The sequence below is a fragment of the Aegilops tauschii genome, chromosome 3 (genome assembly GCF_002575655.3).
Source record: "Aegilops tauschii subsp. strangulata cultivar AL8/78 chromosome 3, Aet v6.0, whole genome shotgun sequence".
NCBI classification, from domain to species: domain Eukaryota; kingdom Viridiplantae; phylum Streptophyta; class Magnoliopsida; order Poales; family Poaceae; genus Aegilops; species Aegilops tauschii.
The window spans coordinates 562,324,647-562,396,735 of record NC_053037.3 but is presented as its reverse complement, the minus strand read 5'-3'; the positions used below and the strand labels follow the sequence as shown (position 1 = coordinate 562,396,735).

General features: G+C 46.7%; 1 long non-coding RNA gene and 1 pseudogene across 1 annotated transcript; one reads left to right on the top strand and one right to left on the bottom strand.

The window, feature by feature from the left end:
• Positions 1-36,713: 36,713 nt before the first annotated feature.
• LOC109764636 (uncharacterized) lies at positions 36,714-37,990 on the bottom strand. Its single transcript, XR_012205631.1, has 2 exons — positions 37,292-37,990; positions 36,714-37,174 (listed from the first exon to the last, which is right to left on the bottom strand). It is a non-coding gene; the product is annotated as an uncharacterized lncRNA (long non-coding RNA).
• Positions 37,991-50,003: 12,013 nt separating this feature from the next.
• On the top strand, positions 50,004-51,328 carry LOC109764635 (putative F-box protein At2g02030; annotated as a pseudogene).
• Positions 51,329-72,089: the final 20,761 nt, after the last annotated feature.

The window sequence follows — 72,089 nt, the reverse complement described above, 5'->3', positions numbered from 1 at the left end:
TAAATTCTTAACATCATCAGCTTTAATACCCTCTTCTTTCATAGATTTCTTTGCCTCTTGCATATCTTCAGGACTGAGAAATAGAATACCCCTTTTCTTCGAAGTTGGCTTAGGAGTTGGTTCAGGAAGTGTCCAATTATTTTCATTAGTCAACATATTATTCAATAGCAATGCAGCTTGATCAACAGTTCTTTCCCTGGAAACACAACCAGCACAACTATCCAGGTGGGTTCCGGAAGCATCGGTTAGTCCATTAAAAGATATCAAGTATTTCATTTTTCTTTAGAGGATGATCAGGCAAAGCATTAAGTAATTGGAGAAGCCTCCCCCAAGCTTGTGGGAGACTCTCTTCTTCAATTTGCACAAAATTATATATTTCCCTTAAGGCAGCTTGTTTCTTATGAGCAGGGAAATATTTAGCAGAGAAGTAATAAATCATATCCTGGGGACTACGCACACAACCAGGTTCAAGAGAATTAAACCATGTTTTAGCATCACCTTTTAATGAGAACGGAAATAATTTAAGGATATAGTAGTAGCGAGTTTTCTCATCATTAGTGAATAGGGTGGCTATATCATTTAATTTACTAAGATGTGCCACAACAGTTTTAGATTCATAGCCATAAAAAGGATCAGATTCAACCAAAGTAATTATCTCCGGGTCGACAGAGAAATCATAATCCTTATCAGTAACACAGATAGGTGAAGTAGCAAAATCAGGGTCATATTTCATTTCTAGCATTCAAAGACTTTTCTTTCAGTTTAGCTAATAATTTCTTAAGATCATTTCTATCATTGCAAGCAAGAAAGTCTCTAGAAGTTTCTTCATCCATAACATAACCCTCAGGCACAACAGGCAATTCATATCTAGGGGGAGAATCTTCGTCATCACTTTCATCATATTATCAGTTTCAATAATTTCATTCTCTCTAGCCCTAGCAAGTTGTTCATCAAGAAATTCACCTAATGGCACAGTAGTATCAAGCATAGAAGTAGTTTCATCATAAGTATCATGCATAGTAGAAGTGGCATCATCAATAACATGCGACATATCAGAATTAATAGCAGAAGCAGGTTTAGGTGTTGCAAGTTTACTCAAAACAGAAGGTGAATCAAGTGCAGAGCTAGATGGCAGTTCCTTACCTCCCCTCGTAGTTGAGGGATAAATTTTGGTTTTCTCATCTTTCAAGTTCCTCATAGTGATCAGCAGATATCAATCCCAAGTGACTCAAAGAATAGAGTTATGCTCCCTGGCAACGGCGCGAGAAAATAGTCTTGATAACCCACAAGTATAGGGGATCGCAACAGTTTTCGAGGGTAGAGTATTCAACCCAAATTTATTGATCCGACACAAGGGGAGCCAAAGAATATTCTCAAGTATTAGCAGCTGAGTTGTCAATTCAACCACACCTGGATAACTTAATATCTGCAGCAAATATTTAGTAGCAAAGTAGTATGGAAGTAATGGTAACAGTGGCAACGGTAACAGTAGCAGTTTTGTAGTAATTGTAACAGTGGCAACGGAAAAGTAACTAAGCAAATGTCAATAAGTGAAAAGATCGTAGGCATTGGATCAGTGATGGATAATTATGTCGGATGCGATTCCTCATGCAATAGTTATAACATACGGTGACATAGGACTAGCTCCAATTCATCAATGTAATGTAGGCATGTATTCCGAATATAGTCATACGTGCCTATGGAAAAGAACTTGCATGACATCTTTTGTCCTACCCTCCCGTGGTAGCGGGGTCCTATTGGAAACTAAGGGATATTAAGACCTCCTTTTAATAGTGTACTGGACCAAAGCATTAACACTTAGTGAATACATGAACTCCTCAAACTACGAGCATCACCGGGAGTGGTCCTGATTATTGTCACTTCGGGGTTGCCGGATCATAGCACATAGTAAGTGACTATTGACTTGCAAGATAGGATCAAGAACTCACATATATTCATGAAATCATAATAGGTTCAGATCTGAAATCATGGCACTCGGGCCCTAGTGACAAGCATTAAGCATAGCAAAGTGATAGCAACATCAATCTCAGAACATAATGGATACTAGGGATCAAACCCTAACAAAACTAACTCGATTACATGATAAATCTCATCCAACCCATCATCGTCCAGCAAGCCTACGATCGAATTACTCACGCACGGCGGTGAGCATCATGAAATTGGTGATGGAGGAAGGTTGATGATGACGCCGGTGACGGATTCCCCTCTCCAGAACCCCGAACGGACTCCAGATCAGCCCTCCCAAGAGAGTTTAGGGCTTGGCGGCGGCTCCGTATCGTAAAACGCGATGAATCCTTCTCTCTGAATTTTTTTTCTCCCCAAACGTGAATATATAGAGTTGGAGTTGAGGTCGGTGGAGTTCCAAGGGGCCCACGAGGCAGGGGGCACGCCCAGGGGGTAGGCGCGCCCCCCACCCTCGTGGACAGGGTGTGGGCCCCTTGGTCTTGATTCTTTCGCCAGTATTTTTTATAAATTCCAAAAATATTCTCCGTGAAGATTCAGGTCATTCCGAGAACTTTTATTTCTGCACAAAAATAACACCATGGCAATTCTACTGAAAACAGCGTCAGTCCGGGTTAGTTCCATTCAAATCATGCAAGCTAGAGTCCAAAACAAGGGCAAAAGTGTTTGGAAAAATAGATACATGGAGACGTATCACGGAGCGCTGCTCACCAACTGGCCAAGGCTGCAAGATGGCCGCCGCCGACTAAGTGGAAGTTTCGGAGCCGGAGCGGGCCTACAGGATGGCACTGGCACGAGAAGGCCCTCGCTGAAGCCGCTCCCGCCGTCCCCACGTTACCCTTTCAGAGCCGCATCTCTCTGTCCTCGTCACCCCCGTCGCTGGCTGCTGCTCATCCTACATCTCTTGTCGTCACAATGCCCCGTAGAACTCCTCCCGCAATGCTCCGTCGAGCTCCTCTAGAATCTACTTGCCGGCGCGTCCCGAAGCTCGTCCACGACCTAGCTGGTGGGTGCCTCATTGGGTCAACGGGCGCCACCAACCATTTGGTGGCAGCACCGCCCACATGACGGCGTTGACCTTTTTTAGAGAAAAGGCATTGGCCGAGCCCGAGAAAAAGCTCGAACGTAGCCCAGCTTCGAATTAACAAAGCCATCAACCGACCAGAAATACATAGGAATTACATAACAGAGAAAGAAAGCAACGCAGAATAAGATACATAGTGCTGCGAGGAATTACTCTAAGGCTACAGCAAGCGTCGTTGCCATCGACCGCCGCAAAGCCGAAGCCAACTAACCAAACTCAGGCCTCAGAAGGAGGGCATCACTGGGCAAGTATCGTGCCACTGAATGTAACCAGAGGGCCAAACATGAGCAACCACAAGGTCTGTTTCTGTCACCGCAAAGGGCCACTACCCTCTCACCTAAGCTCGACAGGTGCAGCACCGATGAACGACGGAGAGGTTCCATAGAACCCAGACCAAGGAGCCCAAGCTGGCATGAAACACAGCAATAGCTGACCCACACGCAACGGAGACCGACCACTAGAAGACCATCGTCGGCAGCGGCAAGGCAGGGCGCCGGCCGAGACTCGTCGATCGAGGACGGAATACCATAGAGAAGGCCGAAGAGGGACCAAGCCTTGCACCGGTCATGGATTGGAATCGTCGGAGACCGGGACTCCCACCAAGCAAGGTACCACCGACGCCAGAAAAGGAGACACCAATCCCCTCGTATGGCACCAGGGGCAGAGACAAACCGCACCAGGGGACCGTGCAGGCTGCCGCATAGAGGATCAGGACGCCACACCCTTTACCACACCACCAACAACTCCACCATCGCAAGAACAAACCCCGAAAGACGCCTTCAAGAAGGAGCACGACACCGAGTGTCGTCGTCGTCCAAGCAGGGGAGGGCAGGCTTTCACCTGTGCTCGATGGGGGTCTGAGGGAGGTAATCCACTCCAAAGCCTCAAGGAAGGAGAACGGCGCCGGAAGACGTCGCCTTTGGAGTGGACGCCGCGTCGGCCAAGGGTTTCCCCCGGAAACACGCCCAGCCACCAGATCCTCCCGATAGAGCCCCGGGGACGACGGCCGCAGCCGCCAGAGGGCAGGGCCGGCACGGATCTTAGCAGATCAGGGTCGGCGAAGGGTCTTCTCCAAGATTTTCCAGCAGACCACCGCGGGGACGCAGGAACGCCGATGACCGCCACACCCGCTGCCTCCCGCACGACCAGGGAGGCAGCCCACACAACCCTCGCCGGCGACGCCCGCCACAAAGGCCATGTCGCGTGCCACCCACTGGAGCCGCCGTCCCGGGCCTTGAGGCTCACCAGCAAGCCGGATCCTCCAGATCCCCGCTGCCATCTTCCAAGTTGTCGCACACCCGCGCCGGCGAGCACCTCCGATGGCGGCGGAGGGAGAGGAGGGGGAGGGGAGGACTGTGGCGGCAGTCTAGGGTTGGCCCTCGGGTCGCCTCAGAGGAGGCAACGCGAGGGAGGGGGAGGGGGACGACGTTGACCTTGGGCTACTTGATGGTGCATGGCTACAGAGAGAGCCATGAGGTCGAGGGAGGTCGGGGTTTCGGGAATGCGACGACGGCTGCCGGAGCAGGGCGACGCTGGGAGGCAGCGGGAGGTTGCGGCGGCAGCTGCTGGACGGACTGGGATTGGATTGCATTTGTTAATTTATTTCAGGGGTGTGTATGTTTACTTTTTGCCATGTCAGCTCTTTACAATCAGGTCCCAGTTGTTAGAATGCGATGAAATGGGCCAAATCACCCGATCAGTGCTTTTCGCAGAAAGATTACTAGAAACATGGTGATTTTTACAATGAATTAGCGACTTGGTGATTTTCTGCAAACCTAGCCGCAAATGTGTTAGTTTCATGCAATTAACTCCGCATAGTTTATAGGAATTAACCGACACCCATAAGGCATAAGCTTGCCCTTCCAGCAGCTTAATTTCTTTTCAAATCAGTCTTTAATGCATTTTCATTCTTTGTTGGTCAATTTACATTGCGTATGATGATTTACAGTCCAATCTGCTTAAAATTACTTTGTGTACCATGATTTACGGTCCGATCTGCCTACGACCTGTGGGCCATGTCCCTGGTTGAAGTAACGTTTTGATCCTAGGGTGATAGACTAGTGTCGTACATGTATTGTATCGTATAAAAAACATCAGAAGAGTTGGTGTGGCCAACTGGACTTTTTTTCGACTGGGTTAATTGGATGGTGCATGTTGTGCGTCGGAAAGACGTCGCTCCAAAATCATGCATAGCACAGCTCTTTTTCTGGAGGCGAATGCTACCACGATCTGAGCCCAAAAAGGCGCGAGCTGGATGGCCAGCCATCCAGTTGTGTGTGGCGTGCCCATAGCTTTTTGTTTTTGTTTTTGAGAAGTGTGTGGCGTGTGCATAGATACCACCAACAAACAACCCACTACCTTTTGTTGGGCAGGGTGGACGAGCATGAGCAACCCTTGCGGTTGCTTCGTCTCAAGAATTATTAGACTACTAATAGAATGCCCGTGCGTTGTCATGGACTTTTGAAATATGTTGCTGAAGTTATATATACATAATGCATATTAAATTTTTCATGTAGAGAATAGATAGAACGGACACAATCGAGTAATAATTGAAGTCCATTTAACTTGCAATGTAAATTAATAACAAAAAGGAAATTTGATGATGTATACATATAGAGCGACTATCCAACTAAAAATCTGTTAACAAATTAAGATCTACTTGATGCGCTTAAGAAAGTCTCGTATAATGTTAGTAATGTTGACTTTAGCTTCATTTGCACGATATTTGAGCAAGTATGATAAAAAAATTCTACCTCAACTTATACCCATTCTACACAAGCAATATATGTAGTTAGCATAAATACTTCACATCAATTCTCTCAAAAATTTTAACATAGAATACTCTCTGTGGAAGCTGGACAAACGAATTATTTACTGTTCCATCAGAGCATAAAATAAAAATAAAACAAAATTCATGTGCGTTGCCACGGGCCAACACATGGATCTATCATGAGGCCCTCAATTTCAGCACTTCGGTCATGCGTTATTGCTTCACTAAGTTGTCACCCCGCTCCAAATCCGTCTAGTGTTTTCGCTTAGTTGTCAAATTGGTGTAGTCAGTCTGATCATCCCTAATCCACATACTATGAACTGAATACTCCCTTCCTCCGATTTAAAAGGCCCAATCCAAAAATCTACTTAAACAAGGCAAATGGTGAGTGATGGAATGATTTTCGTAGTTTGCAATAATAACCCAATTAAACAGATGCATTAATTTGCATTAATTATGACATATGCATTTGTGACCACTAAATGAGTAGGAACGTTCCATGCATTGGTGAGTTATTTTTTAATCCTTGCATGCACAGATTTAATATGCTTCGGAGTCTAAACATAGGACCTGATGGAGGAAACGAAGCTCTGATAAAAGCGGTGGCCCAAGCCATCACAACTTATGCGATGAGTGTGTTTAAATTCCCGAAGAAAATTTGTAAGGGGATCACTGACGCCATGTCGCAATATTGGTGGGGTGATGATGAGAACCAACGCCGGATGCACTGGTTTGCATGGTGGAAAATGTGTGTGCCAAAAGACAGGGAGGAATTTTTTTGGGACATCCATAGTTTCAACTTAGCTATACTCACAAAGCAATGTTGGAGACTGATTGAAAATTATGATTCTCTCTGTGCCAGGGTTTTGAGATCAAGATACTATCCCCCAGGTGATATACTAAATTGTGAATTGAAGAAGGGCTCATCCTATGTCTGGCAGAGTATATGGGCGGGAATTCTAACGTTCAAGAAGGGAAGTATATGGAGAGTTGGAGACTGAGCAAAAATAAATATTTGGGAAGACTGCTGGATCCCGAATAGCACGTAAAGGAAAGTAGTGACAGTACGTGGTAACCAAGGTCTCACAAGAGTTACCGAACTGATTGACTCAATATCCGAGGAATGTGATGATGTGCTTATACGTGAGAACTTCTGGCCTATAGATGCTGACCGCATTCTCCAACTACGTATTCTTCATCAGGAGATAGAAGATTATATAGCATGGCACTTAACGAAGAACAACGTCTTTATGGTTCGATCGGCATATTACAAACGGTGGGAAGAGTATTATGCATTTGATCCTGGTGTTATTTAGTATGGAGGATTATCTACACACCTGGTTTGGAAAAAACCTATAAAGTCTCAAGCAACCTGGGAAGATCAGAAAAATTATGTGGCGGTGTTTGCACAACACTATTCCATGTCTATGCATTCTTCCAAATCGCCACATTGGTTGTAATTCCCAGTGCCCCATTTGCTCAGCGGGTACAGAAGATATTATGCAGGCCCTTTTTAGATGTCCCCGTGCAAGGCTAATATGGGAGGCTCTTGGATTAGCAAAAGAAGTGGCCGATGCCTCGCTAGTGGATCAAGCTGGATCGGCTGTGATTGATTTCCTTCTATGTGACCAATCTGCCCACCGACTTTATTTGGACATTGTTGAAGTAACAGAGCTGTTTGCAATGGCATGTTGGTATATCTGGTGGCAACGCAGACAACTGGTCCATGGTGAACAATCCTGAACGTACTGCTCCAGCAATATACCCTATAGCACTAAACTTTGTACGAGCAAAAGGGAAGATGACCCAAGTTCCATGCATGAATAGATTGGCTCCTGGTCTAGTGGGACATCAAATTTTGAATGTTGATGTGCCCTTTTCAGGTGATGATTTCACAGGAGCTTGTGGAGCTGTGCTACGCGACAATCAAGGAGTCTTTATCAGAGCTGCTACGGCTCGACTTGACCACGTTCTGGATGTGGTTTCAGCGGAAGCGGTGGCGCTGTTGAAAGGGCTTAAATTAGCACAAGGTATTGGATGCAACAATCTCCTAGTACGTGTGGACAATTTGGTAGTGGTGGAGAAGCATTGCAAAATAATGAAGGATACTCAATGGTGGCGGCCCCTATCATTCAAGATTGTCGAGAGTTGCTGAGAGAGTTTGGGAAGGCTGTCATAGAACATTGTAATAGAAAGTCTAATATGGTTGCGCATGAGCTAGCTCATTATGGTAGTGCTAAGAGCAACTCTAGCAGACCCCGCATCCCGCCCCGACCCGTAAAATAACCGCCAAAATGCGGGTCGGGGCGGAAAAACCAGCCCGACCAGACCCCGCATCCCGCCCCAGCCCGCAAAATTTTTTGAGGGGCGCGACAAAATCCCGACCCCAACCCGGGAAAACGCGGGTTTCCCCTCGCGGCTGCGGCGCCCTGCATATAAGCGTTAGCGGTTGGTGGGGGGGCATTTCATCCCGCGCTTTCCCCACCAACCACCTCTCCTCTCCCCCTCGCGCCGCCGCCGGCCGCCTCCCAAGATTCCGGAGAAAGCAGCCGGCAGGAGCATGCCGAAAGTTTTCGGCCGCCGATTGCCACCCCAAGCGATGGAGTGGTTGGGGAGCCTCTCCCGCAGCCCAGGCAAGGGCGCATCGCCGCATGCAGGTACGGGTTCGTCCGCCCGCCGCCGCAGCCGCAGGTTTGCGGGCATGGATTCGTCTGGTTGTCCACCGGGTTCGGCGCTCGTGCAGCGTCTTTGTGGGTTGTCGATGCCGCTCATACAGTGCGATGACTGCACGCGGAAAGTGCTGCGGCTCACTTCAGGCACGCCGAAGCACCCCGGATGGGTGTTCTTCAAATGCGAAAACGACGGGGTACGTGCACTTGCGATAGCTCATTTGATAGCTCATTCTTTAGTTCAATTGCGGTAGCTCACTTCAAGCTTGCTCATTCTTTTGTGTAGGATGATGGATGCTCATTTTGGTTTTGGGAAGGGCAATACATTGATTTATTGATAGAAAGAAACTTAATAGATGTTGGTGCACTCCTTAGTACAATCCAAGGCAATGATGCGACTGCATGTGCAACTAGAGGGGAAGCAACGTCTACTTCTTTCAAACCAAAGATGAAGAAAGAAGAATGCAAAATCAAGAATCCGCAGATAAACAATGAATGCATGGAGAAGATATTAGTCCAACTTGTGGGAGCAGTTATGGAAGTTGGAAAAATTCTGAAATGCATACTTGTGGTTCTTGTTTTCTTTGGTCTTGCTATTCTAGCAAAGATTTGATGATGTCTTATGTACCTAATGTTGTTGCAAAAGCAAAGAAATGCATTATGCTAGATCAAATTAAGTTGCAAATTTAAGTTTTGCGGGCCGGGAGGAGCTGCGCCAGATTAGACGCCGCAAAGCCGACCCGTAAAAAAGCATATTCCAGGAATATCCTTTTTTACGGGTCCATTATGTGGGATCTGCAACTGCGGCTGTCCGCGCTAGCCCGCAAAGGCGTTTTCGCGCGAACTGCAAACATGTTTTGCAGGCCGGGAGGATGCGCGGTCTGCTAGAGTTGCTCTAACAACCCAACTCTCTGGGTAGAAACACCGCCTGTTTTCCTGTTAAAGTTTTTAAAGGATGATGTAAGAGTAGGGCGTTTCGGTGCTCAGGCTCATTTGCACCCGATTAGAAAAAAAATTCGTAAAATTTTTAAAACAAATTCAAAAAATTTCAATATTCTTTTGTGTGGTAGACAATTTGATGCGTGAGGCCCGCTCCAAATTTCAAGTCATTTGGACATTTGAGCAGTTCTCAGCAAAAAAGACAAATTGGGCCAAAACAGTACATAAACAGTAAACATTTTTACAGACCCCCAATTTATCTTTTTTGCTGAGAGCTGATAAAACGTCCAAATGACTTGAAATTTGGAGCGGGCCTCACGCATCAAATTGCCTACCCCATAAAAAAATTGGAATGTTTTGAATTTTTCTAGTATTTATTTTGATTTTTTCCGTAAGCGCATGCAGATAAGCTCGGGTGCAGAGATGAATTTTCGATGATGTAAGTGTTATTTGAATTTTAATAAAGCTAGCCATAAAGGCCTCCCCGTCAAAAACAAAAAGTAAAACTTTGTTTACTCCTCAAAAAAAACTAAAACTTTGTTTGGCTAATCGAACTAATTCTTGGATAAGGAAAACTTGGTTCTGGTATACTGAGATTTTGCATTTTCGAAAAAAAAAGGGGGCTTCGAAACGTCTTCGCGCAAACGTGTTTAAGAAAAACAGGTCTTCGCTGCCGGGCGTACGTGGCGTGGAGTTCCATGAAGTAGAATGTCTTCCTCCACCAAGAGGCCGACACCACGCCAGCGCCGGGGCCGTGACCTATGGCAACCATGAGTCGGCGATGGACGGCGGTGCAGCGACGAATGTGCTGTGTGTGGCCACGTTGACGACAACTTGTTGGTCCTCCGGGATGGCACAGCGTTGCCTGTCTCGCTCAAAAACCTGGAGTGTGACGCCGACGCTCATCGTCTAGCCCGGCATCGCAGCCGCCTTGTAACTGACTGCAATGGAACGCATGACACCGCGCACTACCAGAATAACTGGCGATGCCGACGGCCGAACCTATGCCGACGGCCCCCGTCGACGTAGATTGGCCTATCCCGACGGCCCAGCCCAAGCCGTCGGCATAGAAAAGCCGTCGGCGTATATCCATCTATGCCGACGGCCCCCGTCGGCAAAGCTCAGCCGTCGGCGTCGCGAGAAATATGCCTACGGCGGCCGTCGGCATAGATAAGCCCGTCGGCATAGAACGTGGGCCCGGCTATCCGGGCGGAAACGGCCTTTTGACGGCGTCAGTCTACGCCGACGGGCTAACGGCGGCCGTCGGCATAGCCCCCACGTCATCGATCCGCGTCGCCCGCCACGTCTTCGATCCGCGTCGCTCGCCGGTCCGTGGGGTGGCAAATCTATGCCGACGCCTGGCCGTCGGCATACTCCTGGCCCATGGATATTGCCACGTCATCGATCCCCGCCCTTTGCCACGTCATCGATCCGTGGCCGTGTGCGCGGGTATGCCGACGGCCTTGCCGTCGGCATACCTCTTTTTTTTATTTTTTTATTTTTTATTTATATTATTTACTTTTTCCTGTTTTTTTCACAACATAAACGTGCCTTATCTAACAAAAAAAACATACCCCGATGGTATATCGATTGCCCCTCTCACGGACGTTGCTGCCGCCGTGCCCCACAGCGACGCCGGTGAGGGGGGGCACACCCCGGAGCTGCGTGCCAGGTGCCTGCGCCAGCCACCATGCTTCCACAACCGTAGGAGGGCCCAAAGCAACACCTAGCGGCATTGCTACCACCCCCCCCAGGTACACCGTCCCGTCTAACCGGGCCCTCATACATGCAGGGCGATGTGGTGCCATGTCTGAAGAGGCGGGACGGGGGCCCTGGGGGGATAGCAATACCACCGGAGCGTCGCATCGGGCCCTCATACATGCGGGATGGTGTGGTGCCATGTCCAAAGAGGCGGTGCGCATCTCCGGGGTGTGCCCTCCCTCACGGACGGTGGCGCCGCCGGCACCTGGAGGGGGGAAACGGACGCGTCGGGGGGATCTTGCTGTGGGTCTGGCCCGGATGTTGCTCCAAAGTGTTCCTATGGGCTGACCTAACACAACCGGGTGGAGAGTTCCACTGGTCAAAGCCCGTCCGTGTAAAGTCAAAGGGCTAGATCTCGTGGTCTAACGCTACATGGTTAGGCGGGACGGGGGCCCTGGGGGGATAGCAATGCCACAGGAGCGTCGCACCGGGCCCTCATATATACATGCAGGGTGGTGTGGTGCCATGTCCGAAGAGGCGGCACGCATCTCCGGGGTGTGCCCCCCCCCCCCCGATGAGGTGCCATGTTCGTGAGGGGGGGCACCCCCCGGAGACGCGTACCGCCTCTTCGGACATGCCACCACACCACCCCGCATGTATCAGGGCCCGGTGCGACGCTCGGGTGGCATTGCTACCCCCCGAGGCCCCCCGTCCCGCCTAACCCTGTAGCGTTTGACCACGGGATCTAGCCCTTTGACTTTGCACGGACGGGCTTTGAGTAGTGGACCTATCCACCCGGTTGTGTTAGGTAAGCCCATAGGAACACTTTGGAGCAACATCCGGGCCAGACCCACAGCAAGATCCCCTCCGTGTAGACCCGACGCATCCGTTTCCCCCCTCCAGGTGCCGGCGGCGGCGCCGTCCGTGGGGGGGGCACACCCCGGAGACGCGTGCCGGGCGTTTGCACCCGCCACAACACTTCCAGACTTGTGAGAGGCCGCCTACGCAAGATTTGGCGGCATGCTAGCCCCCGGAGGCCGCCGGCCACAGTCGTAGACACGCGAAGAGCAATCCGCATAGAGGGAATTTTTCAGATGCTACTCCATCACGAACAATTATGAAAAATTACCATCAGTCCTACAGCACATGTGCCCGCGTCGTGTAAAAAACTCATGATTTTATCGCGCTCCGAGTATTTAATAATATTCACGCCGCATCGTTACCGCAGAACGTCTACTACCGTGTCATCGCCGTTCGTGAGGGGGGCGCCCCCCGGAGACGCGTGCTGCCTCTTCGGACATGCCACCACACCACCCCGCATGTATCAGGGCCCGGTGCGACGCTCGGGTGGCATTGCTACCCCCCAGGCCCCCCGTCCCGCCTAACCCTGTAGCGTTTGACCACGGGATCTAGCCCTTTGACTTTGCAAGGACGGGCTTTGAGTAGTGGACCTATCCACCTGGTTGTGTTAGGTAAGCCCATAGGAACACTTTGGAGCAACATCCGGGCCAGACCCACAGCAAGATCCCCTCCGTGTAGACCCGACACGTCCGTTTCCCCCCTCCAGGTGCCGGCGGCGGCGCCGTCCGTGAGGGGGGGCACACCCCGGAGACGCGTGCCGGGCGTTTGCACCCGCCACAACACTTCCAGACTTGTGAGAGGCCGCCTATGCAAGATTTGGCGGCATGCTAGCCCCCGGAGGCCGCCGGCCACAGTCGTAGACACGCGAAGAGCAATCCGCATAGAGGGAATTGTTCAGATACTACTCCATCATGAACAATTATGAAAAATTACCATCAGTCCTACAGCACATGTGCCCGCGTCGTGTAAAAAACTCATGATTTTATCACGCTCTGAGTATTTAATAATATTCACGCCGCATCGTTACCGCAGAACGTCTACTACCGTGTCATCGCCGTTCGTGAGGGGGGGGCACACCCCGGAGACGCGTGTCGCCTCTTCGGACATGCCACAACACCACCCCGCATGTATGGGGGCCCGGTGCGACGCTCGGGTGGCATTGCTACGCCCCAGGGCCCCCGTCCCGCCTAACCCTGTAGCGTTTGACCACGGGATCTAGCCCTTTGACTTTGCACGGACGGGCTTTGAGCAGTGGACCTATCCACCCGGTTGTGGTAGGTCAGCCCATAGGAACACATTGGAGCAACATCCGGGCCACACCCACAGCAAGATCCCCTCCGTGTAGACTCGACGCGTCCGTTTCCCCCCTCCAGGTGCCGGGTACCGGGTCCCATACAGACGGTAAACTAAGAATCTAAAAATGTAATAATTGAATTGATTAAAAACTCCGGTATTCATCATTGAAAATGTACAATTGCTGTGAACCTTTTAGTGCTCGGGCACCGGGCCGGCTGCCCGGGCACACCCGGTGCCCGAGCACTAAAAAGTTCACAGCAACTGTCCATTTTCTTCATATAAGTCTAATGAATACCGGAGCTTATAACGTATGGATTAGTGAACTATTTAAACAGGTCAAATTGCTTTTCCCTCGGCGAGGTGGGACTATTTTTTCAAAAAAAAAGTAGTTGCCATCTATGCCTACGGCATAGCCATTGGCATAGGCCTCCTATCTATGCCGACGGCCTGGCCGTCGGAATAGAGCCACCCTTATCCACTCGATGTCCCTCTCGCTGTCACGTGGGGACCACTCCTATGCCGACGGCATGGCCGTCGGCATAGATCCACCCTTATCCACTCGGGCCACGCCGTGGCCACTCGATCAACTGCCCCTCCTCAAACCTCTCCGACCCACGCCGCGCCGCCGCCCGACACCGACCCCCACCCGCGCCGCCGCCGCCACCGGACCCCGACCCCCACCCACGCCGCACCGCCGCCCGACCCCGACCCCCACCCGCGCCGCCGCCGCCACCGGATCCCGACCCGCCGCGCCGCCGTCCACCCCCTCCACCCGCTGCCGCCGTCCGCCCCCTTCCACCCCAGTCCCCCTCCACCCGCCGCCCCGGCCGCCCCCTCCACCCGCCCCCCTCCACCCGCCGCCCCATCGGCCACCTCTACCCGTCCGCCCCCATCCACCCAAGCCCCGGCCGCCCCTCCACCCGCCGCCCCGCCCACCTCCTGCTGCTGCTGGTGAGCTGGCCGCGGCCGTGGCTCCGGCGAACTCCGGCGCCCTCCCGGCCCTCCTCTGCTGCTGGTGAGCACCGGGGAGGCCTCGGCCGCCCACGCTCCACCGCCCGTCGCTGGCCCCTCCGCCACCACATCCCCTGCCGCTCCCCTACCACCCCCCTCAGTGAGCTCTCCCGCCACCGTGCCACTCCCGCCGCTGCTGCCTTGGTCCCCTGCCGCTGCTGCCTTGCTCCCCTGCTGCTAGATGAATGGATGGATAGATAGTTAGATAAATAAATAAAAATTGTATGTTTTTTGTTCTTCTTGCTACTGTTTTTAGGTGGATGGATGTATGGATTATTTTTTGTTAGATGGATGCATGAATGTTGTTAGAATCATAGATGGTGGATGGGATGGAATGTCGGTGATTTTTTTTAGAAACTTTGTTTGTCATAAATTTAATGTTAGGTCATGTTGATAAATGGATGTTGGTCAAGTTAATGATATATGAATGGATGGATGGATTTTGGACAAAATTTTGACACTTGACTGAGATGTGATGATGTTGCTATTTTTTTTATACTCATAATGATCTTGATAAAATAATTGAAGACAAAATTTTGAAACTTACTAAGATGTGATGATCTTGCTAAAAAAATGATAGTCATGATGATCTTGCTAAAAGAATAGAAGACAAAAGTTTGACACTTGACTGAGATGTGATGATCTAAGTTGTTTTTTCGGTGGAATTTGCAGGCTTTGTGGTGTCACATTTCACCGGAGTGGCCGTTATCCGACGCGTTGGTCCCTGAGCATCCCTCTGCTGTTCGACTACTTCCTCTACAGCGGAGGGTGAGCTACAAATCCATCACCTCCTTTTTCATGTGACTAGATTTCATTCTCAAGTCAACTGGCGTAACCTAGGCGTCTCCCGTCCGAAAGGGTTGCATCGATAAATATGCATTCAATTGCATATTTATCACCGCAGCTCTTTCGGATTGTCCAGCGTTTTCCACGGACAGCCCGAGGATGTGTAGATTGGGTATGTTCTCCATGTTCTACCCCGTTCCGAGACAGGATTTTGGCAGCGCCTCCCCATTGTTCCTCGGAGCACATTCTCTCGGCTATTTGCCGAGACGTGTATCTGGAGAACAGCGGGGAGGTGCTGCCGAAATTTTGTCTCGGAACGGGGTAGAATGGAGAACGTACTCAATCTACATATCCTCGGGTGGGATTAGGACCCATCTTTACCTATTAGAGATGTAGGTGATTAAACGCGGTAGAAACTGAAAATTTGATGTGATTAATTTAAATGAATCATTAATTATGTTGTGTGGCTTGCAAAAAAGCAGAGGATGGCAGATAATCAGTGGATGTAAAGTGGTTTTATCCGTCGGAATCGAGTAACATCAGAGTGGATCGCGAAAACCGATGTGTATTTGAAGGAGATATTCCGTCGTCCAATTAGAATTATCCCACCATGCCCCTGTGCGAGATGTGCCAGACATCACCGTAGAAATCAGACGGAAATGATTGAGCACCTTCGCACGCACGGATATATGCCAAACTTTGACATGCCGCCGATAAACATAGCCGAGCAGGACCGTGGTAGAGAGGAGGTGATGCGACAACGCATCGATGGATATGAGGACGACGGGGTCAGGGACATGCTAGATGATGTCATTGTTGCAGAAACGGGAAATGCGACACCTTCAGAGAATGAACCGGAGGAGCCAGAGGCAACCGCAAAGGCCTTCTTGGAGGTCTTGGCCTTGTCGAAGAAACCTCTTTATGCGGGTGCGAAAATATCTCAGCTGGATGCCATCTCGCAACTGATTGCAGTCAAGGCTGAGTACAGCTGTAGCCAGAAATGCTTCGAAGCGTTCTTGGGAGTATGGGCTAACAGCCTCCCTGAGGGTCATGAACTGCCGAAAAGCAGGTACGATACAAAGAAAATCATGAAGGCACTCTCTATGGATTATGAGAAAATAGATGTTTGCCCGAAGAATTGCCTTTTGTTTAGGCACGAGTATGCGGATGACAAGTACTGTAGGCAGTGCGGTTCGTCTCGGTACATTGAGGTGTTCGGTGAGGATGGTGAGAAAAAGCAGCTAACCATCCCCGTTAAGGTTCTTCGGTATCTTGATTTTATAAAAAGACTGCAGCGCCTTTTCATCACGAAGGAGTCCGCGAAAATGATGAAGTGGCACAAGGAAGGTATAAGGTACAATCCAAAACAAATCATACATCCATCGGAAGGGGAAGCATGAAAGTCGTTCGATGAAGAATACCTCGAGGAAGCAGCCGAGGCTGGGAATGTTAGAATAGCCATATCAGGTGATGGGTTGAATCCATATGGTATGTCATCCAATCCATACAGTTGCTGGCCCGTGTTTGTAATTCCGCTCAATCTTCCTCCCGGTGCCCTAATGCAACGCAAGACCATGTTCTTGTCGCTCATCATTCCGGGGCCTGATTATCCGGGGAAGCAATTGGGTGTGTTTATGCAGCCGCTGGTGGATGCTTTGCACCATTCTTGGTACTTTCCGACGTTGACATACGACCGGGATCTGCAGAGAAATTTCTTGATGAAAGTTTGGTTGCACTATTGCATGCATGACTTTCCCGGCTATGCTCTATTCTGCGGATGGTGTACAAGTGGGAAGATGCCATGCCCAGTGTGCACGCAGGCTCTGCGAATGATTTGGCTGAGTAAGGGTGGCAAGTATGTAGCCTTTGACCTGCATCGACGGTTCCTCCCTCTAGACCATCCAGACAGGGAAGACAAGAAGAACTTCACGAAAGGCCGGGTTGTTCAGGAAGTAACCGAGATTCCAACATTTTCGGGGGCAGATGTTCTTGCTCAGCTAAAAGCTCTCTAGCCTAAAGTCAAAGGCAAAGCCAAAGCCAAAGGCTTCGAGGGATATGGTGAGACGCACAACTGGACTCACATTACCCCCTTCTCACAGCTTCCCTATTTCAAGGACCTCAAACTTCCTTACAATATCGATGTGATGCACACCGAAAAGAATGTAGCAGAGCCCCTTTTCCACACGATCCTCAATATTCCTGATAAGACGAAGGATAACGTTAAAGCTAGAGCCGATCAACAGAGAATTTGTGATAGACCATGTCTGAACATGAAGCCTCCCACAGGCGGTCGAAAAAACTGGTTCAAGCCAGATGCTGACTTTGTCCTTAAACCACCAGAAAAAAAGGAAGTACTTATCTGGCTGAAACACATTTTGAAGTTCACCGATGGTTATGCATCGAATATAAGTAAGGGAGTCAATCTTTCAACGGGCAAAGTGACCAGCCTGAAGAGTCATGACTACCATGTATGGATTGAGCGGATAATGCCGGTGATGGTTCGAGGCTATGTCCCCGAGCATGTCTGGCGAGTGCTTGCCGAGCTAAGCCATTTCTTCCGCACGCTCTGTGCTAAAGAAGTAAGTAAAGACATGATTGAAAAATTGCATAAGAAGGCACCGGAGTTGATAGTCAAGCTAGAGAAGATCTTCCCGCCAGGCTTCTTTACACCGATGACACCTCTCATTCTACACCTCGCGAACGAGGTATTGTTGGGGGGGGGGGCTGTGCAGAATCACTGGCAGTACGGCCCTGAGAGACAGAACAAGCATCTCCGACAGAAATGTGGAAACAAAGCTAAGATTGAAGCTTCCATAGCTGAGTCAGTTATCCTTGAGGAGGTGTCAGACCTCAGGACATCATACTATCCAGACCACGTTCCCCATCTGCATAACAAGGTGCCTCGATACAATATAGAAGAGCCGAAGTATCAACCCAAGCTCCATCTATTCAACACGCAAGGTGGGAGGGCTGGGGCCTCAAAACCTTATAACATGCCACGACAAGAGTGGGAGGACCTCATGTTCTATATCTTGCACAACATCAGGGAAGTTGAGGAAGTGCGGATGAGGTAATACCACTACACCATTCCTTTATGTCTTCCACATCATCATGTTTTATGTTCACTTAGTCCCAGTCTAACACCGGTTTTCTTTTTTTTAGTGATTTTGGTCAAGAGGAATGGATGGGAATGAATCCTCCTACTGAGGCGGAGGCACTTACTCTTCTCCGTCATGGAAACCCTGGACGTAAAAATTTTGTTGCTTGGTTCATGGAGAAAGTAATTTTCCACACTCCCCTATTAAATACCTAGTTCAACATTTATTAGTTAACTAATGCACGCAACAATTTCAATTATACTTGTAGGGAAAAGATCCGAACATATCTATGGATGATGAATTGAGATGGGTTTCCATGGGTTTTGACCCTGCCGTCATGACATGTAAAAAGTATGATGTGAATGGGTATTGCTTCCATACAGAGGATCACCAGAACAGCCGGCCTGATCCCAAAACTATAAATACCGGGTGTACACCCCCGGTCAAAATTCAGTAGACTACTACGGAAGGGTACAAAATATATACGAGATTAAATTCCACCAGGGGCGCGAGACCCTAAGTCTGCCTGTGTTCAAATGTCGATGGTTCGATCCGCGGGAGGGGGTAAAACATACGCCTTCCATTGGTTTGGTCGAAGTTAAACCATCAACCGTCTATGTCGGAGCCGATCTCTTCATTGCGGCTACCCAAACTACACAAGTATATTATCTGCCTTACCCATGCCAGAAGGAGTACCTAAAGGGTTGGGAAGTTGTGTTCAAGGTGTCGCCACATGGTAAGCTACCGAACCCGAATGAAGACGATTACTACAACATTAACCCCATGACATACGAGGGAGTGTTCTATCAAGAGCATCCTGATGATGATGATGTGGTGAGAAACGATGACGCTAGACCATTGGGTGATGATGATGTGGATCCAAACGACGACGAAGCACGGAATGATGGTGAGACCATTGTCAATGAAAATGACATACTTATGCTAGAAAAGTTAAACGAAGACGCTGACGACGAGGAAGAGCCTCCACCTCCGTCAGACAACGAAGATGATATGATTGACAGTGATGATGAGACGGACCGAGAAAGAGGTTACAACAGTGATGATTCATATGGTTTCTAGCAGATGTACGTGTCAAGTCTTTTTTTCTATAGTTTAGGAATATGCCTTTTATGCATTTTTATTAATGTGTTTATTATCATGCCTTTTCCTTCATTTCATTAATTTACTAATTGCTTATTCTCTTTTCAATGCAGGTTCGTGGAACATGGGCAAGGGGAAGGCCGACGGCGTGGGTTTCCTACGCAAGGTCGTTGGCCTGCCTAGTCGGAGTGGTCGAGCACGTAATCCTCCCCCCCCCCCCGGCTACATGACGATGACTCCTCATAGGGAGGTCGAGGGAGAGGTGCCCCTAGAGGAGGAGGGGGCGGGGGGAGAGCCCCTAGAGGGTGAGGTGGTGGGGGGAGGGCCACTACATGGGGTCGCGGCCAGAAAGAGTGCACCCTCACTGACTTAGGGGTGTTGTCTTCGAGGCCATCCTCTAGTGAGGTACCCTGCTCTGGTGAGGAGGAGGAGGAGGACGAGGCAGGTGACGAGGAGGAGGTTCGGGATGGGGCCGAGGAGGAGGTGGAGGACGAGGATGAGGAGGAGGAGGATGAGGAGGAGGTTGGGGAGGGGGAGGCAGGCGAGGAGGAGGGTGGTGGCGGGGATGATGGTGCTGGCGGGGAGGGTTTGACAACAAGGGGTGGCTGCGTGGTAACGCAAAGCTAACAAAGCAGGTTCCTGCTACTGAGGAGCAGAAGTGGCTCATTGAGCCCACGGGGAAAGAGTAAGTGCCACTTTATAATAATTTCATTATTTTGCTTGTCACATGCTCATTCCGGTCGTTATTTATTTTTCTTTTCACATGCTAATAGTTCATTCTTTTGCAGCAACTGGATATATTCTAAAGGGGTCCGTATTCCCAACGGCCTCATCACTGTCTTGCTGAAGTTACACTGGCCGGGGTTGTATTGTCCGGATCTAGTCAGGCACCCGAACCATCGGGTCTTGGCCACGAGCTGGGAGCACTGGGAAGCGGCCCTCCACGCGGACCATGGGACCCATGCCAAGGCCGTGATCACCACTTTCTGGGTGAGTTCTCTTCAGAAGCACAAGTCCATTCTAGTTTTATGAATGATTTAACTCATGGCTTCTTCCATTCTTGTTTCGTGCATGAATGTAGAAATTCTATCGAGTTCTCCGGGAGCACAGGGCCAGAGCGGACCAGATCGTGCTACGCCAATGCAAGAAGAAGGCCCGCCAGATGCAGTACGAGGTGCGCTATGTGGCCATCTCGACATACCATCACGACTATCTTGGTGTGAAGATGACCAAGGAAGACGCGCGGAGGATGGGCATTACCTTGGAGAGGGACGAGTTCTTGAAGGTAAGTATAAAAGATTTTTCATTATGCTTTCATTACCTTGTGGTACATTTCACCGTTTCGTGTTGACATGCCATTATGCTTTCATTATGTAGGTGTTACCAAATTGGTGTTATGGAAAAGACCAGTCCTGGGCGGCATTGGTGGATCTTTGGTGTGATGAGGCTGGAGCCTGGGCGGCTATGAGAGTAAAAAACAAGGCTAACCGAGGGAAGGAGGGAGTACATGCTCAGGGAAACCGAAACCACTATCTCCACAAGGCAATTAATGTATGACTAACCCCATTAAACATTCTTCTTCTTCTATTTACCATTACTTTCTTATGTATGACTAACCTCTGTTTGGTGGTGCAGGAGGAGAAACTGAAGCGGCCGCTCTCACACATGCAGGCGTGGGAGATCGCCCATACCCGGAAGGACCCCAAGTCTGGCGAGCCCATGTACTATGGCAAGAAGACCGCGCATAGGAATAAGGCCTACTCCGATGGGTATCTGGCGTTACATCCTGACACACCTGACCCCATTGCGGCGGATCTGGACGAAAGGGTGGTGGTGGGCATGGGGCCGAAGGAGCAAGGTCGGGAGGCGGTTCTCGATGTTGTGATCACTCCTACTATCTCCTACACACAGCTCCGTCGGATCGACCCGACCCTGAGCCAGCGCACGAGCACGCCCATGAGCAGTGCACCGTCACTATCCCTCTTTCAGGAGCAGCAAACTGTAAGTATTTTCCCATTTATCTTCATTGCTCCCTTTATTTTCCGCATTTAGTAGTTTTATGAGTCTCATCATGTCATACTGTAGGCCTACATGGAGTACACACGCCAGGAGATCATGGCATGGCACGACCGCCTTCATGCATACCATCAGCAGAGGGATCGCCAGATGCAGCACGCTTTTCAGGAAATGGCGGCCGGCAGGTGTCCTCAATGGCCATCAGCAGAGGGTCCTCCAGCACAACCAACGTTGCTGACCTTTGAGGAGTTTGTGGCACAGAACGCTGGCCCCTCGCCGGTTAGTTCATCCCCAATCTATTCACTCAAAGCATATCATGCCTTTCAACACAGTCATATATCCCGTTAATATGTCTTTTCAACATCCAGGGAACCGGTGGATCAACCGTTGGCAGTGGTCTTCGCAGCACTCCCGAGTCACGGAGCCTGACCACTCCGATCCATGGAGGCGGAGGCGGAGGTGGAGGCGGTCTTGGCGGTAGCGCTGCCGCTAACACTGACGACCTGGGCTTCAGCGGTCTTGGCGGTGATGACCTCCGCGGTGCTCGACGTCCTGGCGCTTAAGCCTTTTGGTTACTTGTGTGCTTATGCTTATGTATCTTTAGATGACTTGTGTGTGGTGATGATGATAAACTTGTGGTCTTTGATGGTCCTTTAGATGACTTGCGTGCTTCTTTATAGGCTTATGCTTATCTTTATGTTGATTATGATGATGCTTATGCATATATTGTTGTGATGGTGACGGATGATACTTAGATGTGTTCTATATGTCTATTTCCATCATATATATCTGCTGATATGTGCTGTATATCTGAATTGAATTGATTTGAAAACAAACAGAAAAAAGAAAAAAATCAAATACAAACTATGCCGATGGCTAGGCCGTCGGCATAGGGCTGGCCGGAGCTCCCAGTTGCTGACGCGTGGCATCTATGCCATCGGCCTAGCTGTCGGCATAGATTTAAACTAAGCCGACGGCTAGGCCGTCGGCATAGACTCCACGTGTCAGCAACTGGGAGCTCCTCGGGCAAGTCTATGCCGACGGCCTGGCCGTCGGCATACATATATACTAAGCCGATGGCCAGGCCGTCGGCATAGCCTTGCCCAGGAGATCCCAGTTGCTGCCACGTGGAAGGCCTATGCCGGCCTGGCCGTCGGCATAGATTAAATCTATGCCGACAGCTAGGCCGTCGGCATAGGCCTGCCACGTGCCGAGCAGGCGTTGGTCAGCACTTGACGGCGGCCGCCGTTAGGAGGTAACGTTGCCGACGGCCAGGGCCGTCGGCATAGATGTACGGACACCGTCGGGATAGGGCCTATGCCGACGGCCTCCCGGGCTACGCCGACGGATATGTTGCCGAAGGTCCTATGCCGACGGGGGCCGTCGACATAGGCCTGTCCTGACGGCCAATCAGGGCTATGCCGACGGCCAGGGCCGTCGACATAGGGTGCGATTTCGGTAGTGTCGGTGTCGGAGTACTTCGATGGCAACAAACTGCAACAGCCCTGGGTAGAGTATTTGCAGGAACGACGACCATGGAGATGCCTTGCCTACGGCCGAACGCAAAGTCCTGTTGGCCATGGAAGATGAGCAGCAGCCAGCGGCATATTCTATGCCGGGGCGACAACCTCGGCGGCCAAGGGAAGGGCCCGACGCCTTCTACGGACGGGATCTTTGTGGGTGGAGGGGACGCGAGCAACAACGACGGACGAGCCCTGGCTAGCTGAAGCTTGGAGGGTTCATTAGTGGATGCCGAGCGGACGAAAGTAGGAAGAGGTCACCCGTGATATACGATAGGCTAATCGCTATCCAAACAAAGAATTATACAACAGCAATTTATTACTTTCCTAACCCAAACACAGTTTTTCGTACACTCGTTCTTGATAAACAACATTGTAAAACGGGTTTCGTTAGAACGGGCTAAAAACTGATTGTCTATATACCCGTGGCTAACCCTCCCTATCCAAACAACCACTTAAAAAAGGCAAAGATCGATGCAGTAGAAAAATTAAGATTTGGAACTGATTGTAATAAAACTAAATTTTATTGATTGGTAACATGCTATCAGTTCCTGCCCGTTTATTGTGAGGGTAAAACAAATCAACGTGAGGAGATATGGCGGTGGTATGTGAGACAAAAATAAACCGAACGAAAATAAACCAGACGAGATATAACCAGTCAAAAATAAACCGTGGACGCAATCCTATCAATTCAGACATTAAGAGTAGAGATCCATAGTGGATAGTAACATAGATGAAACCTAAAAATAAATAAATGATGTGACAACTAATTAATGAGAAAAGAGACAGATTAAGTAGTAACAAAGCTAGTTAGGTACACTATGAGTAACATCACATATACCAAGACAAGATAAGTCTACAACCTAATAAATAAAGTGTTGTATGACACCACACATATGTTACTCCCCACTATAGAGGTAGTAATATAGACCAGTAAAATATGCATGTTACTAGTCTAAGTTACTCCCCACTCACTAGTAGAAAACTGGGCTTTGGTCACAGGGCAATATTCACATTAGTCCCGGTTCAGTCACGAACCGGGACTAATGTGAGCATTGGTCCCGGTTCGTGCGGCCAGGGGCCTGCCGGGCCTCGTGGGGGCATTGGTCCCGGTTGGTGGGACAAACCGGGACCAATGGGCCTTGCTCCTGGCCCACCACCATTGGTCCCGGTTGGTGGCTTGAACCAGGACCAGAGACTCACCCTTTAGTCCCGGTTCATACCACAAACCGGGGCTAAAGGGTTGGTCCTACTAGCGGTCAGAGTTTAGTCCCACCTCGCCAACCGAAGGGCGCTCACACCTGTTTATAAGCCCGTCCCTCTCTGCTTTGTTGAGCTCCTCTCAAAGTGAAAATAGATGCCCTTATACAGGGAATTTGATCTAAATTCACTGTAAATTTCTTTGAATTTCATAGAAATTTATTATGAATTTAGGTTGAATTTTCTCTATAGGCACATCTATGTTCATTTTTTATAGTAAATAAAATAAATAAACCTTAATAAAATAAATAAAAATAAATAAACCTTAATAAAATAAAATAAAATAAACTATAGTAACTAAAATAAATAAAACTTAATAAATTAAATAAAAATAGCAGTAGTAAGATAAATAAAAATAGCAGCAGTAAAATAAATAAAAATAAAATGAATAATGTAAAATACATAAGTAATTAGAAACAAAATGGAATAAAATAAATAAATTTTTTGTTGTAAGTAGAAACAAAACAAAATAAATAAAGCAAAATAAATAAAAACAGAGAAAAAAATTATGCCACCTACTGGGCCACCACGGCCTGAATACGACTTGAAACCCATCCATGGACCAGGATTCAGGCCCGCAGAAGGCCCAGTAGGCCCCACAGGCAAAGAGAACGGTTAGGTCCAAAAGCCTGCAGTTGAGAGGAGCTCGAGAGGGTGGGCGCAGCAGCGCTTATAAACCACTCTCGAGCTCTCTCAACTAGCGAGATGGGACTAAACTTTTGACGCGGGGCAGCACAAGGCCTTTGGTCCCGGTTCGTGGCACAAACCGAGACCAAAGGCCTTTAGTCCCGGTTGGTGCCACGAACCGGGACCAATGAGTTGCCTATATATACCCCATCGCCACAGCAGAGCATTCCACAGTGCTCTGTTTTTTCTGGCCGGCGAGGGGAGGGCATTTGGGTGCTCTAGCTCACCTCCTATGCACATCAGGTGTTCGATGAAATGTCTGAGCCATACTAGTTAATCTTTCTCCTCTCGAAACTCGACCTCCAAGCTCCATTTTCCCCGAGATTTGTCTAGGTTTAGCAGTCCGTCACGTCCAGTCCCCGTCTTCACCGCCGTCGATCGCCCGCGCCGATCTCGTCGCCAGCACCACCGTGGTGAGCCTCTTGTTCTTATCTTCTTTCTGAAAGAAAAAAATTCTTACTTTAGATAGATACTTGTCTAATTTTGTTACTTTTATTATTCCTTCTTATTACATAGTGCGATGGTTTTGGTATCCGCCCCCGTCGGCCCTCGTCTTGTCTATGATTCGGATGTGGTATATATTATCTTTTTATAACTATTTGGTTCATTTATTGTTTATGACAAATATGCCGACCAACGTGACATAGATTTTATTTATCTAGGAGGTGGTTGAACCGGAAATTCTAACCGACCCTATTGTCGAGAGGTTAAATTTAGTTGAAGAAGAAAACAATTACTTGAAGGAAAAAATAAAAAAATTGAGGAGGAGAAGATGATATTGGAGTTGCATGTTGCGGATGTCGTCGATGATCACAAGATCAAGATGGATGCAATGCGCTTGAAGATTAGAAAGATTAGAAAATATGCCATTCATACCGAGGCTTGGTATCATTATGCCGTTGGATCAATTGTTACCTTGGTTGCGATTATGATCGCATTTGTTTTCTCATTGAAATGTTTTACATAGTTGCAATGTATGGTTTAATTAATTAGATGCTCTGGAGAGCTATATATATGTTGTTAGATGAGAACTATGTATGTACTTTGGTTTTAATGTGATGATGAACTTCTATTAATTTGGTCACTTAATTATCTATTCATGATGTTCTGTAATGGTTTTTGACACACTTAATTATATATAATGCACGCAGATGAACCGGCAATGGATGTACGGTGACAGACACACCTCCGAGTACATTAAGGGCGTGCATGATTTTCTCGAAGTGGCTGAGGCAAACAAGCAGAATGGTTTTATGTGTTGTCCATGCCCTATATGTGGGAATACGAAGTCTTACTCTGACCGAAAAATCCTTCACACCCACCTGCTTTACAAGGGTTTCATGCCACATTATAATGTTTGGACGAGGCACGGAGAAATAGGGGTTATGATGGAAGACGGCGAAGAAGAAGAGGACGATGACAACTATGTGCCCCCTGAATACGGTGATGCTGCAACGGGGGAAGCTGCTGAAGATCAAGAGGAACCAGACGATGTGCCCAATGATGCTGCAAGGGGGGAAGCTGCTGAAGATCAAGAGGAACCAGTGCCCGATGATGATGATCTCCGTCGGGTCATTGTCGATGCAAGGACGCAATGCGAAAGTCAAAAGGAGAAGCTGAAGTTCGATCGCATGTTAGACGATCACAAAAAAGGGTTGTACCCCAATTGCGAAGATGGAAACACAAAGCTCGGTACCTGACAAAGGATTTGAGAAGCAGTGGAAGGCAGAGAATGCTGTGCCTAACAAAGGATTTGAGAAGCTATTGAAAATATTGAAGAAGAAGCTTCCAAAGTATAACGAATTGCCCGACAGTACATACGCAGCAAAGAAGGTCGTATGCCCTCTAGGATTGGAGGTGCAGAAGATACATGCATGCCCTAATGACTGCATCCTCTACCGCGGTGCGTACAAGGATCTGAACGCATGCCCGGTATGTGGTGCATTGCGGTATAAGATAAGACGAGATGACCCTGGTGATGTTGACGGTGAGCCCCCCAGGAAGAGGGTTCCTGCAAAGGTGATGTGGTATGCTCCTATAATACCACGGTTCAAACGTCTGTTCAGAAATGAAGAGCATGCCAAGTTGATGCGATGGCACAGTGAGGACCGTAAGAAAGACGGGAAGTTGAGAGCACCCGCTGACGGGTCGCAGTGGAGAAAAATCGAGAGAAAGTACTGGGCTGAGTTTGCAGCTGACCCAAGGAACGTATGGTTTGGTTTAAGCGCGGATGGCATTAATCCTTTCGGGGAGCAGAGCAGCAATCACAGCACCTGGCCCGTGACTCTATGTATGTATAACCTTTCTCCTTGGATGTGCATAAAGCGGAAGTTCATTATGATGCCAGTTCTCATCCAAGGCCCTAAGCAACCCGGCAATGACATTGATGTGTACCTAAGGCCATTAGTTGAAGAACTTTTACAGCTGTGGAATGGAAACGGTGTACGTACGTGGGATGAGCACAAACAGGAGGAATTTAACCTGTACGCGTTGCTGTTTGTAACCATCAACGATTGGCCCGCTCTCAGTAACCTTCCAGGACAGACAAACAAGGGATACCACGCATGCACGCACTGTTTAGATGACACTAAAAGTATATACCTGGACAAATGCAGGAAGAATGTGTACCTGGGCCATCATCGATTTCTTCCGACCAACCATCAATGTCGAAAGAAAGGCAAGCATTTCAAAGGCGAGGCAGATCACCGGAAGAAGCCCGCCATGCGTACCGGTGATCACGTACTTGCTATGGTCAATGATTTACACGTAATCTTTGGAAAGGGTCCCGGCGGACTAGCTGTTCCGAATGACGCTGAGGGACACGCACCCATGTGGAAGAAGAAATCTATATTTTGGGACCTACCCTACTGGAAAGAGCTAGAGGTCCGCTCTTCAATCGACGTGATGCACGTGACGAAGAACCTTTGCGTGAACCTGCTAGGCTTCTTGGGCGTGTATGGGAAGACAAAACATACACCTGAGGCACGGGAGGACCTGCAACGTTTGCACGAAAAAGACGGCATGCCTCCGAAGCAGTATGAAGGTCCCGCCAGCTACGCTCTTACGAAAGAAGAGAAAGAAATCTTCTTTGAATGCCTGCTCAGTATGAAGGTCCCGACTGGCTTCTCGTCGAATATAAAGGGAATAATAAATATGCCAGAGAAAAAGTTCCAGAACCTAAAGTCTCATGACTGCCACGTGATTATGACGCAACTGCATCCGGTTGCATTGAGGGGGCTTCTACCGGAAAACGTCCGATTAGCCATTGTGAAGCTATGTGCATTCCTCAGTGCAATCTCTCAGAAGGTGATCGATCCAGAAATCATACCAAGGCTAAGGAGTGACGTGGCGCAATGTCTTGTCAGTTTCGAGCTGGTGTTCCCACCATCCTTCTTCAATATCATGACGCACGTCCTAGTTCATCTAGTCGACGAGATTGTCATTCTGGGGCCCATATTTCTACACAATATGTTCCCCTTTGAGAGGTTCATGGGAGTCCTAAAGAAATATGTCCGTAACCGCGCTAGGCCAGAAGGAAGCATCTCCATGAGCCATCAAACAAAGGATGTCATTGGGTTTTGTGTTGACTTCATTCCAGGCCTTAAGAAGATAGGTCTCCCTAAATCGCGGTATGAGGGGAGACTGACTGGAAAAGGCACGCTTGGAGGGGACTCAATAATATGCAGCGACGGATATTCTTGGTCTCAAGCACACTACACAGTTCTACAGAACTTTACCTTGGTGACCTCGTATGTCGATGAACACAAGAACAGTCTGCGCTCCAAACACCCGGAGCAGTGTGACGACTGGATTACATGTGAACACATCAGGACTTTCAGCAGTTGGTTGGAAACACGTCTCAGAGGTGACACCACTGTTTGTGATGAGTTGTACTCGTTGTCCAGGGGACCATCTTCGACTGTATTGATTTACAAAGGATACGAGATAAATGGGAATACATTTTACACTATCGCCCAAGATCAAAAGAGCACCAACCAAAACAGCGGTGTCCGCTTTGATGCAGCAACCGAGAGGGAAAATGACACATATTATGGTTACATAATGGACATATGGGAACTTGACTACGGACATGATTTTAAGGTCCCTTTGTTTAAGTGCAAATGGGTCAATCTGTCAGGAGGCGGGGTAGACCCATAGTACGGAATGACAACAGTGGATCTGAACAATCTTGGGTACACTGACGAACCGTTCGTCCTAGCCAATGATGTGGCACAGGTTATCTATGTGAAGGACATGTCTACCAGACCGAGAAAAAAAAGATAAGGAGCCAAAGCGCCACATAGTTCTTTCAGGAAAAAGGGACATTGTGGGAGTGGAGGGCAAGGCAGACATGTCTGAAGATTATGAAAAGTTTCATGAAATTCCTCCCTTCAAAGTCAAGGCTGACCCAAGCATCCTGATAAACGATGAAGATTATCCATGGTTACGGCGCAATAAGCAAATGACACAAGCGAAGAAAAAGTGAAGACTTTCTCCCGCAACTATTATGATGATACCATGCCAACTTTGTAACAGACGAGTATGATACCATTGTCCGTTTTGTACACGAAGTGCATCTAGTTTTTGCCGTAACCCTCTCAACTATCTTGCACATGCTATGTGGATGAAATGATGATACCATGCCAACTTTCAACCTTTTCAGAGTTCATTTGAAATGCTTTTCAATTTAAGGGTCTTATAGCTCAAAATAATTAGTAAATGCATGAAAAATAACAAATGAAGTCAGAAAGGGTTGAAAATTGATGATGTGGCTTTTTGAATGGTGCATTTTGAACACACAAAAAGTCAGGAGTTCAAATAAGTTTTAAAAAATGAAATCCCTTTGTAACAGACGAGTTTCCGTATGAAATCCTGATACTTCGAAAGAGATTGTCCGTTTTGTACACGAAGTGCATCCAGTTTTTGCCGTAACCCTCTCAACTTTCTTGCACATGCTATGTGGATGAAATGATGATACCATGCCAACTTTCAACCTTTTCAGAGTTCATTTAAAATGCTTTTCAATTTTAGGGTCTTATAGCTCAAAATAATCAGTAAATGCATGAAAAATGGTGCATGAAAAATAACAAATAAAATAAATAAGTAATTAGAAACAAAATAATATAAACTTTAATAAAATATATAAGTAGAAACAAAATAAAATAAACTTTAATAACATAAATAAAATTTATGAAACTAAAATTATCAAAGTATTTTCTGTTCAAAACATTATAAGCAACCTCTAGTATTATTGAAACTAAAATTATATAAAATTGATGCAACTAAAATTATCGAAGTATTTTCTGTTCAAAATCATTGAAAGCAAAAATAATTTTCATAAAGAACTTTTTTGTTAGAAACTTTAATAGCAAAAAGAATTATCATAAAGTAAAATAAATAAGTAATTAGAAACAAAATAAAATAAAATAAATAAGTTTTTTGTTGTAAGTAGAAACAAAACAAAATAAATAAAGCAAAAAATAAAATAAAAAAACAGGCCAAAAATTAAAAATTATGCCACCTACTGGGCCACCACGGCCTGAATACGACTAGAAACCCATCCATGGGCCAGGATTCAGGCCCGCAGAAGGCCCAGTAGGCCCACAGGCATGTACAGAGAGGTTAGGCCCGTAAGCCTTCTTTTAGAGAGGAGCTCGACAGCTCAGGCGCACCGCACCTTATAAACAGGTGCGGCTCTCTCTCAGCTAGCGAGGTGGGACTAAACTCCCACCACCACGCCGCTATGCAAGGCCATTGGTCCCGGTTGGTGGCACGAACCGGGACCAATTCCACCCTTTGGTCCCGGTTGGTGGCACCAACCGGGACCAATGCCCCCCCTTTAGTCTCGGTTGGTGCCACCAACCGGGACCAAAGGCCGCCGCTTCCGCCCTTTGGGCTGCTGAAAAGAGGCCTTTGGTCCCGGTTGGTGGCACCAACCGGGACTAATGCCCACCTTTAGTCCCGGTTGGTGCCACGAACCGGGACTAAAGGCTTTGCTATATAAGTTCACACTTCGGAAATTTTCACTCTCACCTTGCAGTTGCCGCCCTGACGACGCCGACGCCGCCAGGCTGCCCCGACGCCGCCCGCCGCCCCCGCCGTCGCCCGTGCCCGTCGTCGCCGTCGCCCGCGCCCTCGCCGTCGCCCGCCGTTGCCCGCGCCCTCGCCGTCAGCCGCGCCCCTGCCCCGACGCGCGCCGCCCCGGCCCGTCCCCGTCGTCGCCGTCGCCCTGCCCCGCTCTTCGCCGCCGTCGCCCCCTACCCCGAGCGCGCGCCCACTGCCCCGTCGCCATCCTCGCCGCCGACCCCACGGTCCTCCTCACCTTGGTCCGGCCGGCGCCCTCCCTAGCATTTTTTCATATGTATGCTTGTTTTTTTTTCATATATATGCTTGTTTTTTTATATATGATGATATATATGCTTGTTATCATAATTGTTTTTGTTCATATATATATGATGTATGCATGGATGTGGATGAAATATGATGTTTTTTTGTTCATAGAACATGATGAAATATGAACAATGCATTAGGCAAAACCTTTACTTTTTTTCGAAATTTTCTATTTGAACATTTTTTTATGAATGAGAGTAAAAAGGAAAATAAGAAGAGGAAGAAAGGAGAAGAAGAGGAGAGGAAGAAGAGGAGAAATAAATAAGAAGAGGAAAAAACAAGAAAAAGAAGAGGAGAAGAAGAAAGGAATAGAAGAGAAGAAGAAAAAATAGAAAAAATTCTACTTTTTCTTCTTCTCTCCTCTATTCCTTTCTTCTTCTCCTCTTTTTTTTTCTTCTTTTTTTTCTTCGATCTTCTCCTCTATTCATTTTCTTCTTCTCCTCTTTTTATTTCTTCTTCGTTTTCTTATGTTTTATGGGTCTGTCGTCGTCGATATACCCCTCTCCCGATAACTTCAACACGAGGGGGGGTCGATATACCCCCTCCCCGATAATATTATTTTCCCATGTACGTATGTCGTCGTTGTCGATATAACCCCCTCCGGATAACTTCAACACGTGGTGGGGGGGGTCGATATACCCCCTCCCATATAACATTATTTTCCCATGTATGTATGTCGTCGTTTTCGATATATATAACTCCCTCCCAGATAACTTCGACATGATGGACGGTCGATATTTATACCCCCTCTCGACCGTGATAACTTATACCACGGGAGCACCCCCCGGCCCTCTCGCTCGACCAAAACTCTCGAGGACACCCAAACCCTAGAAAAAACGATGTCGGTCTCCTACCCCCTCCCGCCGCGCCCCTACCCTTGAAGCATTGCCGAGGCCACCCCAAACCCGGAATAACCTAGGTCTACGTTTGCACTAATATATCCACCAACTGTCATGTTTGTGTAATAATTGCCATGTTGTAATATTTGCAGAAACAATGGAGCACGGACGAGACGAGCAAGCAGAAGAGGTGTTGGGGGACATAATCTTAGCCGGAGGTGATATCTTGTCGTATCTTAACGACAATGATGGTCTGGAAGAACAGGGTGAAGAAGCAGGCTACGGTGATCGAAGAGTGGAGGAGGAAAGACATGATTATGATGGCTCCGGTGACCCAATGCTGGTGCAAGAAGGAGCCCGTGGTGACGGTTCCGGTGACCGAACAGAGTCCGGCCAGGTAAATATATTAGTTAAGCCTGTGCTGACTAGCTAATTGATGCATTCATTGTTTTGGTATGTACACATATTAATTAACACTCGTCTTTCTTCTTTTTCTAGCCGTCCGGATCGAGCACAACTTCGGTAAAGAGATGAGGCCCGAAGAGAAAGTTGCGCTCGGATGAAAGGTTTGAGATCACAGCAATCGCGCGCGACGGCCAACCGATTGAACCCATCCGGACAAAGGATGCATTTGCTGCTCAGTGCGGGGTTCTAGTTAGGGACAAGATCCCGATCAGCATCCAGCAATGGTATAAGCCTAAGAAGGAAGACCCTGAGGTGTCTTATGTCAATGATATGCAGAAAGATGATCTTTGGACTGAGTTGAAGGCAAATTTCACCCTTCCGCCAGAGGAGGATCCGGAGAAACCAGTTAAAGAGCAATTAATCAAGTCTCATGGTCTTAAGAAGATGGCAGACCTATTCAGGAGGTGGAAGAATGAGCTGAAAACGTTTCTCGACAAAGAAGAGACACCAGAACTCATCGGCTGGTATGAGAAGATCAGAGATCACTGGCCCGCATTTGTGGCCCACAAGACATCGGAAAAGAGTAAGAAGATGTCAGCGACAAACAATAAGAATGCTGCGAAGAAGAAGCTTCACCATCACACGGGGTCAGGTGGCTACCTCAAAGCCCGGCCTAAGTGGGCCAAAGCTGAGAATGATCTGCTTGAAAAAGGGATCGAACCACAGACAATGAACTGGACAGACCGTTGCCGGACTTGGTTCTTCGGGGCTGGCGGAACCTTGGACCCTGTATCAGGGAGGTGCGTTTGGACGAACGAGCTTTTGAGAATACCAGTCAAGAAGATTCAGCAATATATCGATGCAGCGCAGGAAGGGACGTTCGTTCCAGACAGAGAGAACGACGAGCTCACAATGGCCCTCGGGAATCCTGAGCACCTTGGACGGACACGAGGCACGCCAGGCTCCGTTCCGTGGAAGGCTAGTTTTCCGGACGCATGCGGTTACAAAAGCCAGGAGAGGAGGAAAAAAATGGAGCAGACCCAAATTCAGAAGCTGCACGAAAGGGTTCAAGTGCTAGAGGAACGATACGGCAATCGACATGCTGAAACTATCCCCGAAGCTACCCCGCCATCTCAGCGGAGAAGCGGCATGGCTTCCACCGAGCTGCTTCAGCCGGAGCATGTCTTGACGGCTCCTGCTAGCTACCCCGTGGATGCTATCACGGAGTCTCAACATTGCCACCTTATGGCGCAATGGCAGAACTTCAAAGTCAAGGCGGCTGTTGGCTCTGTTTTACCTCCTGAACCCGGCGCAACCTACCACTGCCGGCCGATTCCAGAAGGATATGCTAGGGTGATGGTGGATGAAATAACGGAGGGATTTGAGGACCTCCAGCTTGACCACCCTACCGGTGAAGGGGAGACTCGGCTGGGTTTAGCTCTGAAGACTCCGTGCCTATGGCGGAAGGAGCTCATTAACCTTCCGAACTGGACGCCTCTGGCGAGTAAGGGCACTCCGCCGCCTCCTCGTCCTCCGGCGAGTGATCAGGGCACTCAGCCTCCTTCTCCGGCGCGTGGCGGCACTCTGCCTCCTCCTCCGGCGAGTGATCAGGGCACTCATCAGCCTCCTTCTCCGGCGTGTGGCGGTACTCCGCCTCCTTCTCCGCCCGCGCCGGCGTGCCAGAGCAGCCAGCCTCCTCCTTCTCCGCCTCGTCAGCAAGGGCGGAAGAGACCCTCCGCCGCTTCGGCTGCTCTGGCGCGTCGTAGTCCTTCTCCTCCGTCTCGTAAGCAAGGAAAGAAGACAGCCGCAGCCGCTCCGCCTGCTCTGCCGGCGTCTAGCAGTACAGCTGCCAGAGGCGGGAGGCGATACAAATTCAGTCCTTCTCTAAAGACTCCAGAGAAGTTACCATACGAGAGGACCGAGGAGGAGAACGCGAAGATCGTGCGAGCCGAAGTGAAGAACTTCTTTGAAGGGGTGAAAGCAAAGAAACATCCACCTCCGGAGGAGAAGGTAGATCCGGTGAAAGCGAAGCGCACTCTGGATGCCCTGACAAAACCACCAAAGTCTCCGCCGAAAGGCAACTATGAGCGCATTATTGCAAAGACATTTGTCGAAGCGGAGCGGTCGGGAAGTACTGTCAGTGATCAAAGGTTAAAAGAACGACGAGCTGGGAAAAAATTGCCCAGCTCGGCGAACAAGCGAACCAATCGTGCCCCCCGCTCAAGGTGTCTAAAGACATCGTCGCTAATGATCCGAGGATGGTGGCCGGTTATAGCAATCTTGGAGATTACCTGCCCGACGATGTACATTATGAAATCATGGAGGTGGACGAACACAAATACCATTACGGGAAGCCTCTCGTCAAAGATGAAAGATCTCTAACAACGATGATGCGAAGATTACATGATTGGTACATGAAAACCTGCAGAGAGTCTGATGGGATGAATACTTTAACGCCGAGAGTTAAATCGGAGCATGACCTCGTTGGAATTGAACTGCTGAATGTTTCATTTGAGGAGTTCTTCCAGTTTTTCAATCAAAAGTCCCTCGATAAAACAACGATCACTTGCTACTGTCTGTAAATAGTATTACTTCTGTCATTAAGTCTCTCTATATGGGTCAGCTCTTTCATTGCATGTATTTATAATTATCCTCACTATATTATGCAGATTGAAGATCGCCGAATTGAAGAAAAGACAAATCGGTGATATTGGGTTCATTAACACAAATCTCATAGATGCATATACGGTTGAAAAACATGCCAAACAAGCCGAGCCCAACTTGCTACGATCGTTGGTATTAAATCAAAATAAAGATATAATACTCTTTCCTTACAACTTCAAGTGAGTGCTACTGTCTTGTGCATATTCGGTTTCCCTTATTAGTCCAGGTTATGGTAATGTAATTGATGACTTATGCATGCATGCGCAGCTTCCACTATATTCTCCTAGAGATTAAGCTTGAGCAGGGAGTAGTAACCGTCTTAGACTCGAGACGAAAAGATCCCCAGGACTATGCGAACATGACTCAAATGCTCGAGAAGTTAAATCGATCATTATCCACCATATCAGCAACTTTGTTCATTTCCTGATATCAAGTAATTGTTTTCTTTGTCTGGCAGGGTTTGGAGAAAATTCACCACAAAAGCTCCGGGACTGCCGAAGAAGCTGCAATTTAGACACCCGAAAGTAAGTACTATAGTAGCATGTTCCGCACATCTCCTAGTGATTCAAGCGCTAGTTTCATCAATACCATTTAGCATGCTTGCTTATCAGTTAGATTGACCTCTATTTCTTGTAAAGTGGTTGTGGCAGGAACAAGGGAATGATTTCTGTGGATACTACATTTGCGAGTCTATCCGCCACACGACCTGTGAGCGGGGCTACTCTGATGAACAATATGAAGTGCGTAAGCAATAATATTCACAATTTTATTTTATTACCATCATTTGTGTCGAGTTTCATTTATTCATATATATATATGTATTGACCCCCTTCTTCAATTAGATGTTTCGGATGCGGGATGAACTCCTAGCAGAAGATCGTATGCGAGCAATTCAAGAGGAATTGGCGGCATTCTTCCTTGACCACGTGATCGCTGAAAACGGAGAATACTATGTGGACCCTGTGTTCTTACAATTTAATTAGGAGATTATATTGTAAGAGATAATTATTGTATATATGTAGCCGGTAGTGTCAGATAGATATAAGAGAACTTGTTGTTCGACCAACCTCTCGGAGAAGGAGAGGTGGTCGATATCACTTCTCTCTATATGCATATGTTCATGACGATCTTCTGTTTCCTTCATTTGCTTACTAGCTAGCGTGTCTAGTCCTCTCCATACGTATATAGTACGTAGCGTCGACCAAGCACGAAGATAAGAGAGGACACTTCTCTCTATTAATTAGCTAGCTAACACAATATATGAAACACCTAAATTAACCCCCGAAACCCCCCAACCCCCCCCCTTCAAAAAAAACAAAAACCCCAGCACCTGAAATGCTGACGCGTGGATGCCTATTGGTCCCGGTTGGTGACACCAACCGGGACAAAAGGCCCTGCCTGGTCCCGGTTGGTGGCACCAACCGGGACCAAAGGTCCCCCTGCCTGGGCTGGCAGCAGCGGCCACGTAGAGGACCTTCTGTCCCGGTTCGTGTAAGAACCGGGACTAAAGGGCTAGGACTTTAGTAACAACCCTTTAGTCCCGGTTCGAAAACCGGGACAAAAGGCCCTTACAAACCGGGGTAAAAGCCCCTTTTCCTATTAGTGACTATGATCCATGGTAGAGACACTCGTGTTTACTGTTGATTCACTTTAGATTATTATTATTATCATTCTTATGCAATCAATCATGCATGTGTACAAATTAAGCAGTGATTGTTTCCTCTCTTTCCTCGACACCTCAGGTTCATACATATGATCATTTACTCATCACTCAATAAATATGGCCGGCCCTCGGCGGTGGCCCGGGCACTGGCACTTCGGGCGGCTCTGGCACATCAGGTTCCGACGGTGGTGGTGGGGTTTGACCGCATGGGAATGTACACATGCACGATTTTTTCGATTTTTTCTTAGGCCGTTTGCCAAAGTTGTTGTCGCCGTTGTCTTCGTTGAGCTCGTCATCAACGATCGACTTTTTACTGGAGCAAAACCCACCCTTGAAGTGCTCTTTGTGACAAGCCTTGGTGCAGCGCACGTTCTTGAAAGGGTTCGCTTTGTACAACTTGCTAGGGGACATGCATACCCGAGCCTCCGCACCTGCATGTGACATACAATTAGCGTGTGCACCCGAAAATTATATTAGCAATCGTTTCATAGATTTGATCTTAAATTGCATGGGATTGCGATGCGGTCAAATCTGCTATATGAACTTACAGAAGGCCATGAGGAGAATGCCCAGGGTGAAGGCAGCGAGCATCTGGGTGCCGCTGAATGCCATTGCCAAGTGCTCAAAAGAAATTGTTGGAATGGTGGCGTGAGGAAAAGAACGGGATTGTGTGCTATTTATAACACCTCTCTTGGCTATGCATTCAATGCCTTAGAGGATATGGAAATCTAAATATTGGACACATGCATTTGTGTAATGTATTAGGCCTCCTTTGGTCTATAGAAATTTCATAGGAATTCTATTGCTACATAGGATTGGTTCATATCCTTCACATTTCAAAGGAAAATAAACATTAGTCTAGACTCAATGAAAAATTCCTTTGATGTGAACCAAATGGCATCTTTTTTTCTGTCCCTACTCATAGGATTTAAGAGACATGTCATCTCATTTCCTACAACTTTCTTATTCCTATGATACTCTTATCCTATGAACCAAACGAGGCCTAGAGAATATGGAAATCCAAATATCGGATACGACAATTTGTGTAATGTCTTAGAGGATATGCAAATCCTAATATTGGATACAAGCATTTGTGTAATGCTTTAGAGGATTTGGAAATCCAAATATTGTATACAAGCATTTGTGTATAGTATCTATCTCCAATAATTAATCATGTGTATTGAATTCATGTTCCCGCTAGTTGCTTCAAAATTCTGAACTATGGGAGATGCGATAAAATCTGTTATATGAACTTACAGAAGGCCATAAGGAGAATGCCCAGGGTGAAAGCACCGAGCATCTGGGTGCCACTGAACGCCATGGCCAAGTGCTCAAAAGAAGTTGTTGGAATGGTGGTGTGAGGAGAAGAACGGGATTGCGTGATATTTATTGCACCCCTCTTGGCTATGCATTCAATGCCTTAGAGGATATGGAAATCTAAATATTGGATACAAGCATTTGTGTAATGTCTTGGAGGATATGAGAATCCAAATATTGGATACAAGCATTTGTGTAACTAGATGAATTCCCCGCTCGTTGCTGCGGGTATTTGGGGACTAATTTGAGAAGCAATGTGTTAATGAATCAAAGAATAAAACACCATGATATCTGTAGGGGGGCTTGAGTTGAAAGGGAAAATTTAAGTAGTACATTGTACATAAGTTATATTCAGTGCAACCACTTTGTATAATATATGTACAAATGAGCTATATGCCATGAAAATTGCTTCCTTGTTTATGCAACCAACAGTGATAATGTGATCTTCATGGGTAGTTAGTTGCTGATGTTTTCTCCCTGAAATTTGCTTCTGATAGTTCCGCACACTTTTGCATTTGTAGATTCCGTGAGCTGATTCATTGCGTGCATGTATATGCTGAATGTCTTTCTTGGTAGAACTGATGGAAGAGTGATGTGAGGCTTTAGAGGCATCCTGGAGTGCAAGTGTTGGAAGAGGAGATGATAGAAAACCAATAAAAAGGGTAGCACTTCAGATAATTATGTGTAACAAAAAAAAGTAACACGATGTAAGAGAAGAGAGAATTAGCACCTGACGTTTTGTGGTTGAAATTTAAGCATCATGATCTGCCAGACTCTTTGTTGGAATAACTAAAGTAAACAGTAAGGGTAAACATGAGAGAGCATATGGCACCTCAACCATTTTGTATGGTAACACTGCACACATTTTTGTACACCCTGTTGATTCGTGAAGAATTTTTATTGGCAGGTAGCATTGTCCTAGTAATGGCCTCTTAAGATATAAAGTCTATAGAATTCTGCTAGCATTGGAAAAACATATTCTGAAGAAAAAAGGAAAAGGATATAAGTTCACAAACAGCTATACCAACCTGTAATTAATGACCCATTTGTATATCAAAAACATGTGTTGGAGTTGGAGATACAAAATATGTGCAGAATTACCCAGGTTTAAAAGGAGCGAACAAAATATGCCAAGCTGCTGACCGAGGCAAAAATATGAAATGAGGTTGGTCGCAGCCGGGTTCTTGCTCTGATCGAAAGATCCCTAATGGAAAACAGTGAACAACATTTTCATTAAAAAATTGTCCATCAGTTGTACGTGAGACCCTGAGAACGATACATTTGGAATTTAATTAAAGCAAATTACAGGCATGAGAATTTCAAGCAGCAAACCTGAAAGTGAGCGAAGTTTTGCGACGGTAAAGATTAGCCACGATCAAGAGTAGAGAAATCTTTGCGAATGATTTGTATGCGGGATCCTGATGCAAGAGTAAAGAAGGTTGTCGACCATACAGTTTTGTGTAGACTTGACTGTATACCTGCAATTATAAAGGAACAAACCATGTTATTGCTAGAACATCCAGATTGTAGTATATAGATAATCACGCAGTAACTACATTAGTTATAATAAATCCAGAATGGACTATCTCATTCTCATCATAAAATGCATCGAGTTAATCTTTTTTTGGACAGTGGAATAGAGTTAATCTCTGCAGAAGAATACAAATGCAACAAGAAGCTACCATCAGGGCCAAACTCTATGGGGTAGGATTGCTGGCAGTCAGAACGTTGAGTAAAAATAAGAGAAGCGGGTAGATGGGACTATTCCCACGAAAAATAAAGGATCGTGGCTAATCTTTACCTTGTTGGGTAGACGAAGTAAAAAATTCCGGATTGCTAGCCCAGCAGCATGCCACCGGCTGCAAAATCAATAGAGGCAGGTGTATGAGGCTATCCCAGACAACAAACTGAAGGAAGGGGATGGATCTGGATGCTCTGGGAAGAGGAATACAGGGATTATACGAATCAAATGAAAAGCAACGTCAAAGGGGATAATCCACAACTTAGCTGTAGTGTGTTTATCAGAACGATGCCTCTGCACGGTGTTTGGAGGCATGCGGTGGTTGGAGTTGTGGCAAGGCGGCCGCAGTGGCGTCTACAGGAGGAGCGCCGCCGCTTCCGATGTGGGTTCTCGGCAGTTGTCCGGCCAGCTTGGCAGACGCGGACAACCGAGGGAGGCGCCACCCGTGTAGATGCGCGAAGTGGCTGCCGCCGGCTTGCGTGGCGCGACCGGCCGGTGGAGGAGAACCCGAGAGTTCAAGCTTTTGATGGAAGGGAATATGTGATGAGATGTCGATTGGTTTGAGGATAAGACGACACGTTTCGTCGGTTACAGAAGATGGAAAGGAAACCATGCGCACTAAAGGAAAAGATTTGTTTTCGCTGGCTGTGGATTTGCTGAGGTGGACTATTTCTGATGTGGCTAGCTTGCATGTTAAGAGAAATAATATAGCGGGGATGAAATATTTAGGTATTATAGATGTCTTATAGCACAATAGGAAATATGTTGATTGTTTATCAGTGGTTCGATCTCCTACGGGGAAGCACGGATGCAGAGTTCGAGACTCCACGGGCGCTCTTTCTGAAAGGGTTTATAGAAAAGAAAAAAAACGTAAGATGGGCCGGGCCAACGCGGAGGGAGCAGTGTGCGCCTGTTTGCAAGAATCGAATAAACGCCATTTAGGAAATGCCAGGTATCTGCGTATCTTTGAGAGCAGCTAGGTGGGTCCGGCCAAGTTACCCGTGGGTGGAATCCGGACTGCGTATGGCAGGGGCACCCCTATGTCTCGCTTTAAGCGAGACATGGGGATGCGCTCGTGTTGGGGCGAGCCCCAGACGGGCCGGCCTAGCCGCTCGGGAGCCACAACCTATTTTTGTGTGTGTTTTATGTTCTTATTTTTTGTTATTTTTGTACCTTTCTTTACACTTGAAGATGTCCTCTCTCTATATATATGTATATATTACAGAAACACTCTTTAAAATCACAATTGAAAACAAATGTTGAATAAGTATTAAAAAATGTCGAACAAGAATTTGAGAGTGTTGAACAGGTATTTGAAAAAATGTTGAATAAGTATTAAAAATATTGAACAAGTATTTAAAAATGTTGAATATGTATTCAAAAAATGTTGAACATGTATATGAAAAATGTTGAACAAGTATTTAAAAATATTGAACATGAATTTGAAAATGTTGAACAAGTATTTGAAAAATGTAGAATAGGTATTAAAACTGTTGACGGAGTATATGAAAAATGTTAAACAAGTATTTCAAAATATCGAATAAGTATTATAAATCTTGAACAAGTATTTGAAAAAATGTTGAATAACTATTAAAATGCTGAACAAGTTTCCAAAAAATGTTGAAATAGCGTTCGGCCAATGTTGAACACGTAAACAAAAAATGTTGATCACTTGTTACAATTTTTTTGACATGTACAAAAATGTATAGTGAAAACGAAAACAAACATAAGAAAACACAAAAGAAAAAAATGCAGAAGAAAAAAGAAAGCCAAACAAAAACTAAAAAAACGAAGAAACAAATGTAGAAAGAATTAAAAAAATGAAAACTAAACTAAGCCGGAGAAGAAATAAAAGACACAAAAAGAGAGAAAAACAATTACAACCTAAGAAACAAATAAAAAACAATGAAAAAATGGAGAACAAAAAAGCGAAATAAGGAAGAAAAACCAAAAAAGGTAGAAGAAAATAGAGAAAGAAAGAAAAAATAGGGCGCACCCAGCTACTTTATGCCTCAAGTATGACCCGCGAACTACTTTATAGCATCCACAGCCGGGCACTCCAAACCCGCCTCAAACGCGCGGGCGGGCCGCCCGGTCATTGGCCGGTTGCAAAATTTTGACCCAGCCGGGCGCCTTAAACGGACCTCAAATGCCCGGGCTGATCGACACTCCTCATATCCAGCCCTGAGGCGGATTATGGGGGCGCCTAGGTGCGTGCTCTGACCCCGCTGCAGGTCGTAGCGGTCCCATCTGCACCGACTGAAGTTCCGTCCTCTCTCATAGGCGCAGCAAAATTTTAGTGTCACATTGCTGGGCGAGGCGGACGCCGATCGTCTTAAATAGCCACGCTGGCGCATGATGGCAAGCTTCTCTGTTGTTGTGTAAGTCTATCAATTATTGTTGTGTGAGCGAGATAACTTGACACTAGACTATATTTCATTAACTGATGATTGTTCGTCGAGTGTCAAGTTCGTCTCGTCCATGTACGTTGATACCCCTACTATAGTGATAGTAGATTTTTAATTTTATTCATCGAATTTTTTGACAAATTGTGATTCATAAAAAGCAGTACGGATATAAATGTTTCCCTTATAAAGGAGATAGACCGTGAATATGAATCTTATATATTTATCACATAGAAGATTTATAGTAATAGTCTATTCTTTACAAAGGATCCAATGAAATGAGAAGCTTATTGCTTCCGCACGACCTGGCTATTAAGCCGGTCGATTAGCTCGTCACGCGGTGAGGTGGGACTAATATGAGTGTGAAAATCTTAACTATGAGCAATTTTGTGTTTTGACAACCCATCTGTCCCAAGACGAACGGGATGATCGCCGTGCATGGCGCTGCGTGTAATAGGTATTTCGAAAATAGGATCTGTGATTGAAAATGGTCATTTTTGAGGCCCACCCAATCGTCCGGGACATTTGAGGGCACAGATTTGCAATCTGTGGTTGTAGATGCTCTTTTATTTTTTGAAATTGGAACACTGAGGTTCCTTGACTTAAACAGGCTCAGCAGACTCGCTGGCCATCATCACGCGTACATTGTCCGGTACACCATACAACCACAACCGGTGGTGCTCCGAGCCATTACAACCCAATGCAGCGAGAGCATGGGCAACTTTATTACCATCACGAGGGACAAAAGAAAAAGCCAAAGAACTAAAATTCAGACGGATAAACTGCCTGGTATCTCTGAGTATAACACGTTCAGGAGCCCGATCATAGTCAGTACTTTGCAGCGCGTTCAGTAGGATTTGACAATCTGATTCCACAACCGCATTGGAAATACCCCATGTCGCCGCAGCTGACAATGCTTGGAAACAGGCTTCGGCCTCTGTACGCGTGGCAGTACTGGCATGCGTGATTTTCACAGCTTCTGCACCAACAACATCTCCACTTCTATCTCGGATTACAAACCCCCAGCCCCCGGTCCCCGATGAATCATGGTACGCCCATCGATGTTGATTTTCAGTTTATCTCCCTCCGGTCTTGTTCATCTGTAGGCCGGCCTGGTAGCTTGCACCTTTGGCTGTTTCGCACTAAACTGCATGAGTTCTAGAGCCCAGGACCTTGCAATGCATGTGCAGCCGTGGTCACAACAGGACGCACACCCTCATTCTTGTTTAGTTTATTCCTGCGGTTCCACCACTTCCATAGCATGCATGCAATTAACACTTGATCACTCTCACATAACGAGACATGTTGCACCACTTCCTTTGCTCCTCTACATGCACATGACCGCAACCTTACCTCCTCCATCTGTATCGCCGGCCAAAGCTTCTTTACCTCCTTGCATTTGATAAACAAGTGGCATCCATCTTCATCGAGTCGCCGACAGCACACACATATATAGGGTTTCACATTCAACGCCTCTCCGTGGGATGTTCATCTTGACGAGACCCGCTTCGGTACAACCCCGCTAAAACGTATAAAGGGTAATATAGTCATTTCACAAGTCGTACTTACTTCTGTATGTATGGCGTGTAGTCGTATACGTACAGGAGACCATCAGATTGGGCCGGCCCATGAAGATAGCGTATAGCAGCGCTTCAAAAATAAAACAGCGGTTGCCTGAGCTCGAGATCAGTACCTCTAGAGTACGGCACACGTGGTACAACCAACTCGCCTGGCAACCATTTTTGCGTAAATGGCAGCGCGAAGCCTTAAGGATAAGAACAACGCAGAATATTTTTAAAAAGTTCGAACGTAAATATTTTTTTGAAAACAAAACGTGATTTTTTTGTGAACCCCAATCACTTTTCAAATTTTTGAACAAATATATAATAAACTGAAACATTTTTTTAAAACCATGAACAGCTTTGAAACGCGAATAATTTTTTAAAACGGAACATTTTTATAGTTCCAAATTTCTATGGAAACAAAAAGAACTGTTGGAACGTAAACGTTTTTTGCAACTCCAGAAAAAAATGGAAAAACAACAAAAAAATTTGTAACAGAAGCATAAGACCATCATTTTTTGAAATTTTTGAAAAGAATATGACAATTTTAAGTAACTATTTCGAAATATGTCATGCTTCTAAAAAAACTGAAATTTTCGAAAACTGTTGGATTTTAAAACATTATTTGATTTGTAAAATTTTATTTAGAATGTCCAACAAATGTTTGAATTTTTTGAAAAGGTATCTAAATTCTGCATTAGTGTTAGTTCTTAAGTATGTGCACTCCTCGTTTTGCACAAACATTAGTCAGCTTAACTGGTATGCCACTCACGGTTGTTGCAAGAGATCTGTGGTTAGATTCCTAGCTGGATTTTTTTTTTGTGATTTTTCACAGCATTAATGACTAATGACTGGTATGCCACTCACGGTCCTTGGTGTCATTTTCTAAGATTTCACGTCATTGCTCTACAGAGTCATTAGTTGGGTCAACTGGTGAGCCACTCAGGCTTGCTGCAAGAGGTCTGCGGTTCGAATCTTGGTATCTCCACTTCATATTTTTACATCCGGTGAAGGGCGCGCTTAGCCATCACCATTGGGCCCGGCCCAGTCCGGCGGGGGTTGGGTGTCGTATACATTGTACCGAAGAAGAAGTGCATCTTGACTGGCAGACTGTTGTGAGCAAAGCGCCATAGGAACTGTTTGACTTTGGGCGGGCAGGGCATAGCCCAGAGTTTCTTCCAGTCCACTTCCTTTTTAGCTGGTACAACAGATGTAGGAAAAGCTATTTCATCGCGCCCTCGAACAAACACCTGGTACGCGGATTTGACAGAAATTCCGCCCTTCCCATCGTAATGCCATGCATAATAATCTTCAAAGTCCTCCCTTATCGGCATGGCTAGAATGATACTGGCATCCTCCTCCCAGAAAATATCTCTTTTTTTTTGCGAAGTCCCAGAAAATATCTCGAATCAGTGTCTCATCCCATGTCATAGTATTTGGGTCAATTAGTTCAGAGACTTTGGTAAACACACAGTTGCCCCTAGGGGTTCGGGGTTGCCGTGTTCCGTCCATTGGCAACCAAGGATCAGTCCAGATATTTATGCTTGCCCCATCTCCTACTCTCCAGATGACTCCCTCCTTAAGAAGCTGCACCCCTCGCAAAATGCTTCGCCATGTGTATGATATCCCCGCCTTTGGTTGGGCATCCAAGATCGATCCAGACGGGAAATACTTTTTAGCTGGTACAACAGATGTAGGAAAAGCTATTTCATCGCGCCCTCGAACAAACACCTGGTACGCGGATTTGACAGAAATTCCGCCCTTCCCATCGTAATGCCATGCATAATAATCTTCAAAGTCCTCCCTTATCGGCATGGCTAGAATGATACTGGCATCCTCCTCCCAGAAAATATCTCTTTTTTTTTGCGAAGTCCCAGAAAATATCTCGAATCAGTGTCTCATCCCATGTCATAGTATTTGGGTCAATTAGTTCAGAGACTTTGGTAAACACACAGTTGCCCCTAGGGGTTCGGGGTTGCCGTGTTCCGTCCATTGGCAACCAAGGATCAGTCCAGATATTTATGCTTGCCCCATCTCCTACTCTCCAGATGACTCCCTCCTTAAGAAGCTGCACCCCTCGCAAAATGCTTCGCCATGTGTATGATATCCCCGCCTTTGGTTGGGCATCCAAGATCGATCCAGACGGGAAATACTTTTTAGCTGGTACAACAGATGTAGGAAAAGCTATTTCATCGCGCCCTCGAACAAACACCTGGTACGCGGATTTGACAGAAATTCCGCCCTTCCCATCGTAATGCCATGCATAATAATCTTCAAAGTCCTCCCTTATCGGCATGGCTAGAATGATACTGGCATCCTCCTCCCAGAAAATATCTCTTTTTTTTTGCGAAGTCCCAGAAAATATCTCGAATCAGTGTCTCATCCCATGTCATAGTATTTGGGTCAATTAGTTCAGAGACTTTGGTAAACACACAGTTGCCCCTAGGGGTTCGGGGTTGCCGTGTTCCGTCCATTGGCAACCAAGGATCAGTCCAGATATTTATGCTTGCCCCATCTCCTACTCTCCAGATGACTCCCTCCTTAAGAAGCTGCACCCCTCGCAAAATGCTTCGCCATGTGTATGATATCCCCGCCTTTGGTTGGGCATCCAAGATCGATCCAGACGGGAAATACTTTTTAGCTGGTACAACAGATGTAGGAAAAGCTATTTCATCGCGCCCTCGAACAAACACCTGGTACGCGGATTTGACAGAAATTCCGCCCTTCCCATCGTAATGCCATGCATAATAATCTTCAAAGTCCTCCCTTATCGGCATGGCTAGAATGATACTGGCATCCTCCTCCCAGAAAATATCTCTTTTTTTTTGCGAAGTCCCAGAAAATATCTCGAATCAGTGTCTCATCCCATGTCATAGTATTTGGGTCAATTAGTTCAGAGACTTTGGTAAACACACAGTTGCCCCTAGGGGTTCGGGGTTGCCGTGTTCCGTCCATTGGCAACCAAGGATCAGTCCAGATATTTATGCTTGCCCCATCTCCTACTCTCCAGATGACTCCCTCCTTAAGAAGCTGCACCCCTCGCAAAATGCTTCGCCATGTGTATGATATCCCCGCCTTTGGTTGGGCATCCAAGATCGATCCAGACGGGAAATACTTTTTAGCTGGTACAACAGATGTAGGAAAAGCTATTTCATCGCGCCCTCGAACAAACACCTGGTACGCGGATTTGACAGAAATTCCGCCCTTCCCATCGTAATGCCATGCATAATAATCTTCAAAGTCCTCCCTTATCGGCATGGCTAGAATGATACTGGCATCCTCCTCCCAGAAAATATCTCTTTTTTTTTGCGAAGTCCCAGAAAATATCTCGAATCAGTGTCTCATCCCATGTCATAGTATTTGGGTCAATTAGTTCAGAGACTTTGGTAAACACACAGTTGCCCCTAGGGGTTCGGGGTTGCCGTGTTCCGTCCATTGGCAACCAAGGATCAGTCCAGATATTTATGCTTGCCCCATCTCCTACTCTCCAGATGACTCCCTCCTTAAGAAGCTGCACCCCTCGCAAAATGCTTCGCCATGTGTATGATATCCCCGCCTTTGGTTGGGCATCCAAGATCGATCCAGACGGGAAATACTTTTTAGCTGGTACAACAGATGTAGGAAAAGCTATTTCATCGCGCCCTCGAACAAACACCTGGTACGCGGATTTGACAGAAATTCCGCCCTTCCCATCGTAATGCCATGCATAATAATCTTCAAAGTCCTCCCTTATCGGCATGGCTAGAATGATACTGGCATCCTCCTCCCAGAAAATATCTCTTTTTTTTTGCGAAGTCCCAGAAAATATCTCGAATCAGTGTCTCATCCCATGTCATAGTATTTGGGTCAATTAGTTCAGAGACTTTGGTAAACACACAGTTGCCCCTAGGGGTTCGGGGTTGCCGTGTTCCGTCCATTGGCAACCAAGGATCAGTCCAGATATTTATGCTTGCCCCATCTCCTACTCTCCAGATGACTCCCTCCTTAAGAAGCTGCACCCCTCGCAAAATGCTTCGCCATGTGTATGATATCCCCGCCTTTGGTTGGGCATCCAAGATCGATCCAGACGGGAAATACTTTTTAGCTGGTACAACAGATGTAGGAAAAGCTATTTCATCGCGCCCTCGAACAAACACCTGGTACGCGGATTTGACAGAAATTCCGCCCTTCCCATCGTAATGCCATGCATAATAATCTTCAAAGTCCTCCCTTATCGGCATGGCTAGAATGATACTGGCATCCTCCTCCCAGAAAATATCTCTTTTTTTTTGCGAAGTCCCAGAAAATATCTCGAATCAGTGTCTCATCCCATGTCATAGTATTTGGGTCAATTAGTTCAGAGACTTTGGTAAACACACAGTTGCCCCTAGGGGTTCGGGGTTGCCGTGTTCCGTCCATTGGCAACCAAGGATCAGTCCAGATATTTATGCTTGCCCCATCTCCTACTCTCCAGATGACTCCCTCCTTAAGAAGCTGCACCCCTCGCAAAATGCTTCGCCATGTGTATGATATCCCCGCCTTTGGTTGGGCATCCAAGATCGATCCAGACGGGAAATACTTTGCCTTTAGGACCCGGGCCCACAAGGAATCAGGTAGTGTTAACATACGCCACGCCTGGCGGGCAAGCATTGTAAGGTTAAAACCGTGTAGATCCCTAAAACCCAGCCCCCCTTACTTTTCGGTCTAGTTAAGGCCTTCTTTGATTCAAAGGATTCTCAAAGAATTTTGGAGGATTCTAATCCTTAGGAATTTTTCCTATCTTGGTTGTTTGATTCGTAGGATTGTAAACCATAGGAATTTTTTCATAGGATTCATTTGCACTAGATTTCATATGAAACATCCCATCCACTCAAACCTCTTTGAAAAAAATCCTGCGTTTTTTTATGCACAATCAAACACTCGTACAATCCTGTAGGATTCAAGACGACATTCCACTCTAATTTCATATTTTTCCTATTCCCGCGTTTTGAAAATCCTATGAATCAAAGAGGCCCTAAAAGTTCCCAGCTCAGGCAATGCATTTTTTTTCATGTCATCTTGCTGCGCCCACCAATACCTGCAGATCATGGCACCCATTTGTTCACAAAGAGATTTTGTCAAGTCAAAACAGGACATAGCGAAAGTTGGGATGGCTTGTGCATAAGCTTTGATTGGAACATCCTTAGCAGCCTGAGGCAGAAGCCTCTCAATCCATCTTTGGATTCTCTTCCAGATCCTATCCTTAAGATACTCAAAAACTTGTGATCTTGCTGCACCAACACAGACCGGGAGCCCTAGATACTTTTCATTCCATGTCTCCCCTCGAATATTCAGTACCTGTAGGACCTCTTGCTGGTTAGCACACCTTGTATTCTTGCTGAACATCACCGACGATTTGTCAAAGTTAATTGTCTGTCCTGAGCAATTCTCATAGAGTTCTAGTATGTGTTGCAGTGTTGTGGCACTTTCGTCATTGGCTTTCATTAGTACCAACGAGTCATCTGCAAACAACAAATGGTTGAGACTTGCGGCAGTATTACATAACTGAATCACTTTCAAATGGTTGTATGCTGTTAGCGTAAGGTTGACTGTAGCCTGGTGGCTAGGAGCGCTGCACGAAGCGCTAAATACCAGGGGTTGAATCCCGGTTTCCTCATTTTCTTCTGTCCTTTTTTAAACCTTGCGCGTGCGTAATGGTCGCCGCGGTATGGGAGAGAGGGTCGCTAACAACACATGCGTGGGCTGGGCCAGCGAGACAAGTTAACGGAACGGTCCAGTAAGAACTCTTTTTCTGAAATCCCGAAGCTTCCGAACCCTTTCCCCAACTGCGCCTCCACGCGCAAACCCTTTCCAATCGAGCTTGCAGCCATGGCCAGTCCGCTGGACGGCGACGACACCAACGGCAACAGAAGGATGTTTCCGGTAATTTCTGCCAGCACATTAAATATTTCTTCTGTACTTTTCACTATATTTTTCTCCGAGAGAATCAAAAGCTTTTGACCGGATCTGTTGAGGTTTCGGATCTCACTGAATCCGTTGTTGCCGACAAAAAAAGGAAAAACAATAATTTGGTGCGTCTCCTATACTAAGACGGACTCCGTGTCCGGGAAAGATACCAACAGGCCAGGGAGACGCACATATATATATACACATACACATACATGTTCGTGTCAGCGTAGCCAGGGCCGTGCATTGCATATACAGACTATTAAGATCCTAGTTATATTTTGGTTTTGTGTCTGGCTGCATCGACTTGATGGGGGTTAATGGTACATTCCCAAAGAAATTGGCTAATGATGCAAGGAAAATAAAGAAGAGGAAGTCACAGAGGGTGCAAAGGACGGGGAGTGTGCCACAGAGGAAACAAAGGACAATGAGTTTGCAGCCTATAAGAGAGCAGTTGTTGGACGTGATGGTGTGGGAGATCTTGATCCCGCTGCCCGTGGAGTCCCTGGTGAGGTTTAAGTTGCTTAGCAAGGCCTGGTACGCTATCATCTCCGACCCTGTTTTTGTTCGTGCACACCTCCACTGCTCCAAACAGAAACAACATCGCAACCCGTCTTCCTTCCTCGTCACCCCCCACATTTATCTGGAACCAAATCCTTTGGGTCTTTTCTCCACCAACATCCGTTTCTACCTGTGGTCTATACAACAAGATGACATGAGTAGGAGCAGTAGTAGTGCAACACTCCTTTCTGGGAGGCAGTTCCCCACAGGCGAGTTCGCACTGGTGTCCCAAATGTCACACTGTGATGGGTTGGTGTTGCTCCCACGCTTATGTCTTCAACCCAGCCACTAGAGATGCTGTTGCGCTCCCCAAGTGCCACCGCAATATGTTGCAGCACTCCACTTGCCTTCCGATTGGTTTCGGCCTTGATGGTTTCCACTGGAACATATAAGGTTGCACGGTCTTTCTACCGTTCCTGTGATCACAGTTCTGTTGCAATGGGGATGGAGGTCTTCACCATTAATGGTGATGAGGGCAACTGGAGGGAAACCTTGCTGGATCCACCATACCCTATTGTGTGTCCGCAAACTGCCATACACTGCAAGGGTTCCCTATTCTATTTAATAGATATGAAAAATCATCAATGTCCCCCGCGGGCGCTGCTTCGCTTCTGCCTTCAAGATGAAACATTTGGTATCACTCCATTGCTTAACAACGTGTACCCTACAGTTGAAGATGATGATATTGTTCTCCATGAGCTTGACGGGGAATTATGTGCTACTTTCTTTAGCAAGTCTGTGCAACAAGTATTGGTCTGGATGGCAAGAGATATTGTGAATCCAGAGTGGGATTGTCATTATGTAATCAATGTCTCAGATCACTGCTGTCCAGTGGCCTCCCTTAGCATCGCTGCTGGGTTTCTCTTACGACGAGGTCATTGCCTAATCCGTTATTACATGAAAGCTCATGGTGTAAAAGAAGAGGATATATTTGATATGGATGACCTAAGGTTCCTTGGGCCGAGTGAAGACACCTTGGGCCATGCATGGGAAAATTTATGTGTGTTTGAGCTACTGTATTACACTGCAAGCCTTGTTTCTATTACTCCTAAGGCGAGCTTACAAGCCTCATAAGATGTAGGATTGTATACAAACTCATGCCTACCTTATTCAATGGAACATCAAATGTTTCTCCCAGGCAAAGGATGAATAAGATGAATCATGACGACGATTTACCGAGTCTCTTTAATGTTGTACGTGGCACTTAAACAAGCTCATGTGCATGTTTTTTCATGTTGTTTTCATGCAAACTATATTCTTATAGTGGTCTTGGGTTTTATCAAAGTCTCCAAGTTTCAAATTCTGTTTCTCCGTGGAACTGATTCTCTGTTCAATCATTATCGGTTAATCATTATGTTAGTTGTTTGATTATGTAGCCTGCAATTTGTGTAGTTCTCTTGTTTCTGGGTTCTGCTACTACTTAAAAGAGAGACCATCATCTTCTTTCTTTTGAAAGAACTAGCGGGGTCACCCGCGCATTTGCACGGCTAGATTTTTTCAATTTACAATTTCACATGCTAGAAGCTATGTTTTGTCCTATCATAAGTTTTCAAATTATTGATTGAGCTCATTTAGTTCATTCTTAAGGTGTGTTAAAACTCATTATTTTTTCTAACTAATAACGAATAATATAGAACCATTAAATTTAAATATGTATGTATGAAAAAAACATTTTCAATTCACAAATATGGTCCGAGAATGTATTTACTTGTGTGCATGCATTTGTGCCCTTGGTTTTTCTAATTCATAATTTCATATGTTAGAACCTATATTTTGTCATTTTAAATGTATTTTAGATTTTAAAATAAACATTTCGTACTATCATAATTTTTAAAAGTATGGATTGAGCTAATTTAGTTCATGCGTAAGTTGTGTTGAAGCTAATGAATGCTTTCTCACTGATAACGCATAATATACAATGGTTAAATTTAAATATGTTTATGTAAAAAGGTACATCTTCGGTTCAAACATATAGTCATGAATGATATACTTATGTTATGCATTGGTGATGCCTTTGTCGGTACATTACCTAAGAATATATGTGTTTTTTCATTAGGGAAATTGTACTGATAACTTTTTTTTACTCTTTCCTAGCCATGGACAATGGTGGAAGCTTGCTATCCATGTGCCAGGGCCATGAGTAGGTCGCGAGATCTTGTGGGTTTCACCTCTAGCCTATCCCAACTTGTTTGGGACTAAAGACTTTGTTGTTGTTTTCCCACAAAAAATTAGACTTTGTTGTTGGTGTTTCCTTGAGAAACATGTATTTTCTCTGAGTTCAATCACGATGCAAAGTATGTAGCCACTCCATATATAGTGTTGTGTGTAGTATTTTTTATCTTTATGAGTTAAATCTCTCTCTCTCTCTCTCTCTCTCTCTCTCTCTCTCTCTCTCTGTGTGTGTGTGTGTAGATAGATAATAGATAGATAGATAGATAGATAGATAGATAGATAGATACTATTTGTCGACTTGATGCATCTACATTGAACATAACCCAGGTTTCAAGGTAGATTTAGATTCTCATATACTAACGTGCATTTCTATTTTAAACATTACAGAACTCACAGATAAATGAAGCATGAGTACAAAGAGATTGCATACAATAAATAGACCAATTAAGAGATATTAGTAAGTGTTGCCTTGAAGAGAACAATGCCATGTAGCGTGTGATCAACATGTTGCAAGATGCGCATGCTGGAATGAGTTAAATTACAAAATCTTGCCTTGTTTATGAGTGAGTTTGTGTGAGTAGCTTGATCCATCAGCCCAAATCTGACAAACATGGGGAGATACCTAGCCACCTAGGTCGCCAACCCTCGTGACTCCGGAGGCCACCCCGACGCCACACCAAAAGCATCACCGCCACCATCGCGCGCTGGAGGAACCCTATGTGCAAAGCCAAGCGGCTGGCGACGGCGATGAGGGCACGCACGCCCCACGTATGCGCCCCCGCTCCCTTTCCTCCCGTTGTTGCTGACCGGGATTCATGCCCCATACACCTCCTACACACTAGCGCCGACAACAACCCACCTCTATATGCTTCGTGCAATCATCCTTGGCTTGCTCCAGCTGCTGCATGTGGTCTCCATTGTGCTCCACATCCTCGCGTGGCTTCATGCTCACAGCCAGGCCCACCCGGTGCGTCGACATCCACGACCCGCCTCCGTGCGCTGCACACTTCGATGGGCATGTGCTTGTCTCCATTGTGGTGTGCCGGACTGTTCGCGGTCACCATATAGCACATGTTGCGGTCGCCATCAGTCTTAGCCTCCAAGCGTGCCCACCATTCATCCTTGTCCCTTGGCTAGTGGCGCCTCTCCTCGCCCTGGCTTCGACCATGGCAACTCGAGACCAAGTGCCAAGCACCCCCTCTCTCAGTTCCTTCTCGCTCCTCTCTAGGTCCCGTCACATCGGCATCGTCTTCCTCCCCGCACTCCTAAGTAGCGCTCGCCCCTCCCCTTGCAGCTACTACTCCCATTGGCCGGATCCACTCCACCCTTCTCGCTACGGTGGCTTGTGCTTCACCGTATCGTGCATATTCACCCTATTCGGCCTCTCCTCATGTTGTTCGCCTCTACGCCCCCGTGCGGCACGCGCTTGCGGTCGTAGTTTGGTTCTGCTCATCAGAGATCTAGACCTCCTTGCGCGGCCTCAGGCGGTGGCGGTGATACTTCTACCCCGCGCACTAGCCTCAGCCGCTCACCATCCTCTGTTTCTTCTGCCTACTCCTGGGTTGCCCGGTGGGGCCATGCCATCCCTTCGACCTCTGCTCCCTTGTTTCAATGCCTCCACGGCCATTTGTTGCTGGCTCTTTGGACGGGGCCGCTTGACCTTCTGCTGCTCTGTCTTCGGGACAAATCCATCTGCTAGCTCCTTGCTGGCGGCAGCAATGACGACACCATTCAGGCGCTGCTTACCTTCCTGGAGGCGTTGTTGTGGAGTTCCACTGCACACAACATGGGATCTTGGATCTTCTACGACCCATTGTGTTCATGTTTTCTCGGCAACCCTGTAATCTCCTCTTCTTGTAATGTTTTCTCTCCTTGCAATAACCCGTCCGATCTCTACTTGGATCATTTGTTTTCCAACTTGTGGTTGTGAGTGTCCTCCATTTACACTACATCATTATCTATGTTTGTCCTGGTGGAGATATTTTCTTGTAATGGCTCTTCGTGACTCGTGAGCATGTCACTCCTTCGTTACTTCCCACCATCTAACATCCCTTTCGGTGGTGCTTTGTCTTTCTCCCTATGCATTCTCATGGAGCCGGCTTATACCCCCTTGCCATCGTCACCTTGGCATGGGCAACTCGGCCCTAATGTTGGGCGCTCGATGGATAGGATTGGCAATGGTGTAACATCCTGGTGGTGGAACCCTATGTTATCATTTCAATGGTTTCGATGTTGCTGTTGCTCGTGTGTTATCACCACGACCTCTGAGTTTGGCACCTTCTTGTCTTGCTAGTGATGCCTTGTAGATGGTTTTGCATAACCTGTGCTGCTCCAACCAACCACCTATCAGTTTTAGTTTGTTGGACCTCGCACTGTGTTGTAACTATGTATGGGTTGTTTGTGTTTCATGGCTTTGCCTCTTGGGTTGTATGGTTTTTGATCCGGTTTTCCTTATAAACTGGATCAAGTTCTTTGATCTGGTTTCCTTCATAAATCAGATCATGTGTTTCGACATGGTCTACCTCATAAACTGGACCTATTTCTTGAATAATCAATATTCAGGTGGGGATTCCTCCCCCCTCATGAGACATGTTCCAAAAAATATATTAGATGAACCGTACTTCTCTTTCTCTTCTCCGCAAGTTGTGGTAGAGCCATTTTTGCATCAGGTGCTCGACTCAATTTGAAATTGTCCTTTGGCACATCCTTATTAGACTGAGCTCAACTTCAACGGTTGCTTGCAGGGGTGGCCGTTGTCAGTGAGTGAACATCCTTGGCAGTGACTCGCCTATGTTAGCCATCAACATTGATGAGGGCACTAGATGTATAGGCATGCTTTACGGCGCTGTTGAATAACCAGTTAACCATTTCGACTTTTTTAGCTTAATCATTTTGGTTATTGGCGTTATGGATAGACCATTGAATTTTGCTATGTTATCAATTTTAGTTTACAAACTAAAAAATAATGGATAAATACTTGTCCATTGTTTTCATAATATACAAATACAAAAAATCAGTCACATTACCAGGTTGCATGTTCATTGCTTGATGCCCACAAAACTCAAAAGGTTCACACATTTGGAACTCGTCGCTCAAGAAATCAGGAGCAAAAGTTAGAACCAACTTAGTTATCCATTATCATCAACGGTGGGCAGCTAAACAGTCAGTAAGTTATCCATTGTGAAAAAAGCAGCATGCACAGATTATTGCTATGATTCAAAGTGAAAATTTGTACTTTTTGAAGTGGACAATTATTCTATTATAGAGAAAGGTTGAACTGATTCTTAACATAATCTTGCATCACAACGGAGTTTGGTGTTCTTAATTTGCGTCGGTTGCACTGCTGATAGTTGGAGAGAAAACTCTCCATGTCTGAGATGGTCCAACCCCTGCTGGAAAATGATGGTACATCTCGTCTAACGATTGATTTAGTCGTTCAATTCTAAACTTGTGTTTCTATATGCATAATATCACGATGGATGTAAGTTTACACTTCATGATTTTTGTTTTGTATTCAAATAAAGTGGTATGTTGATAAAGCTCATAAGAAACCTGAAAGGGACATAGACTTGAACATAAGATTTGAGCAAGGCATGAAAACGCAGTGGAGAAATATCAAAGAAGAAACTTGTGCTTGGAAAATTCTCATGATGGCATTTTAGATGATCAGCTACCATACTTGTTCGCCAACTTTGGCAAAATCACCTCATGTAAGGTGCTTTCATCTTTTGTAATCATACCTTTGTTGTTTGCTAAATGATGTATGATTATAGCTAACCAATTTTTTTTGAAACATCCAGCATGTTGCCAGCGTTTATTGATTTAGCAGCGGCAAGTGGTAAATTGGGTTTGATCAAATGATAATATGGACAAAAGAGATAAAAGAAAAACATAAAGGTTTGCGTCCCATTGGCCTAAGGCTAGTCTAACTTCTCTCTCTAATTTCCCTGAAAGGGGGCTCTATGTTCTTTGCTCCAGCCAATTGCTAGAGCTCGATATTGTTCTTGATTTTTGCCAAAGCTGACCAAATTTATATAATATGTAGTGTGATCAAAATGGTGTTTGGAAGGGTCTTGGATTAGCTAAATAATTTACAATGTTTGTAAAGTTCCTTTGTTTGTTCTTTTGATCTCAATGGCATGGTAAATATTGATTCATTTCATGTTGCACCGAGTTGCTCCAGAATCACTATTAATTTTCTATTCTCAGAGTTGCGTTATATTTTTAACCATTGTCTCTTATATGCACTGTCAACACATTAACAACTACAACAACTTGATTTGTCCACACAGTTACGCCTCAAGAGGTGCACCCGAGGCACACCCCAGCCGCTAGTATAAGTAAACACAAAGTATATTAGAGCTAAGAAGCACAACACGAAGTATTCATGTCAAATAGTAAGCATGGCATATCTACATGAAAAAGAATCTACTGCTGCAAAGGGCCTACCAAATTAACAAAAATGTCTACCAATTCTCTGCATGATCCAAACCAAATCCATAGATGAAGTTCCGAACCATACACTTCAACATCCAAGGAAACTGAAAGGGAGAAACTCCAGCATCTGGAGCCATGGATTATTGCTCCATAACGAAGCAAGCTGTGGAATGGAAGAATTGATCCTGACTGGTCAAGTTCCACAAAATTGGAATATTTTGGAGTGAAAATATCCCTACTTATTCCCAAGTGATGCTGAATCAATTACTGATTACAATGATTATCATTAATTAGGAAAGGGGTCCCAATCTCAATTATTAGGTTAAGGTGTAAACTAGAATGATGCCAAACTATAGATGAGTCCAATACTTTAGCTGCATTAATTTCTCACACAGTTGATGCTCTAGCCAAGATCCAAATTAGACATACATGCATTTATTATCAAACTAGAAATGATACCAATTAAGTGCATTAGCCAACTATAGTATGAAAGTCCACAACTAATTAAAGAAAATCAATTACAATTTGCCGCATAGGAAATCAGAAGCTAGTATAGTGATCTAAACGATCTTATATTTCTTTACAGAACGAGTACAAGTTAAATAAAACTTCTAAGTTCAGATTGAATAAACATATAGATTCAGTTAAAAGACGAATGTTCCACACCGAGATACAATACATACACCTCTTTTCCCAGTACTTAATAATGTATCCCCCAAAAAGGTATACATAATCTGATCATTATAAGTCAAAATTATATCATCACCTAGGTCTTGAACATTGGTACAAACACATGTGTAGACCGATACTAAATTTATCGTATGTAGAGATAGAAACTCCATAGCATGCAAAGCTAGCAGCACGACCAGCTTCATCGAGCAGCAAGAGAAGTAAAGAAGATACCTAGGAGGGCAACAGAGCATCACCCAGCGGAAGCAACACACATACCAGGAGCAGTAGCATAGCTCAGGTCTTCAGGTTGTGAGGAACATCTGATCTCGCGTCTTTCCCAGTTTTCACAGCTTACTCTGGGTGCAGGAACTGCACGCCACCGCGCCGATGTGGATGCACCCACGGCGAGCCGCGACCTCGGTCTGGGGCGTCCATAGAGTGGCTTGGGCATGACTTGTATTCTAGCGACCCGGATCAGGGCCAAATCGATCCCCAATGTGACGCCCTTCCTTAGTGCTCTCTCCCCATGCTTCAAATTAACCCCATCATAATCCCCCTCCAGCAGCGGCCGACAACATGCTCACGGGGGCGTTGACCCCATCCCCCTCCCGCTCATGTCTCTTTCCCTGCATGCGCTTGTCTCTATGTCAAAGGATGTTGCAGCCTGCGACACTTTGGTGCTCAAACGAATTTTCTCGGGTGTGGGCAGAGTGACGTGATAGGGGAGATGGGGTGTGTGGACATGTGTTCGTGGGTAGTGGGGTCTCTTTTTTCCTTCGACGAACAACACGAGCCGATCGATCGGCCCAAATTGGGCCGGTCACCGCACAGCCGTACGATCGTGCATGCAGCCATACGGTCTAGAAAACAGCTCGGTGGCTCGTGGAAGGAAGAAATCGGTTCGCTGGGTGCCCACTCGCATCGCTCTTCGTATTCTTCCCCTTGCCTCTTAACACATCCAGCGACGAGCCGACCGCCTCATTCCTCCTCACCGGTTGCCGCCATTGCCGACCGTCCTCGTCGCCGGTCGGCGCACTTGCCGCCGGCCACCGCCTGCATTTGTCGCCCACTCCACGCATGCAACAACTATGGCCCACTGTTGTAGCTCCGGTGGCGACAGCCGCAGCTCGGCGGCGTGCTCGGTCGCACATGCCCGGTGTCTAAGCTACTCGGTCGCACCACACCGTTGCAACGTCTCCCTCGCCTGGTTCTAGCAAATTCAAGCGTCGGTTCCTACAAAAACCGTCTCGCCGCTAAGCCATCACAACTCGCCGCACTTCCAGTTGCAGCTTGCCATGATGGCGGTTGTAGCATTTGGCTATGCTGGTTGTAGCAAAACATAGGACATTCTACGCGATGTAGCAAAATGCGATGCCAGTTGCAGCGCGATGGGACACCAGTTGTAGCAATTTATGACGCGGGTTGTAGCATGTAGCAAAAAACCGGGACGTCGGGTGTCGCTCGGAGCAGCACCGTCGCTTCACAGCCTGTGGTCCCCGCGCTCGCCGTCCATGATTGCAGCTCTCTTGGGCACCGGTTGCAGCTCCCTCCATCCAAGTTCCAGCTCCCCCGCCGTCAGTTGTAGCATGGTTTGTTGCCGACCCCTTAGCTCGCCATCCCCAATCACCAGCAAGGATGCAACACACGGTCCTCCTGCCCCGACTACCTCCCCAACCGCTTCAGGCACATGGTGTTTTGCGCGTGCGAGCAGTGGCGTCGCCAGGTGGGCTCGGCCATGGCCTCGCGCTGGAGGTAGTGGCCATTGCTGCTGTGGAGGAGTTTGCGTCATATGTGAAGAGATAAGGGAGAGATGGGAGGTATGTGGACCCGCGTGAAATGCAGTATGGTCAGTTGGATCAAAACTAATCCCACGACTAGTGGCTGAAGTTTCGGCCCGGCCTGTCGTCCTGAAACATCTCCCTTTTCCTTTTCCTTTGCTTATTTCCGAGCATGGATGGGAGGATCAGTGGGCTGGGTGGGAGAGACCGAGGAAGGGTCACACAAGGGAAAAATAGGTGTTGGCTTGTGTTGGGTTCTATGATAGGGTGCGTTGACCGCAAATTAAAATTTTCCTACCCGCAGAACATCCAGAAACATGCTACAGAAATGGATCACAGATCGTTACCACTAGACGCGCAGTGCCGTGCAGCAGAAGTAGAGTTAAGGCAGCGCGTCTCCGGAGTCGTCTCCTCCCCGTCAATCTCCCACGCAGTCGATCGGATCGCCCAAACAGGTTTGCCGGAGCGGCGTAAGTGCGCCACCTCTAACGGTATCCGCGCGTGTAGGAGGAACACCATGCGGCGGACTGCTAGGTCCGATCACACAGTCGTCGGTGAGTGGATGTGGATAGTTGCAACACATGCAAAACCCTAGTGACGGCGCTGAAGCGATCAACCGAATGAGTGTGCCGCACCCCCACTATATATAGGCATCCGTCGTGGGCTCAACACTTGGGACTCACACGAATCCTAAAGCCACAAGTCTACTCGGCCACAATCCAAGTTCAGCTCGGATCACATCCGATCAGTGTCCTCGGATCCGACCTCGTAGGTTCCTTCCCTTAAGCGCGCGACCCCTTAGGTTCAAGTCGGCTTGGCCGTAGTTCGCATCACCTCCGACCTGCACGGTTGGTAGCGGCCTCTAGCAAGGCGTGCCGACCACCAAGCAGACTATGAATCTGGTTGGCGAACATGTACATCACACTTTTGTTCCCTTTGCCACACGATATATGTTGTCGGGTTGAAGGCGAGTTTGTCATCCTTGTGCTAGCCCGATCTCTTTCTCATTCCAGTGATGCCGACCACTAACCAGATTATCTCATAATTCTTATCGCATGGCCATGCTTATCTTGGTCGGATCATACGAGGGGTCCAGAGTATATCTCTCCTGATCGGAGGGGAAAATCCCATCTTGCACAATCATGTCTCGCAACATGGTCTGGACAAGCCCGAAACCTACCTTTATAACTACCCAGTCATGGAGTAGCGTTTGGTCGGCCCAAAGCAGGCCTGCCACCATCCCGAGTACATGGGTCAGCTCTGGTCCTAGGACATAGAACGTATGTTGCACTAGAGACTCACAGATGACATATCGCTGCGTCTCATAGTCGTGTCTATCCGACTCATACCTTATCTCAACTCGGATCCGACTATGTCGAATCCGACCAGACCTCCAAGTCCATAGTATCCGGTTAGCATCCACTGCTCCATGGCTAGTGATACCGAGCCACCACCGTGTCATATACTAGTCTAGTCAGCTGCGCGTCCACACAGCCCTTGCGACTAGGGACCTTTTAGGACAGTCATCATACAATGCATAGTCCCAAAAACAAATCACGTACTTATTGATATACATCATTGATAATGTCCAAGAATTATCTTTACTCGTAAACACATAGAAAATATCATCATACATGATTGCCTCTAGGGCATATCTCCAACAACTTGTTGGATATGCGGGGTTCGTACGAGGGAAAAAAGATTAGTGTTGGCTGCATGGGAATGTAGGAGGGGTGCGAGAAGGTGGAACCATCACAGCGATAGGGTCCCTTTAACAGTACCAAGATTATTATTACTCAGTTCAAAAAAGGATTATTATTATTATTGTCATGCAATCAATTATGCATGTGTACAAGTCAAGCGTTGATTAATTCCTCTCTTATTAAAATAATTTTCCTCGGATAGGCGGACTAGACCATTTGCTCACTGGTCGGCAGCTGGCGGCAGCTTCTTCTTCTTGTGTTCTCCCGAGGGCGGCACCGGCATGCCACGTTCATATGGCGGCGGTGGCGGCTTCTTCTTAGGATCTTTGGATGGCGGCTCCGGCACCACGGGTTCACCCGGTGGCTCTGGCACTTCAGGTTCTGACGGTGGTGGTGGGGCCTTAGAGCCGCATGGAAATGTACAGATGCACCTCTTTTTCTTAGGAGGTTTGCGAAAGCGGTTGTCGTCGTTGTCTTCGTTGAGCTCGTCGCCTACAATTGACTTCTTACTGGAGCAGTAACCACCCTTGAAGTGCTCTTTGTGACATGCCGCGGTGCAACGCACGTTCTTGCAAGGGCTCCTTTTATAGAACTTGCTAGGGGACATGCATACCCGAGCCTCCGCACCTGCAAGTGACTTAGAATTAGTGTGTGCACCAGAAAATTATAGAAGCAATTGTTTCATCGATTGATCTAAAATTGCATGGAATTGTGATGCGATAAAATCTGCTATATGAACTTACAGAAGGCCATAAGAAGAAAGCCCAGGGTGAAGGCAGCGAGCATCTGGCCGCCGCTGAATGCCATGGCCAAGTGCTCAAAATAAGTTGTTGGAATGATGCTGTGAGATGAAGAATGGGGTTTGAGTGCTATTTATTGCACTCCTTTTGGCTATGCACTGATTGCCTTAGAGGATATGGAAATCCAAATATTGAAAACAAGCATTTGTGTAATGTCTTAGAGGATATGAAAATCCAAATGTTGGATACAACATTTGTGTAATGTCTTAGAGGGTAGGGAAATTCAAATAATGGATACAAGCATTTGTGTAATGTCTTGGAAGATATGGAAATCCAAATATTGGATACAAGCATTTGTGTATAGCATCTATCTCCAGTAATTAATCATGTGTATCTAAATAAAAGCTTGTGCTACCCCGCCAAAAAATATCCCTTCTACTGGCTCTTGGTGCAATTACATTGATGGCAGTGTACACTAGTAGGAAAAGGGGCTTTTACCCCGGTTTGTAAGGGCCTTCTGTCCCGGTTCTCGAACCGGGACTAAAGGGTCGTTACTAATGCCTCCCCCCTTTAGTCCCGGTTCTTACACGAACCGGGACAGAAGGTCCTCCACGTGGCCGCTGCTGCCAGTCCAGGCAGGGGGCCTTTGGTCCCGGTTGGTGGCACCAACCGGGACAAATAGGCAGGGCCTTTTGTCCCGGTTGGTGTCACCAACCGGGACCAATATGCATCCACGCGTCAGCAGCTGGCAGGAGCTGAGGTTTTTTTTTTTTTGAAAGGGGGTGGTTTGGGGGTTTTGGGGGGTTAATTTAGGTGTTTCATAGAGAGAAGTGTCCTCTCTTATCTCCGTGCTTGGTCGACGCTACGTACTATATACGTATGGAGAGGACTAGACACGCTAGCTAGTAATCAAATGAAGGAAACAGAAGATCATTATGAACATATGCATACAGAGAGAAGTGATATCGACCACCTCTCCTTCTCCGAGATATTGGTCGAACAACAAGTTCTCGTATATCTATCCAACACTACCGGCTACATATATACAATAATTATCTCTTACAATACAATCTCCTAATTAAATTGTAGGAACACATGGTCCACATAGTATTCTCCGTTTTCAGCGATCACGTGGTCAAGGAAGAATGCCGCCAATTCCTCTTGAATTCCTCGCATACGATCTTCTGCTAGGAGTTCATCCCGCTTCCGAAACATCTAATTTGAAGAAGGGGGTCAATACATATATATATATATATATATATATATATATATATATATATATATGAATAAATGAAACTCAACACAAATGATGGTAATAAAATAAAATTGTGAATATTATTGCTTACGCACTTCATATTGTTCTTCAGTGTAGCCCCGCTCACAGGTCGTGTAGCGGATGGACTCGCAAACGTAGTATCCACAGTAATTATTCCCGGGTTCCTGCCGCAACCACTTTACAAGAAATAGAGGTCAATCTAACTGATAAGGAAGCATGCTAAATGGTATTGATGAAACTAGCGCTTGAATCACTAGGAGATGCGCGGAACATGCTACTATAGTACTTACTTTCGGGTGATTAAATTGCAGCTTCTTCGGCAGTCCCGGAGCTTTTGAGGTGAATTTTCTCCAAACCCTGCCACACAAAGAAAACAATTACTTGATATCAGGAAATGAACAAAGTTGCTGATATGGTGGATAATGATCGATTTAACTTACTTCTCGAGCATTTGAGTCATGTTCGCATAGTCCTGGGGATCTTTTCGTCTCGAGTCTAAGACGGTTACTACTCCCTGCTCAAGCTTAATCTCTAGGAGAATATAGTGGAAGCTGCGCATGCATGCATAAGTCATCAATTACATTACCATAACCTGGACTAATAAGGGAAACCGAATATGCACAAGACAGTAACACTCACTTGAAGTTGTAAGGAAAGAGTATTATCTCTTTGTTTTGATTAATACCAACGATTGTAGCAAGTTGGCCTCGGCTTCTTTGGGATGTTTTTCAACCGTATATGCATCTATGAGATTTGTGTTAATGAACCCAATATCACCGATTTGTCTTTTCTTCAATTCGGCGATCTTCAATCTGCATAATATAGTGAGGATAAGTATAAATACATGCAATGAAAGAACTGACCTATATAGAGAGACTTAATGACAGAAGTAGTACTACTTACAGACAGTAGCAAGTGATCGTTGTTTTATCGACGGCCTTTTGATTGTAAAACTGGAAGAAATCCTCAAATGGAACATTCAGCAGATCAATTCCAACGAGGTCATGCTCCGGTTTAACTCTCAGCGTCAAAGTAGCCATCCCATCAGACTCTCTGCAGGTTTTCATGTACCAATCATGTAGTCTTTGCATCATCGTTGATAGAGATCTTTCATCTTTGACGAGAGGCTTCCCGTAATGGTATTTGTGTTCGTCCACCTCCATGATTTCATAATGTACATCGTCGGGCAGGTAATCTCCAAGATTGCTATAACCGGGCACCATACTCGGATCATTAGCGACGATGTCTTTTGACACCTTGAGCGGGGGGCACGATTGGTTCGCTTGTTCACCGAGCTGGGCAATTTTTTTCCCAGCTCGTCGTTCTTTTAACCTTTAATCACTGACAGTACTTCCCGGCCGCTCCGCTTCGGCATATGTCTTTGCAAGAATGCGCTCATAGTTGCCTCTCGGCGGAGACTTTGGTGGTTTTGTCATGGCAGCCAGAGTGCACTTTGCTTTCACCGGATCTACCTTCTACTCCGGAGGTGGATGTTTCTTTGCTTTCACCCCTTCAAAGAAGTTTGTCACTTCGGCTCGCACGATCTTCCTGGTTTCCTCCTCGGTCCTCTCGTATGGTAACTTCTCTGGAGTCTTCAGAGAAGGACCGAATCTGTATTGCCTCCCGCCTCTGGCAGCTGTACTGCTAGACGCCGGCAGAGCAGACGGAGCGGCTGCGGCTGTCTTCTTTCCTTGCTTACGAGGCGGAGGAGAAGGACTACGACGCGCCAGAGCAGCCGCAGCGGCGGCGGGTCTCTTCCGCCCTTGCTGACGAGGCGAAGAAGGAGGAGGCTGGCTGCTCTGGCGCGCCGGCGCTGGCGGAGAAGGAGGCGGAGTGCCGTCACGCGCCGGAGAAGGAGGCTGAGTGCCCTGATCACTCGCCGGAGGAGGAGGCAGAGTGCCCTTACTCGCCGGAGCCGTCCAGTTCGGAAGCTTGATGAGCTCCTTCCGCCATAGGCATGGAGTCTTCAGAGCAGAACCCAGCCAGTCTCCCTTCACCGGTAGGGTGGTCAAGCTGGAGCTCCTCAAATCCCTCCGTTATTTCATCCACCATCACCCTAGCATATCCTTCTGGAATCGGCCGGCAGTGGTAGGTTGCGCCGGGTTCAGGAGGTAAAACAGAGCCAACAGCCGCCTTGACTTTGAAGTTCTGCCATTTCGCCATAAGGTGGCAATGTTGAGACTCCGTGATAGCATCCACGGGGTAGCTAGCAGGAGCCGCATGCTCCAGCTGAAGCAGCTCGGTGGAAGCCACGTTGCTTCTCCGCTGAGATGGCGGTGTAGCTTCGGGGGCAGTTTCGGCATGTCGATTGCCGTCTCGTTCCTCTAGCGCTTGAACCCTTTCGTGCAGCTTCTGAATTTGGATCTGCTCCACTTTTTTCCTCCTCTCCTGGGTTTTGTAACTGCCCGCGTCCGGAAAACCAGCCTTCCACGGAACAGAGCCTGGCGTGCCTCGTGTCCGTCCAGGGTGCTCAGGATTCCCGAGGGCCATTGTGAGCTCGTCGTTCTCTTTGTCTGGAACGAACGTCCCTTCCTGCGCTCCATCGATATATTGCTGAATCTTCTTGACTGGTATTCTCAAAAGCTCGTTCGTCCAAACGCACCTCCCTGATACAGGGTCCAAGGTTCCGCCAGCCCCGAAGAACCAAGTCCGGCAACGGTCTGTCCAGTTCATTGTCTGTGGTTCGATCCCTTTTTCAAGCAGATCATTCTCAGCCTTGGCCCACTTAGGTCGGGCTTTGAGGTAGCCACCTGACCCCGTGCGATGGTGAAGCTTCTTCTTCGCAGCATTCTTCTTGTTTGTCGCTGACATCTTCTTACTCTTTTCCGATGTCTTGTGGGCCACAAATGCGGGCCAGTGATCTCTGATCTTCTCATACCGGCCGATGAATTCTGGTGTCTCTTCTTTGTCAACAAACATTTTCAGCTCATTCTTCCACCTCCTGAATAGGTCTGCCATCTTCTTAAGAGCATGAGACTTGATTAATTGCTCTATAACTGGCTTCTCCGGATCCTACTCTGGCGGTAGGGTGAAATTTGCCTTCAGCTCAGTCCAAAGATCATCTTTCTGCATATCATTGACATAAGACACCTCAGGGTCTTCCTTCTTAGGCTTATACCATTGGTGGATGCTGATCGGGATCTTGTCCCTAACTAGAACCCCGCACTGAGCAGCAAATGCATCCTTTGTCCGGATGGGTTCAATCGGTTGGCCGTCGCGCGCGATTGCTGTGATCTCAAACCTTTCATCCGAGCGCAACTTTCTCTTCGGGCCTCGTCTCTTTACCGCAGTTGTGCTCGATCCGGAGGGCTAGAAAAAAGAAGAAAGACGAGTGTTAATTAATATGTGTACATACCAAAACAATGAATGCATCAATTAGCTAGTCAGCACAGGCTTAACTAATATATTTACCTGGCCGGACTCTGTTCGGTCACCAGAGCCGTCCCCACAGGCTCCTTTTTGCACCAGCATTGGGTCACCGGAGCCATCATAATCATGTCTTTCCTCCTCCACTCTTCGATCACCATAGCCTGCTTCTTCACCCTGTTCTTCCAGACCATCATTGTCGTTAAGATACGACAAGATATCACCTCCGGCTAAGATTATGTCCCCCAACACCTCTTCTGCTTGCTCATCTCGTCCGTGCTCCATTGTTTCTGCAAATATTACAACATGGCAATTATTACACAAACATGACAGCAGGTGGATATATTAGTGCAAACGTAGACCTAGCTTATTCCGGGTTTGGGGTGGCCTAGGCAACGCTTCAAGGGTAGGGGCGCGGCGGGAGGGGGTAGGAGACCGACATCGTTTTTTTCTAGGGTTTGGGTGTCCTCAAGAGTTTTGGTCGAGCGAGAGGGCCGGGGGGTATTCCCGTGGTATAAGTTATCACGGTCGAGAGGGGGTATAAATATCGACCGTCCATCATGTCGAAGTTATCTGGGAGGGAGTTATATATATTGACAACGACGACATACATACATGGGAAAATAATGTTATCGGGGAGGAGGTATATCGACCCCCCCACGTGTTGAAGTTATCGGGAGGGGGTTATATCAACAACGACGACATACGTACATGGGAAAATAATATTATCGGCGGGGAGGGGGTATATCGACCCCCCCTCGTGTTGAAGTTATCGGGAGGGGGTATATCGACAACGACATACCCGATAAAAAATAAGAAGACGAAGAAGAAATAAAAAGAGGAGAAGAAGAAAGGAAATAGAGGAGAAGAAGAAAAAATAGATGAAGAAAGGAATAGAGGAGAAGAAGAAAAATAGATAAATATATCTATTTTTTCTTCTTCTCCTCTATTTCCTTTCTTCTTCTCCTCTTCTTTTTCTTCTTTTTTCCTCTTCTTGTTTATTTCTCCTCTTCTTCCTCTCCTCTTCTTCTCCTTTCTTCCTCTTCTTATTTTCTTTTTTCCTATCCTTCTTTTTCTTCTTCTTCCTTTTCTTCTTAGCTAGATATATAAAACTTTTCTAAAAATGTAACTTTTGCATATATATAAAACTTTTTCTTCTTCTTCTTTGTTCCTTCTCTTCCTTCTTTTCCTAAATATATAAGTTTTTTCTAAAAATGAAACTAACCTAAAATGGACTAAATCAGAGAACATATATAGATAAAACTTTTCTAAAAATCTATGTTTTGCATACATGAACATATATATACACAGAGAACATACATACATATATACATTTTTATAAAAATGCAAAAAACAAAAAATCTGAAAAGAGGACATATAATCAGATATACACACATACATATACTCACACATATACATATAATCTGAAAAAAAACATCATATATATGTGAAAAAAATAGGGAGGCAGGGGGCGGCGCCGGCCTGACCAAAGGAGAGGTGCGGCGTGATCGGGGCAGGGGCAGAGGCACGGCGCGCATCGGGGTAGAGGGCAGCGACGGCGGCGTGGTCGGGGTAGGGGCGACGGCAGCGTGGTCGATCAGGGCAGGGCGAGGGCCCGCGGCGTGGTCGGGGCAGGGGCGCGCGGCGTGGTCGGGGCGGGACGACGGCGGCGTGGTCAGGGCAGGGGCGGCTGCGGCAGAGGGCGGCGACGGCGTCGACGGGGCAAGCTCGGGCAGCCTGGCGGCGGCGTCGGGGCGGGGCAACTGCAGAGATGAATCTGAAAAATGCTAAGTGTTTTCTTATATACTGCTCCGGGTGTTTGGAGCGCAGACTGTTCTTGTGTTCATCGACATACGGGGTCACCAAGGTAGAGTTCTGTAGAACTGTGTAGTGTGCTTGAGACCAAGAATATCCGTCCCTGCATATTATTGAGTCCCCTCCAAGCGTGCCTTTTTCAGTCAGTCTCCCCTCATACCGCGATTTAGGGAGACCTGTCTTCTTAAGGCCAGGAATGAAGTCAACACAAAACCCAATGACATCCTCTGTTTGATGGCCCATGGAGATGCTTCCTTCTGGCCTAGCGCGGTTATGGACATATTTCTTTAGGACTCCCATTAACCTCTCAAAGGGGAACATATTGTGTAGAAATACGGGCCCCAGAATGACAATCTCGTCGACTAGATGAACTAGGACGTGCGTCATGATATTGAAAAAGGATGGTGGGAACACCGGCTCGAAACTGACAAGACATTGCGCCACATCACTCCTTAGCCTTGGTATGATTTCTGGATCAATCACCTTCTGAGAGATTGCATTGAGGAATGCACATAGCTTCACAATGGCTAATCGGACGTTTTCCGGTAGAAGCCCCCTCAATGCAACCGGAAGCAGTTGCGTCATAATCACGTGGCAGTCATGAGACTTTAGGTTCTGGAACTTTCTCTGGCATATTTATTATTCCCTTTATATTCGACGAGAAGCCAGTCGGGACCTGCATACTGAGCAGGCATTCAAAGAAGATTTCTTTCTCTTCTTTTGTAAGAGCGTAGCTGGCAGGACCTTCATACTGCTTCGGAGGCATGCCGTCTTTTTCGTGCAAACGTTGCAGGTCCTCCCGTGCCTCAGGTGTATCTTTTGTCTTCCCATACACGCCCAAGAAGCCTAGCAGGTTCACGCAAAGGTTCTTCGTCACGTGCATCACGTCGATTGAAGAGCGGACCTCTAGCTCTTTCCAGTAGGGTAGGTCCCAAAATATAGATTTCTTCTTCCACATGGGTGCGTGTCCCTCAGCGTCATTCGGAACAGCTTGTCCACCGGGACCCTTTCCAAAGATTACGTGTAAATAATTGACCATAGCAAGTACGTGATCACCGGTACGCATGGCGGGCTTCTTCCGGTGATCTGCCTCGCCTTTGAAATGCTTGCCTTTCTTTCGACATTGATGGTTGGTCGGAAGAAATCGACGATGGCCCAGGTACACATTCTTCCTGCTTTTGTCCAGGTATATACTTTGAGTGTCATCTAAACAGTGTGTGCATGCGTGGTATCCTTTGTTTGTCTGTCCTGAAAGGTTACTGAGAGCGGGCCAATCGTTGATGGTTACAAACAGCAACGCGTGCAGGTTAATTCCTCCTGTTTGTGCTCATCCCACGTACGTACACCGTTTCTATTCCACAGATGTAAAAGTTCTTCAACTAATGGCCTTAGGTACACATCAATGTCGTTGTCGGGTTGCTTAGGGCCTTGGATGAGAACTGGCATCATAATGAACTTCCGCTTCATGCACATCCAAGGAGGAAGGTTATACATACATAGAGTCACGGGCCAGGTGCTGTGATTGCTGCTCTGCTCCCCGAAAGGATTAATGCCATCCGCGCTTAAACCAAACCATATGTTCCTTGGGTCAGCTGCAAACTCCGCCCAGTACTTTCTCTCGATTTTTCTCCACTGCGACCCGTCAGCGGGTGCTCTCAACTTCCCGTCTTTCTTACGGTCCTCACTGTGCCATCGCATCAACTTGGCATGCTCTTCGTTTCTGAACAGACGTTTCAACCGTGGTATTATAGGAGCATACCACATCACCTTCGCGGGAACCCTCTTCCTGGGGGGCTCGCCGTCAACATCACCAGGGTCATCTCGTCTGATCTTATACCTCAATGCACCGCATACCGGGCATGCGTTCAGATCCTTGTACGCACCGCGGTAGAGGATGCAGTCATTAGGGCATGCATGTATCTTCTGCACCTCCAATCCTAGAGGTCATACGACCTTCTTTGTTGCGTATGTACTGTCGGGCAATTCGTTATCCTTTGGAAGCTTCTTCTTCAATATTTTCAATAGCTTCTCAAATCCTTTGTCAGGCACAGCATTCTCTGCCTTCCACTGCAGCAATTCCAGTACGGTACCGAGCTTTGTGTTGCCATCTTCGCAATTGGGGTACAACCCTTTTTTGTGATCCTCTAACATGCGATCGAACTTCAGCTTCTCCTTTTGACTTTCGCATTGCGTCCTTGCATCGACTATGACCCGGCGGAGATCATCATCATCGGGCACTGGTTCCTCTTAATCTTCAGCAGCTTCCCCCTTGCAGCATCATTGGGCACATCTTCTGGTACCTCTTGATCTTCAGCAGCTTCCCCCGTTGCAGCATCACCGTATTCAGGGGGCACATAGTTGTCATCGTCCTCTTCTTCTTCGCCGTCTTCCATCATAACCCCTATTTCTCTGTGCCTCGTCCAAACATTATAGTGTGGCATGAAACCCTTGTAAAGCAGGTGGGTGTGAAGGATTTTTCCGGTCAGAGTAAGACTTCGTATTCCCACATATAGGGCATGGACAACACATAAAACCATTCTGCTTGTTTGCCTCAGCCACTTCGAGAAAATCATGCACGCCCTTAATGTACTCGGAGGTGTGTCTTTCACCGTACATCCATTGCCGGTTCATCTGCGTGCATTATATATAATTAAGTGTGTCAAAAACCATTACAGAACATCATGAATAGATAATTAAGTGACCAAATTAATAGAAGTTCATCATCACATTAAAACCAAAGTACATACATTGTTCTCATCTAACAACATATATATAGCTCTCCAGAGCATCTAATTAATTAAACCATACATTGAAACTATGTAAAATATTTCAATGCAAAAACAAATGCGATTATAATCGCAACCAAGGTAACAATTGATCCAACGGCATAATGATACCAAGCCTCGGTATGAATGGCATATTTTATAATCTTTCTAATCTTCAAGCGCATTGCATCCATCTTGATCTTGTGATCATCGACGACATCCGCAACATGCAACTCCAATATCATCTTCTCCTCCTCAATTTTTTTTATTTTTTCCTTCAAATAATTGTTTTCTTCTTCAACTAAATTTAACCTCTCGACAATAGGGTCGGTTAGAATTTCCGGTTCAACCACCTCCTAGATAAATAAAATCTATGTCACGTTGGTCGGTATATTTGTCATCAACAATAAATGAACCAAATAGTTATAAAAAGATAATATATACCACATCCGAATCATAGACAGGACGAGGGCCGACGGGGGCGGATACCAAAACCATCGCACTATGTAATAAGAAGGAATAATAAAAGTAACAAAATTAGACAAGTAACTATCTAAAGTAAGAATTTTTTCCTTTCAGAAAGAAGATAAGAACAAGAGGCTCACCACGGTGGTGCTGGCGACGAGATCGGCGCGGGCGATCGACGGCGGTGAAGACGGGGACGGGACGTGACGGACCGCTAAACCTAGACAAATCTCGGGGAAAATGGAGCTCGGAGGTCGAGTTTTGAGAGGACAAAGATTAACTAGTGTGGCTCAGACATTTCATCGAACACCTCATGTGCATAGGAGGTGAGCTAGAGCACCCAAATGCCCACCCCTCGCCGCCCAGAAAAAACAGAGCACTGTGGAGTGCTCTGCTGTGGCGATGGGGTATATATAGGGAACTCAGTGGTCCCGGTTCGTGGCACCAACCGGGACTAAAGGCCTTTGGTCCCGGTTGGTGCCACTAAAGGCCTTTGGTCCCGGTTCGTGGCACCAACCGGGACTAAAGGCCTTTGGTCCCGGTTGGTGCCACTAAAGGCCTTTGGTCCCGGTTGGTGCCACGAACCGGGACCAATGCCCCCTTTAGTCCCGGTTGGTGGCACCAACCGGGACCAAAGGCCTTGTGC